Raw genomic sequence first — 62,703 nt, 5'->3', positions numbered from 1 at the left:
CACATTTCCTTCATTAAAAATACATTAAAATACATTAAAAATAAATTACAGTTTTTATTGTAATTGAAAAAATCTAAATAAAATAAGTGTAAAATAATTGACTAAAACGTAACTGTATGCTCATTATAAAAATGCTCTTGTATTTTTAGAATTATATTATTTTACATATGACATTATATTATTTTTTATATCTCAAAATTAATTTTCATCCAGGATTTTCAAAACAGTGGAACATTTTCAAAGGTTTTTAGTATATTTTTCCAAGTACATTTATAATAATATTTTTTACATGTAATATACATGTATCAATGAATAAATCAATACATAAATTCATGCACAACAAATAATAAGATTTTACGCGTTTTGTCTTGTTTTTTAATATTTGGAAATAATGCTGATACTTCAAGATGCCCTCTAGTGGATGACGTGAGTCTCTGCTCTAAAGAATATTTGGCTTTGTAAATGCAACTTTCATAAAACCTCAGCATATCACGATTGCTTAAATTCCCAAAACTTAATTTATTATCCCAAAACTAAATTTGATATTAAATAAACATTACGCTATAACTGTATTTATTTATTCATTATTTTTCTTCACAAAAATAAATAGTATTTAACTAATAAATGAAATATATTTTAAATATACTTAATTATGTATTTATTATCAATCAACATATTTAAGAATATTTATTTTAAATATTTGTATATATATATATATATATATATATATATATATATATATATATATATATATATATATATATATATATATATATATATATATATTTACAATATATTTAGGAAATATTTATCAGTTTAAAAACTACTACTTATTTAAAATTAATATGAATCCTATTTAACAAAAAAAAACTTTATTTAATTTATAAAATTTAATATAAATAACAAATTAATAAAATCAAATCTTGACAAACTTATTAAGGAACAGTGCTGGGCAATTTGGCCTAAAATAAAATACTTGATTAATTGAACATTTTAACATTTTAATAAACTATTTTAATTATTTTATGTTTTTGTCCTCATAGCTGACTGACAGGATTTGTACAGCAAATATTCTCATATATTACAAGCGAGGGATTTTTGAATGAAGTGTGCATTTCTTGGTTTTAAGATAATAATAGGAAACACACTATCTATTATCTAGGATTATTTATTGAACATCAACGCTGGACAACTGAAATAAAAACACACATTGCCTAAAAAGCTGTTCCCTGCGCAGCTCACCCTCATCACCACTATCAAATCAACCAGTCACAAAGCTTGCGCTATGTGTAATGTGTAATACAAAGGCTGCACCAGACCATATGCATGCACTTAGCAGAAGTGTAATATCCAGTGGTGCAAAGTAACTCATTACAAATACTCAAATTTCTGTAAAAAGATGATGGATGTTTACAGTTTGATGACAGCCAGCAAGCACAAGACGTCAACATAATATCAATTTGACATTGTACCCTAACGTCATGGTGATATTGCATTTTGTTTAAACATGAAAATCATGTTGATGTCAGAACTTAATGTCAGGCCAATGTCCAACCTAAAACCAACCAAATATCAACATCTAATGATGTTACAGCTTGACGTTGTGTTGACTTTACCACAATGTCTATCAGTTGTTGGATCAAGGTTGCCAACCTATTGAATAAATGTCAGAATTTGACGTCAATATGATGTTGGTTTAAGATGTTGGCTCAATGTTGGATTTTGGTCACTTTCTAACAACCTAAAATCAACCAAATATCAATGTCATTTGATGTCATTATTGGACATCAAAATAATGTTGTCCTTAGACACCGGTTAGACATTGAATTTTGATCACCAGACATCAAATTTAAATCTAACCTAATATTAGCATCTTATGATGTTGTGTGCCTGCAGGGCAATAATTAAATGCACTTCATAATGTTACGTTTACACACATTTGCACAAATTACATGTAAATCCATCAGCTTTTCACAGCGTAATACTCACTACTCACTACTCTTGAGTACTTTTTGAAAGGGCTACTTTTTACTTATACTTTGAGTAATATTTACAACAGATACTTTTACTCTACTTACACTATATTTTTAGGCAAGTAATGGTACTCTTTCCACCACTGGTATTATCATAATAATATAATAAGTATAAATAATAATATAATAGGTATAAATTAGCCTTAACAGAGCAGGGTCTGATGACTCCATAAATGTTAGGGAAAATCATTGAAAAAAAATGACTTAGAAAAATTTGATCGATTACACGTTCTGAATGTTGATTTCGATTCCTTTTCGATTAATCACCCAGCCCTATTTAGGAACACTGATAAAAATACCATACTGACAGTTTAACCGTGACGTGATGGAGTCATTTAGATCATATCTGTAGCATCCAGCAGTTCCTGTCCATTTTTTAAAGTCTCTAGTGTAGGTTCAAAACAGGTTCAATGTCTAAACATCCTACCGTAGCAGAGAGAGTCTCTGCACTGCACCAGCAAATTAAGCACCAGCAAATTAAGAAAAGATCTTGATCGGTTTGACCGCAAACGTGTTGCAAATCGTCACAATGCAATAATTTAAAGAAAACGCGATGCAAATTTTCACAACACAAACAAATTAAAGATGCAGTATGTAAGTTTGACACCCAGTAGTTGAACTAAATATTGCACACCTGGTTCAAAACATACAAGCACAGGTTGACAGATTGATGACATCAACAGGCGCGAGTCTGACTATAAAGGCTTAAGGCTGATTTAAATCGTGTTCTAAATAAAAGCAATGGCAGCGAATATTCTCCATATTGAAAGGTTGTTTTGTTCTAATCAACACCTGAAATGAGTATTTTAGAAACAGCTTCTATTTACTGCAACTGAACAACAATATAAACTGACAATGATCACCTTAGGTATATCTGATGTACTTTATTCAGTGTTAAATGCTAACAATGTGAGTTTGAATGCTTATCCCAATTCTACCCCTTATCATCAGGGGTACAACAAACTTTTTTTACAAACAAACAAGCACATGTTTTAATATATTCATAATCGCGTACGTGTTTTACCATCATGCTTTAAAAAAAAATGCTAAAATAAAAAAACAATACATTTGTAAATCTGTAACCCATAATAATAACTCCTGTATAGCAGTCCCTCAACATTCAGACACTCGATGACACTCGAATACCCTATGATAACATAATAAATGCCTTCAGTGATTTCCTGAAGATAAATACCAAAAAATAACACAACTGGAATAACATAATACAGCAGTCGCCATCATGTGATCTCATATGAAGCAAGAGATCGCAATGATATATGATGCTGTGTGCAGGTGCGGTAGTGGTGTCCCACACTACAAAAAAAAGGCTTTTCTTACTTAGATTTTTTTTGTCTTATTTCTAGTCCAAATATCTACAAATTCTTAAATCAAGAAGCATTTCTACACAAGCAAAACATATTGTCTTGTTTTAAGAAATAATGTGCCAAAATGAAGTGAGTTTTTCCTTAAATCAAGCAAAATAATCTGCCAATGTGGTAAGCAAAATAATCTTGTTTTTCGATTTGTGATAAGATTATTTTGCCTACCCCATTGGCAGATTATTTTGCTTGATTTAAGGAAAAACTCACTTCATTTTGGCATATTATTTCTTAAAACAAGACTATATGTTTTGCTTGTGTAAAAATGCTTCTTGATTTGAGAACTTTTAGATATTTGGACTCAGGGCCAGAGTGGGACTCCTTTTCAGCTCTGGAGTTTCAAGCCTCAAACCGGCCCACCTAAGTTCCCGACTGACTATATTAAAATAAGGTCATTTCCAATTCAGTTTCTAATTATACTATCACGTCTTTTTTTGAGAAAACAGCTGCTTTAGAACTTCAAATGTTTAACAACCCTAACAGTATTATATGTCTTAACAATAAAAAAAAAAAAAAATTAAAAAATACTCAGAGAAGGATCAAACCCAGGTCAGAGACGTCGAAACCTAATGCACTAACCACTGGACCACAACAACTGTTCATTGAGAGGTGACAAATGTGAGTTATATCATCATTAACCTGCAGAGCTACGGTAAAATAATGAGTAAGAAGACGGTGGTCAAGTAAATAAATAAATAAATTCAAAAAGTGTGACTGCTGAGAGCAACAGATTCTGGAGCTAGGGACACCGGTCCTCGCACCCAAAAAAACGAACCGGCCCACCGGGAATTCTCCCGGTCCTCCCGATTGGCCAATCCGGGCCTATTTTGTCAGGGTTCTGCCACTCTGGTCTTTTAAATTCTTGTTTTGGTGGCAGAGCTCGGACACTACCCAGGTCTGGTCCTGTTTCTGTCTCTGTGTGCGCGCGCGCCGTCGTGGGTGTACGCAGAGTGTGTGCGCTCCTGCTTGACGCGGCCGCGCGCGCGCTCTGCGTCCCTCAGACGCGTGCGCTCTTGTACTCGTGTTTGTGTTTTCGTCTGTCAGCAGCGTGGTGTTTCATTCCCAGCGTCTCAGTCTTGTTGGTTTCGGTTTTGGTCGGCGCTGGGATGAAGCATGCACGCTGCGTGTGTGAGCGCACGGTGAGTGTTTTCATTCATCGTGTGCTCGTGTCTTGCGTCTTTTGTCAAAGCACGTGGCTCGGTGTTTACATTGTGGTCACGTGCTTTTGTCGTGTGCTTCAGATTTGTGTTATGTGAGCGCATGGCTTGTATTGTCTCTCTGTGTCATGCGCTCTCCCGTCTATTGTCTAGTCCCACCCTCCTTGTTTACTCATTATTAGTTTGTCGTGTTCACCTGTGTGTCAATTTACTTTTTGCTTTATAATCCCCCTCATGTTTTCAGTCCTTTGCCAGTTCGTCGTCGATAGTTTCCTGTCCTGTTGTGTCTAGCCCTGTCTTGTCCAGCCAGTCAAGTTTGTTTGTTCATTTAACTGTTATTTGTTTTATTAGAGTTTTTCCCCCTCGGGATTGTTTGTTTTGCCTTTTTGTTTTCATTTTATTATTAATAAAAACCCATTATTGCTGCACCTGAGTCCTCGCTCCTTTTCCCCTCACCGACCGTGACATATTTGGACTAGAAACAAGACAAAAAATCTAAGTAAGGAGAGAATTTTTGCAGTGCAATTCTTAGGGGTAAATTTTGAAGCCCCTCCCCTTTACACTATGTTTCAAGGGCCAAGTGGAGGGGGAAGGGATAGAGGTAAAAAAATAGAATTGAGATTGTGCCTAAGTGCACTCTTCTGTGCTTATGAATTGTTGTTGTGTTTCATCTTGTGCAAAAAGCCCAATTGCTAAAAACTGCGTATCACATGTTGTTAGGACATGGTGTTACAACCTGCTCACCTAATGTTTAGCTTTGTAATCTTTATGTTATTTGTTACTTAATTACTACTTCATGTAGAACTCTAACACTGCTACTCATTTCGGAGGCTGCTACTGTCCACCGGATGTTGTATTTCGGTCATGGATGCAATCTTTGAGAGCACTTTCTGACTGAATGAATGAAATACAATGTTTTCTACAAAGTCAACTTAGGGGGCTGAAATATAATTGGTTAAACTGGCATCAGGCAGATTAAAGCAAACAAAACAGAGACAGACGTTCCGGCATGTAATCCACATTTTCAAAGTAGAATATCTAACTTCAGCATTATTTTTCAGATAAACAAGAATGTTCATATAGCATGTTTCCTAAATATCTGCAAACATATTATGCTATTTTTAAGCTTTCAAAGAGTCAAAAACAAACTGCAGCTTTAAGAAACGTGCTGAAAATTCTCACAGCGCAAACAAATTAAGATGCATTTTCTTAAAAATACATGCAAGTAGCGTGGAACACAACGGATATGTTTCAAGGGGACTCAAAAACGCAATAGACCTGGCTATTTAGGTTATGGTTATTTCTTAACCCTGTTCCTGGAGGCACACCAATTGTACATATTTTGTAGGCTCCCTTATCTGATCTATTGATTTCCGGTTTGTGAGTCTCTTCTAATGTTGAGTTGATTCAGGTCAGGTGTGTTGATTAGGAAGAAGTTGAAAATGTGTACTGCCTTTAAGGTTGGGAAACACTGATTTAGGCTAATAATGTAAAAAGATAAAAAAAATTGACTAATCATGATATTAAAATAAACAAACAAAAAAAAAAACTCAACTTTCAATGATCACCCACTACAACTTCCCTTGAAACATTTCTATTAGGTTCCATGCTATTTGCATGTGTTGTGAGAAATTGCTACGGGTTTTCTTAATGTAATTGTTTTCTGAGGATTTGCATCAAACCAATGAAGATCTTCTCCTCATTTGCTGTATTTTTTTGTAACTGCATGTGTTTTCTTGAATTGCAGTGTATTTCGCTCTCACAGCCACTGTAAATGTAACTGCTGATCGCTGAGCTTGTATTTTTGTTTATTGTTTTGTATTTCATTATTTGAAAGCGTATTAGTTTATGTTATAAATTGAATTGTTTCCGGTTAGCCTGAGTCAGAAGTCACATGATCCCCACTGACTGATTTAACCTGCGAAAGTTTGTATGGACAGCATAGTAAGATCTCAATGCAGCCACCTGTTAAATGCTCCTGCTTAATCTACTGCTGGTTATCAGGCCAGCAAGGTAAATGAAACATTGTTTGTATATTATTTGTTTATTTCAATGCCCTTTTGATTGTGTTTGTGTAAAACATTTGGTTGGTTTGTTTATTTATTCTTTAGTTTTCACAGTGTTCAATCAACTAAATGAATGGACATCAGTATTTGGGAACAGCAGGTAACTATAATAAAAATCTGATTTAGATACCTACCTTGATGTCTGAAAAGAACAGACTGCTTTTGGATGTCAGTGGACATGCCAAGACAGGTTCAGTCAGTGCCTCAACATCTGATTAGCAGGACCTATTTTGTACATCAGTGGACGTGCAAAACCAGTTCAGTGTCTTAATGTCTGATTAGTAGGGACCACTTTCGGATATCAGTGAACTGCTTTTGGTTGTCAGCAAACCGCTTTCAGGCAGGCGTCAAAGTTGCAGTTAATTAACAATGTTGTCACACAGCAAGAATCGCTGGTTCATGTCCTGACTGGGTCAGTTGGCATTTCTGTGTGGAGTTTGCATTTTCTCCCCGTGTTCGAGTGGTTTGCCTCCGGATCCTCCGGTTCTCCCCATTGTCCAAAGACATGTGCTGGGTGAATTTGATATACTAAATTGGCCTTGTGAGAGTGTATGGGTTTTTCCCAGTACTGGGTTGAGGCTGGAAGGGCATCCACTGTGTAAAACATATGCTGGAATAGTTGGCAGTTCATTCCGCTGTGGCGACCCCTAATAAATAAGGGTTAAGCCAAAGGAAAATGAATAAATGGTTTTCAACATCAGTTAATGTGCAAAACAGGTTTGGTGTCTCAACACCCTATTAGTATGGAGCGCTTTTGGATCTCATTGGACATAATGTGGTCAAGACCTGCCTGGAAATATTGTGAATTTATGTGAAAATACATGCACACTTTGGAATGTTCATCAGCTAATCAGAGTCAAAGATTCAACAGACCCAAATAACAAGAAGAACATTGTGCAAGGGCTTATAACTTAATTTCTTTCCAAAATGCAGTTAACGGTCACTTTCTTCTTTTTGAGAAAAAGCTACTGGTTGTTTATTTTATTACATTTTGCTTGAAATGCAAAACATGTTGCAGTTTTGCAGTTTTTTTGTAATATACTGTACATCATTATGGCAGTTTCTATGTTATAGCTACTTTATGGTAGTAAATTGTACTTGCCCAACAATATATTATATAGAGATATGAAGATATCAATGTTTGAGGTGCATATGTCTACAAGCTTAGAACAAGGTGTTTAAGTAAATTATCTATGGAGCCAGATCAGTCTCAAAAATAACACATTTATGAAATAAATTTCATACATGCACAGCACAATTCACATTTACAAAACTCTATTTGTAAATTCAAAACAAAATTTAAAAACACAACCCAAAATTTGTAAATTTGCAAGTAAAAATCATAAATATTTTCGCCAAATGAACTGGATTTGTGTATAATATGAATTTGTGTATTTTTGGATTGTTTTGAATTTACAGAGTGGATTTGGTTAATGTGACTTGTGTATAAATAATATTTTATAAATGTGACTTGTTGTTTATGTATAGATTATATTTTGTAAATGTATCATTTTTGAGACAATATTTGACAACATAAAATTTGACAATCGAGTTATGTTTACCACAGACTTAGTTTACTCAATAACTGAAAAACCCTTTTACAATTTGATAAAAAGAATCGCAAAAAAGATATTCTGTCTGGATTTTTGTAAATGATGACTAAAAAATAGAGTACTAACCTTTTTTCACAACTTTATGTTATGGTGCATTTTCTATCAAGAGATCAAGCGAAAATAAGCACACTGCCACTTTAGCACTTCATCTGATGAAGACCATGTCGGTTGAAACATTGTGAGTGATATTAAAGATTTTTGAGTGCTAAAGTGGCATTGTGTTGATTTCTTTTAATCTTTTGCTACAATGTTTATTTTTGATCGAGCACCTACCTTCGAGATTTTTTAGAAGTGCGCACATTTATGTTTTTTATGGTGCATTTTTTTCACAATTTTTATGTTATAGTGCATAATCTATATTAATATTTTCTATGTAATGTAACCTTTTAAAAGTAGTTCCTTTATTTTGCAATGACAAGAGTGGCCAGCAGTGGGCGCAGCTTAACAGCGTTTCACCATCATCAACTACAGATTTGGCAGCGAGAGTGCAGGCCGACGGCTTTTTGAAAATGTTGAAGATGATAGTTCTGCTGGAACTTATGTGTAGCTTTGGCAACCATGGCCTCAAGAAACCACGTCCATCTTGCAGTTTTATTTTCTAGTTTATCATCTTCATTAATCGCGAATGGGGTAGCCTATGTAGTTGAAATTGATTTTTTTTAATCATGTCGCCTTTATTTCTGCGCGCTTTATAGCTTTCAATAAAGGCCTACATTGTGATAATGTTGATTCACAAAATAAAAAGTCGGATAACATTTCGTCACTTTGAAATATATTAAGTTAATCATGTAGGTAACAAAATAATATATCATTTTTATAAAGTTTTAAAAAATGTAACAAAAATTGAGATATGAGATGTGTAGCCAAACAAAATGTCTGAGATCAACATTTCAGGTAGACCTTCCTTTACAAACATGGCAGTCATTTTGCACAAGATATTTACACTGTTGTCCTTTTCTCTCTTTAAAACATTTTGTAGTCCCCATGGTAAATATATCCATAAATTTGTAGAAAAATGTATATTGCAACACCCCAATGAACTGAAATGCTGAATTATGTGGTCAAAGTTAACTGGCAGATTATTGATTTTAGATCTTCAGGACAAAGGGAACTAAATTGGCCATGATTCAGTATTTGGATGGTATCATCTATCACCAACTGACAAGTTGAGGCCCACCAAGGACTCTTGGTGTTTTAGGGACTTTAAACGCCTATGATTTTTTTCTGTTTGTTGTTCCATACCCACTCAACCCAACGATGAAGGAAAGTCCCAAACTGACCCAGGTAACTCCAAACCCCTGATGTGAGGAGGAACTACAGCTAGTAGGGTGTCAGCGGAAAGAGAAAGGGGTATGACAGATTTTTAAGTTTCACAATATCTTCTGCAGGGATCCTCAAGCCCAAAGTACTGTAAATAGTACAGCCTTTCAAGGTATACTATATTTTATGGCTTGCACAAACATAGGCATTTAACACAACCACACAAGATAGATTCTTCCTTGTATCCTTTCTTAATCATCAGCTGCTAAACTCAAAATGGAAAGAGGCGTGCAGTGTTTTATAAATCACAGTTTATCAGTGTTTTCAAAGAAATAACATTTATGTAATGTTTCAGACATTCAAATACACATACACACTAACATAAATACACGCTGAAGTCTAGAGAGAAGATAATAATTTTAAAAATATATATAATTGGACATTGTGCTTTATTCATGTAGGATACACACTGTTTATCTTTATCAAGAAAATGATTAATTATCATGTTTAAATCCTGCAGCTCTAATATCTCCTGCAGTGTAGACTAACATGGTGCGCCCATTAGCCATCGGAAATCAAATGATATGATGATTATTAAGCCATTTAAATGACAAAATACATGTTCATACACATTGGAACAACATATTTCACAAAATAAATAGGAATATGAAACAGTTTTACAAGATGGTTTGAATAACTATTTGATTTTTTGGGAGAAGTCTAACTGTATTCAGGTGCAGAAATTTAATTATCACAAGGCAAAAAGAAAAGCTTTTTGCTTTGTTTTGTTTCTAATATAAATATATAAAAAAAAATCTTAGAGCAATTAGAATTTTTTTTCTTTCACATTTAGAAAATTAAGTTTTTACTTAAAACAAGCTATTAGTTATCTGCCAGTGGGGTAAGTAAAATAATCTTGTTTTTGCTTTGAAATCAAGACATTTGGACTAAAGATAAGACAAAAATTATATATATTTTTGCACAAATTATAAAAATACTGAATAAATACAGTAATTAAACACAAATCTGTAGCTCCTGTTCAACTATATTTCAGACTAAATATTGCATATCTTGCTATGTGACTATTGTGGATCCACACATTGCGATATCAATGCTAAAATGAAATATTGTACAGCCCTAGTTAGGATGCATGTCAACATTTGCAAAAAGGGGAAAAAAAGAAACAAAACACTATATTTATTTGTTTATACATTTATTTATTTTAAATATATTTTACACTTTTAAAATATATTTTTCACTTGTTTATCATATAAAAGTGCATTGAAGACTCAGAAATCTACATGTGTTTGTTGCCTCGTTTCAAACATATGTGGCCAGTTTTACAACATACAATTTCAACTAACAAAAGCTACGTTTAAATTCCTCCATAAAGTTAACCTCCACTCCACAGCTGCCCTGTTCTGACCTATTCATGCATCTCTAAGGACCGAGCTGTCCCGGGAGAAGCTTGCTAATATACAGAATTGGACTCAAGGCCTTCTGGGCGTTCAAAGCATTTGCAGACCTGGACAGATTTGTCCAGCCTATCACCTCCTTGTGCTGCAAAAGGGATTCATTCTCCCTATGAGCTATCAACCAAGGCTGAACCTGGACGGGGGCGTCCCGCGAGTCACTTTTAACACACAAGGCAGGGATAGTTTGTCCCAATTGGAACGTAGCCAAGGCAGAACCTGGACGAGGGCATCCCACGTGACACTTTTAACACACAAGTTAGGGCTAATCTGTCCCAATCGGAACGTAGCCAAGGCAGAACCTGGACGCAGCAGGCATACAGCGTTGAACTAAGAAGACAGGGCTCATTTTTGTCCCCACTGAATCTACTTTTACCACACAGATAATAAATAAAAGGAATAATGAAGACACTGAACACCATTTGACCGTTAAGTTGTACAATATTTATTCAGGACGATTCAGAGTCTTCTGTTTGTTCGAGCGGGCGAGCGCCCTGGCTTTTCCCCCTGGCAGGGCGCCATGGCAGCGTCCTCCTGCTGGTTCCCTCCTGGAAAAGAGACACATAAAGGGCAGTTAGCCAATGCCACACGTTCTGCTGTCCACGCCAAAGAGAATGTGATTTTTACCAGGGGAGAGACGGAAGTCTCTGTCCTCTTGCGCCCTTTCCGCGGGGGGCTTTCAGTGCCCGCTGCCTCCCCATCCTCCTCCTCCTCCTCCTCCACCAGGGCCCTTTCAAAGAGTCTGCGGCGCTCGCGTGCTTGGAGAGGTCCGAGGTGAAGTGCGTAGAACTTATCTGAGGTTGAAGTGTCATGGCACATGAATTGCGCCACCTTGCGGCGATCCTCTGAAGAGTGTGCATTCTTTGCCTGCGTCGGAGAGAGACAGAAGCTTGATTAGGATCGAAGCCGCCGCTGGTAGTTACAGGGGCGTCACAATGCCTACTCACATGGGTCGCGATCGCAGTGCGTACGTCAGTAAAGGTGGGTTTGCCTGGAAGGCCCATACTGAGCCAAGCAGACTGAAAGTACTTGTTCAGGGTCCGACAAGGACTGGCTCTGGAAGTGAAAAAGAAATAGGTAGCCTGGCTCCCTCCGGGGAGACCAGCCCGCAGCGCCAAAAACCTGCGGAACCAGCTGTATTCCTCCCTGTTTAGGGACAGCTGAGCCGCCCCAAAGGCTCTGTTTGTTTTGTGAGTGGTAATCTGCCATCAGAGAACAAGCAGTGAGTGAGTGAGAGAGCATGCTACTGGTGACCCCCACCTTACTTGCGCCATACTCACGTTAATGACATAAGCAGACTCGTCGGGGCTTCTGGAGGCCTCTTCAACCTCCTGGATTGTGAGATTCTGGAAGACTCCACAGCGGTGCCCAGAGATGGAGGTTAGGTAGCCAGTCAGAAAGCCATAGAAGCGCCACTGTTGCCTAGTGCTTGGGTTGGATTCGAGGCTATCTGGTGAAGGACATTAGACAGATTAGACCACCGACGGTTTTATTTCCTTTCTGGGTCACCAACAGCTCTTGGCTGCTGGTGACCTGTTCTCCGGGGCGCCAGCAGCTCAACCAAGAGCTGCTGGTGGCCCGGAGAGGAAATGTTTGTTTCTTCTTCAGGGGCACCAGCAGTTCTTGGTTCACCCAGCCACGTCTGTCTGCCCCCGCTGCCCCGGGGGCAGACAGACGTCTGTCTGCCCCCGCTGCCCCGGGGGCAGACAGACGTGACTGGATGAACCAAGGGCTGCTGGTGACCCTGAAGAAGAAACAAACATTTCCTTTCCAGGCCACCAGCAGCCCTTGGTTCATCCAGCCACGTCTGTCTGCCCCCCTTCCCCCCCGAATGAGTCCCATTCGCGGGGGAGAGGGGCAGACAGACGTGGCTGGATGAACCAAGGGCTGTTGGTGCCCCGGAAGAACGAACAGGGGGAATCGCTGGAACGGCGGAAGGGCTTGCTTACCTAGCAGGGCGGGAATTTTCCTCCCAGCGGTCCGGTGACAGCGCACCAGGCTGGCCTTGGGGATCAGTCGGCTTTCCTTCGCCTGCTTGGTCCTTACCTCGTGCACGACGACACGCCGGCGTATGCCGCGAATGAGGGCTCTGACCTCCCTTCGAATCAGAACCAGAGCCGTGCTGGAGAGCTGACAAGCGGCCGGCGGCGTCTCCGAGAGGTAGTCCAGGAACTGAGCCACGTTCTTCAGATAGTGCTGCCTGGTGGGCTCGGCCATGCGCGTCTGACCTAGCAGGGCGGCCCACGCTCGGATTCGGGCTGGTTGGTTGAGGAAAAGGAAGTTCCCTGGCTCCGCGGTGCCCCTGGCCATGTAACCAAGGAAGGCTTTGATTCTCCCCAGCTTCGAAGTGACGTTGTTCCGCAGGCGCGCGGTGGGCTCGCTGCCCAGTTGGTACCCTTCGAACTCCCCCAAGAGAAGGTCTGTGGAACGAGCACAACCAAGAGTCAACTTCCCCGAAGGCACACACCCAGCAGAGCGACAGTGACGTACCTGAAATATACTCAACTCAGCGCGGGGACGTGGTAGGCAGTGGGTTCCAAAGCCTCCGGAGGCTCGGGGGGCGTCGGACCTCCGGCCGCCCCTCGCCCGGGAGCCGGTGGTGCAGGAGGCGACCTGGTTCTCCTCACCCTCTTCCTCCTCCTTCTCCCCCCTTCTCCCTTCCTCAGCTCCCGGTAGAGGCGTGTGATCTGGAGCAGGGTGGACCGCATCTTGGTAACCTGTTTCCCCAGGTCTGTGAGCTGAGCCTGTATGCGCTCGGTGGCGCGCCTGCAGCCGCGGTCGGCGCACGGGCGGCCGGCCTCTGGGCCCTCCGAGTCCCGCTCCCCCTCGGAAGACGATGCTAGCTGGGACACGACGGGGATTGCAGGCTGGGTGGACCGCAGCCACTGCAACTCCCGGGCTACTTTCCGGCGTTTCACCCTCCCCATAGCCTCTTTCCGCCCGAGGGCGAGAGCTTCACGTGCTGCCTTAAGTGCCTGTCCAAGCGGGCTGGCGTCCTGCGACAGCCCGGGACCGGACACGGCGACTTCCGAGTGTCCACGCGGCCGGCGGCCAGCGCGAGCAGCAGCCGCTTCTCGTCCGCGTTGGTCACCTTGTGAACGGCCGTCAGGTGAGGCGCGAGCCGGCTGTAGACGTTGAAGCATAGGATACATTCAGCCATGACCGTGCTGGAGCCAATGCAGAGGGGGAAAGGGGCCCACACGCCACGTGCGGCGGTTGATAAGCGGGCGGAGGCGGCGTCCACTTCTGCGTCATGACGTTGGTGTACCCGTGTTTCTTAAAGGGGAAGGACACCCCCCCGCACCAGGGGGTGTAAGCCGATGCCCTACGGGGATCCTACGGTTCAGGCCTTCTTTTGTTACGACTCTCAAGTAGGGGGGAGAGGGGTGTCCACCTCACTCCCTTCCCCCCTTTTCAAAGGAACCAGAGGGGGGGTGTCCCGTTAAACAATGCACCCCACCGCCCCTTCATCGTTGCCCCAGTCAGCAGTTCGACACCTCTCTCTCTTGTTACGACTCGAGTTGGGGAAGGGGTGTCCCACCTCACTCCCTATCCCCCCTTCATTTTGCTGTTCTGGCCAGCGGGAGCTTTTCCACAGCCTTTCTCGTTCACTTTTTCCACCCCAAAATGAGGATTGTTTGAGCCCCATCGAACATGCGCCGTTTTTTGGGGGGGGGACAGCTCCACACGCGCCTGCCGCGGGAGCTTTTGTGACCTGCTACAACCAACATGGGATACGCACCAACCATCGAAAGGGGGGTCCAGACAGCCCGTAACCCCGGCACCACTGACCCTGGCACGTTTCACCTCGCCGGAGTCCACTAGCTTCCCCTCCCAACCAACCACCCTCACTCCCCCCGGGAGCAGGGTAGGCGGGGTGGGGGTCAGCCGGGAGCCAGCAAGGATAAACCCAGGGGGTGGGCGGCGTTGCGGGCGGACGGATGGGATGCAGACGCACACACTCGGGCGGGGGTAGAATCGAAGCCTACACCAGCTCGTTCCCTACGCTGTCCCTGGGGCCTCGATTCACCACGCCGGGTGACTCGACCGAACCCACCGAACATCCCCCAGCCCTCGCAGGGCGAGGGGCGTGGGGCGGGGGCACGGGCCGAGTATCGGCGCGGGGGAAACGGAGTCCAGGGGGGCGGGCTGGCGGGTGGGCTGAGCAGCAGACAAGCTCTGGGTCATTTAGCCAAACGGGCCATCTGGGTCCTTTACCCACAGATCGGGGCGGGAAGGGGGGGCGCTGTGTGCGGAGGGACACCCCCACGCCTCCCTGATAGAGCGCCCAGGACGGGGAGGATCTGCCACACCCATAGAGGCCGACCCCATTGGTGCTTTAGGGGGCCTGGGTGGGGGCCTAGCCCCTGGGGCGCCACACTAGCTCCTATCGATCAGTCACCGTGGGGTCTGGCGACTGGACTGTCAGAGACTAAGTCCATTAATCTTCGCCTTCCCCGAAACCCTGATGGCAGGTCAGAGATTGTGGGTGTCGGGCAAAAACCTCCAGGCGAGGGACGTCCCGACAAGTAGGCCGGGAAAGGTGGTCTCCCGTCGGGCATGGTTTGGTGGGCTCGGGCCTGGGTCTAACCAACGCCCCGGTGAGCGCCAGGCATAACGTTTTCCTGTTGGACCTTTGGCGCTAGATGCGTAAAGATGTGCCGCTGGTGAACCATTGATGGAGCCGCTGGTGAACCATTGATGGGGCCTCTGGCATCCAGCGGTGGGGGGGGCCTGTGCCCTGTGCGCAATGCCCGAGGTACACACACCCTTTCGGGGATGGCACTCCCAGCCCAGCTCCCCCCCCTGGCCCGGAGACTCTGGCATCCAGCAGTGGGGGGGCCTGTGCCCTGTGCGCAATGCCCGAGGTACACACACCCTTTCAGGGATGTCACTCCCAGCCCAGCTCCCCCCCCTGGCCCGGAGACTCTGGCATCCAGCAGTGGGGGGCCCCCGTGCCCGGCGCGCAATGCCCGAGGTACACACACCCTTTCGGGGATGGCACTCCCAGCCCAGCTCCCCCCCCCTGGCCCGGAGACTCTGGCATCCAGCAGTGGGGGGGCCCCTTGCCCGGCGCGCAATGCCTGAGGTACACACACCCTTTCGGGGATGGCACTCCCAGCCCAGCTCCCCCCCCCCCCTGGCCCGGAGACTCTGGCATCCAGCGGTGGGGGGCCCCCGTGCCCGGTGCGCAATGCCCGAGGTACACACACCCTTTCGGGGATGGCACTTCCAGCCCAGCTCCCCCCCCTGGCCCGGAGACTCTGGCATCCAGCGGTGGGGGGGGCCTGTGCCCTGTGCGCAATGCCCGAGGTACACACACTCTCCGGGGGCAAGCGCTGGTTCCGAAAGACCCTCCAGATTTGCACCTAATCACCAGCAGTGCCTGGGCACCCCACTATTAAGCTCGGGGACACTAACTCCTCCAAACCGCACGGATAAGACAGACGTGCTGCTGGTGACCCAACTGGCCAAGACGTACCGCTGGTGGCCCAATCGGTCTTTGGGTTTGTGAATGGGTCACCACCGGCCTTGGGCTCGTGTATGGGGCACCAGCCGCACGTCGTTCTAGCCTCCGTCAGCGATGAGGTCTCGTGTTTGCTGCGGGGTTACGGACGCTGGGAGACGGGTTAGCTGCTCAGCCATGGACCCTTGACTCCCGTGGACCCCCTGACTCCCATGGTGTTCAGTCCACTGGCCTTGCCCGGATTTGAACGCTTGTTTTGGGGCAGCTTTGCTGGCCAATGAGGCCTGGGTCCTTGGTAGGACCAGGGCAACAGCGCGCACTTGGTTTGCCCGGATTTGAACGCTTGTTTTGGGGCAGCTTTGTTGGCCATTGAGGCCTGGGTCCTTGGTAGGACCAGGGCAGCAGCGCGCACTTGGTTTGCCCGGATTTGAACGCTTGTTTTGGGGCAGCTTTGCTGGCCAATGAGGCCTGGGTCCTTGGTAGGACCAGGGCAACAGCGCGCACTTGGTTTGCCCGAATTTGAACGCTTGTTTTGGGGCAGCTTTGTTGGCCATTGAGGCCTGGGTCCTTGGTAGGACCAGGGCAGCAGCGCGCACTTGGTTTGCCCGGATTTGAATGCTTGTTTTGGGGCAGCTTTGCTGGCCATTGAGGCCTGGGTCCTTGGTAGGACCAGGGCAACTGCGCGCACTTGGTTTGCCCGGATTTGAACGCTTGTTTTGGGGCAGCTTTGTTGGCCATTGAGGCCTGGGTCCTTGGTAGGACCAGGGCAGCAGCGCGCACTTGGTTTGCCCGGATTTGAACGCTTGTTTTGGGGCAGCTTTGCTGGCCATTGAGGCCTGGGTCCTTGGTAGGACCAGGGCAGCAGCGCGCACTTGGTTTGCCCGGATTTGAACGCTTGTTTTGGGGCAGCTTTGCTGGCCAATGAGGCCTGGGTCCTTGGTAGGACCAGGGCAGCAGCGCCCACTTGGTTTGCCCGGATTTGAACGCTTGTTTTGGGGCAGCTTTGTTGGCCATTGAGGCCTGGGTCCTTGGTAGGACCAGGGCAGCAGCGCGCACTTGGTTTGCCCGGATTTGAACGCTTGTTTTGGGGCAGCTTTGCTGGCCATTGAGGCCTGGGTCCTTGGTAGGACCAGGGCAGCAGCGCCCACTTGGTTTGCCCGGGTTTGAACGCTTGTTTTGGGGCAACGGGCCCCTCTTTAGACCCCTGGTTCGTTCAACCGCAAAATCAGAAATTGCACTAAGTCCTCTTTTTCTGTCTGTTGTCGTAAACCCGACGGCAGGTCAGCGAATATCAGGGTGGCGCTACCACCTCCAGGCGCGGGTCAAGCCGGGGAGAGTGGTCTCTATCCGGGCATGGCTTGGTGGGCTCTCCCCTGGTCTAACCAACGCCCCCGGTGATCGCATCCATAGCGTTTTCCAGCGGTCGTTCCAAAGACCACCCCTGCTAGAGACCCACCATCCCCCAATTGAGTGTTTGCGTTTCCCAGCGGTCGTTCCAAAGACCCCCCCCCGCTAGAGTGCCACCATCCCCCAAATGAGTGTTAGTTGTTTCAAACAGCAAAAAAATGAAATGAATTTTTTTTTTTACTTTCTCAGGTAATCAAAACTAACCATATGATTTTGTTAGCTCACATTGCTAGTTTTGTTGTTAACACTTCATCTGTTCATGTCAGTAAAAAAAGGTTGCCCTTTTGATCTTTAATTGAAATCTGAAAATGGACTTCCTGTTCGTTTTCAGTTAAATTCTCAGATTACGTGATTTTGAGGTAATGGGTGTGGCTAACATATTTAACCACGCTGCTCCAACTGTCAGTTTTGACAAAAAACAGAAATGGTGAGGAGGAGGAAAAGTCTGTTAGGTTGTAATAACTCGTGCACGCTTCTGTTTCTTTGCTTGAAGCAACCGTGCCAGGAACGCAACTTGGATGGGTTTTTCTTTCATATAGAACAGACAAAAAGTGAAGCTAATGCACCAACAGTCTTGCTGCTTCCAAGAGCTCCAAATGTGTCTTTTTGTAAGCAGCACCGGTTGCTTTCGCTTTGAACAGATTATTAATAGGCATTAACCATGTGATCATCCTTACATTAGTATGTTTTTCACCTGCTTTCTTTTGCTTACCGTTATTTTTGTTTATGGTTTAATTATAATTCTTTACAACAACATTGCTTTAATATGAGATTAACTCTCCATTTATGTGTAGTTAACTGGTGATCTGAGAGACCTTGAGTGAGGACAGATTACTGTGCATATTTTTAGTACATGAAAATAATTATTTTTAAAAGTCAATTGTTTTTCTTTGGGTTTTTTTTTTTTAAAGAAATGTTTTGTTAAATAAAAAGTATAGTATACAGCTACATTTAGCTTGTTTTGACACATTCAAAATTTGTGGCTAAGAAATAATTATTGTTCGGTGTGGACAGAAATAAATTTGGTAAATCCCTAATTTTGAGTTCAAAAAAGTTTATGTCAAGCCCTGATGCCCCCAAACTGTATGTGTAGACTATCTTGTCACAAAATACGGCGAAAAACCTACATGACTGTAATAGTTTGATTGTCGTGTTTACATGTCTGTAATGCACTTCAATAATGCGACTAAAATCGGCATACTCCACATGTCTTAATCTGATTTCTGTTTAGTTTAATTATGACTTTAGTTGGATTAAATTAATCAAAAATTGCTGTTTACATGGTAGACTCTTAATCAGAGTGTCTTAATCGGATTAAAATCGGATTATTGGTGTCCATGTACTGTAAATGTACTCACTGAGCAGTCAGAAGTGATGATCACTGAAGTTGTGATACATTCTCTAGAAAGGGATCAAGTCAGATTGGGTCCATTTGGGAAACCACATTTATTTTAAATTACCTGAGACCATATGCAAAGGTTTTAGACGGATCTCAGGTCAGGTTTTCGGATCCAAGTACTAGAGAAGACCTCTACCTCACTTTTAGGTCTTGACATCTAGTGGACAAACTTAGTAGCACATAAACAATTCAAAGCACATTAATAAACTTTGCACTGTGCAAATGATGTTTGCTTTATACAGTACTGCACACAGTTTGTAAAAAAAAAATACAAAAACAAAAAATGCTGCTGGTGTTCTTATGGTATTATTATGCACATAATAATCTTATAACAATTATTTTACATGCTCACTTTTCAGATGTATATATATTTTGGCTGGCACAAATGATGCTGAACGTACTCTGTGCATCCAGAATGATTCTAAGATTTTGAAGTCTATATCCAGTGGACACTTTACTGTTCCATAAGGCAGTCCCATCAGGTCATATGGTGATATGCCATATATAGTCCAAACTCTATTTATTCTACCCATATTCATAATATAGGCGTATTTAGCACTGTGAATTAAGTTTATATTCAGTGTACTATACAGTTCAATTTCAAACATTAGCATGTAAACATCCCAACATTTGAAAACAGTTCTCTTTTTTTAGAATGTTAATTTCCATTCTCTGAAAGCTCTCAGGCTTTATTTTGTTCTTGGTTTGGTTTTAGGAACCAGAAACTAGCTGGGTTGTTTATCTGTAAGGATCTAATCAAAATGGTGGTGCTTTCCAGATAAGATGCTGAGATAGTGAAAAGTCAGTAATGTTGTTGTTGTTGTTGTCATCACCACCAGAGTGAGTCATAAATCTAATCTTCAATGCAAAAAAGGACACTATTTTATCAGTTCCATCAGCCATTAATGATCCGCTGACCTGATGTAAATGTGGTCAAATACAGGAAGTCAGGAGGCTGGGCCTGGCAGGTTTCCCGACAACAGCTGAGGGAGATCCCCGCCGGAGATCCAGCCCGCTTCCTACCAGGCACCAGGTTTAAGAAGAAAAAAGAAAGAAAAGCAAAACTACACACCTGTTATTCAACAGCTCGCAACACATTTAGTTGCACCGACAGATGATTGCAAACGCTGACATAAGATAGATAGACTCAAAGGCCAACAAAATAGGACAACTAAAATCAAATCGAAACCAATGTCATGTTACCGTCCGACAATAATTCTCCAAAACGAAACATTTAGTCTTATAAGACGGGTATAGGCTAATTGCCAAATGCAAAGTGGCTTAAAATGCTATACGTTTGATCTCATCTGCACAGACCTCAGCAGCGCGTTGTAGTCGCGTCGCAAATGGTGGCTTGTGAGCGCAGAAAAGGGAAAACCCCGCAGTTCACTTACCCACCTACTTCCTAATTAGAGTGAATGAGAGAAGGAGACTCTGAATTTGGTTCAGATCATAGAGACAGCAGCACAGCACAGAGGTTATCAGCGTGAATGCAGCGCGTGAACACTAATAATAATAGGCAACTATTAATGCACATGACATAACCAACTGTCATTGTCCTATTATACAGATTGCATGAGTTATTATTTAAAATGTTAATTCGGCTCATTTTCTTATTTTAAACGCTACAACTAATCTATGAATTTAAGTCTTTCAATTAGCTGTTCTGAACGATCTACTTAGGTACTTTAGGCAACATGAGGTGACTTTCAACTTGGGATCAAGTCAACGGAATCATCTGCCATAATGCTGCTAGAAGGATTCGTCTAGGACCCACATATCGCCTACCTGAGGACAATGACCATGAGTGACAGTAATCACATTGCGCGTTCTGGCTCACCACTGGATCTTACCAACAAGCGTGGGATCTGCGCGCAGACTGGAGACCAGCGTCCCCCAAGACAAACCCAAGAAACACAGGTGAGGTCGGCGCACAAGTTTAAGGGGCACGGAGTTCATCCTAAGGAATCACGGGACACTTGTGATGGCTCTGTTTCAAAGACTACTCAAACTGACGATGTGGGTGACAGGGGAAACAGGACGCGCGGGGGTCCCACGCAAACCAGACCTGTGACCCCAAGCTCGAAGTGCAACAGTCAGACGGACGCTGCGGGCAAGGATTCCTCATTCTCCAAGCTTCCAATCAGGAAACGTCCTTTCCCTGTGGACGTTGATCATGATACAAGTGTTTCACATAACCAGAGTCCAAAAGTGCTGATCCCCGAGGAGACTCATAGAGACGCAGATGCGCGGCTCATTTTTAACACATCTTGTCCACCATATCGTAAGTTATTTGTTTAATAATGTGTTTATTTGTGTTTATTTTTAATAACCACCAACTAATAGGCTATTTAAACACAAATGTAATTCGACTTGTTCATGTCATTTTGAAAGTAGCCTGTGTGTCCATTCATGTGGCGCTCGTGCGTCTGCAATAGGATTGCGCAGTCATGGTCAGTCCAGTCAGCGCACATTACAGTCAACGCGAAACCACTGATCTGATCAGCAGGATGTTTGATTCAACAGCGTACAAAACGTGTCAGTGGGTTAACAGACGTAGGTGAAACTAGGTATAGTTAGTTATTGTAATATAATATCCACCACATATAGCCTTATGAATTGAATTAGGGGGAAAAAGTACTGTATTTCACACATGCACATTATAAACTGCATAAAAACTAATCAAATATCTCACTCACACCCATCCATCCATATGTTGTTAGTCACATTTTTCTTTCCAAGTTGTCTAAAAGCTTATGTGGGTGTTATAATACTGAACAAAAAAATCTTTTAATTTAATTAATACCAGGAGCCGGGCACATAAAGAGTTTAGACTAAATAGTTAGCAATGGGTAGATTGGGCTAACTTTAATTAAAAAAAATAAGACTGATGACCCCTTGTGTAACTATCAGCGTGTGAAACTAGTTAACATAATGGTTATGTATATGCAACCAGCCACTAATATCAAACCAAACCTTTATTAATAGATTAATACATTTAAAAGCTAGATGGTGGAGGGCTGTGGCCATTTGATAAGCATTTATTTAAAAAGATCTCCTGGTACACCATTTGCCTAGGGCCCCCAAAAAATTAAATAGACTTCTGCTCATTTACTCATCTCTAGTCTAATAACTTACTAATAATCTCCGTGCTAAAAGCCATCATACATTGGCATTAATGCAATCTGATTTCTTGGTCTTTATTAAAACATGCTATGTGGAACAGTCTTATTTTGTCATCTGTCCAAAGATTGAAGCCAATTAGCAAACATATCTATTCATAACTGTCCTTAGTTGGTAAGACATAAGGAAGTAGTATTACAAGAAACTATACTTTCCACTGAAGGCAAAGGTCTTTTTTAATTTGGGTTTGCAGGCCAATGAACTCTATTGATTTATAATTGGATTGAGGTGCATGGTGTTGTTGAGTTTGTGAATACTAATATTTCTCTTCCTCTGGACTAAAACCAGGTTATCCGTGTATCTCTTGGCCTCAGCACTACGGCAGTCCACAGAAACCCATGCACATGCCAGTTCCCACTTTTTCACCTCCTTCACTGCTGGAGAGCAAAGAACGGCTGCTGGCAGATATTGCTGCAGCGACGAGACAAGATGAAGACGGTGACACGTGAGTCCTTCTTTTCGAGGCTTATGTAATTTCAATTCATGTTTATTTCTATAGCTCGTTTACAATGTAGATTGTGTCAAAGCAGCTTAACATAGAAGTTCTAGTAAATTGAAACTGTGTCAGTCCAGTTTTCAGAGTTTAAGTTCAGTTTAGTTCAGTACAGTGTGGGGTAATTTTCAATGCTGAAAGTCCAAACACTGAAGAGCAAATCCATCATTGTGCAGCTCCACAAGTCTCAAACCATGCAAGCCAGCGACGACAGCGGCAAGGAACAAACTTCACCAATTGACCAATGTGAAGGAAAAAAAAAATATCATAGGAAAAAACCTATCAAGCAAAAAAAACTAAACTAATAACTGATCATGATAAAACATCTTCCCTCAAAATTGTCATAGCAGTAATGTACTGTAGTATTTTTAGTATTAATATGTAAAACTTGGTCTGATTTACGGTTAAGTATTAGTACAGCTGACATGTACTTTTTGTTTGCTTTTCGGAAATTCCAAAAATGTTCCTAGATATGTAACCTTGGCTCTTGCTTAGTCACCCAGAACAAAAAGAAGTCTAAAAATATTCCTAAGTCATAGATCTATGTTTTTAAAAATGTGGACGTGCCTTCTGTCTGTGGTTGAATCACAAGAGTCAAGATGTTCGTAAGGAGTCATTGTGACCTCGGCAACCCTTACATTTCATCAGTGCTGTTAGACTTCCTGTTCAGCAAGATCACTGAGCCCACCAAAATCTTATCTGAGGATCCACACCAAAGAAAGAGATCCTCTGTTCTCTGAGAGAGAGAGAGCAAGAGAGAAAGGGGAGATTGCTTCTGGAGGAGGGTATGGATATGAGTAAGACAAATTGAGAGACACTGGTTTTTCACTATTTCACGTGCTGCTGTTTCAGGGGTTGGTGTATGAGTGTTGCTGGTCATGGGGATGCTAGAAATGCGCATATTTGGCTCTCTAAGGCTTTGGCACTAACACAGGTATATTACTGTAATATCTGAAGCGTCACTCAGTGTGAAAATATCATTTCTCATGTGAGTGAAACTTCTCCAAATGTGACACCTGGTGTCACGCAATATTGATATCCCAATTTAGTCAGCAGCAGTCAAAAACATTGCTGAAAGCCTGTAGTGCTTAGTAAGCAAACGAAGCTGATTCTGTGTTTGAGAGATGCGATGATATGGATGTGTATTTTTTTTACTGACTAGATATTTATTTGACTCATCCTGCCCAGCTTTATAGCAACTGTCTGTCTCATTTGTTTACTTGAAAAGATAGCACACCCAAAAAAAGAAATGCTCAGTCATTTTTCACTCAGCCTCGTGTTCTTCAAGGTCATAGTAGTGAAGTTTTAGCAAAGGTCTCTGGTAAAAAAAGATTGGTTGTCTATTGTTAATGGAGTAGCAATGTATTAGGCACATTTCACTAAGAGGTCACTGGAAACCAAACAGGTTTTTGTTGGTTAATGTGGTTCCTGGTGACTAACTTTTTCCCATTGCAAAACCTTCATGGGGAAATCTTTTACCTTCACAATATTCCTGATTGTGTAGTTTACTAATGTAAGAACCTTGACATTTCACTGAGAAATAGGAAATTTTAGACTTTTGTTAAATTCTGTATTTTGTAATTTTAAAACTTTGTTAGTTTCTAATCAGGAGAGAAAAAGGGTCAATAAAGTCAATCAAGTCATTTAAATTTTCAATTAAGATAAAATATTTATAGCATAAAAGCAGTCCATATAAATCAGGCCTTCTGAAGAGACATAATGATGTTGATGATGATGAACAAATTTAGTCTAGCCTTTTATTAATATACAGTGCTCAGCATATATAAGTACACCCCTCACATATCGATCTTTTAAATTCATATTTTTAATAGGAAGCTAAACAATATTATATTTGTGCATATGTAACGGAGGTCAGCTAGTAGATGCTGTGCAGGTAAACCCCACTCCTCTGACCTCTAAAGGTGCTCTAGCGACAGATGCTAGAGGCCATGGTCTGTAGCCTCCTTGTTAGAGCAACCGACTTCCATGCGGAAGGATGCCGGTTGGACACCAGCTTGGAGTGTGTTGGGTGGTGTAGTACCGGCAGGGTTACACATATACATTACATTTGATAGTACTAAAACCAAATATGGAGCTGATCTAACAAAATACGATAATTACGATAATGATCCAAAAACTAGTACACCCAAATTTATATGTTATAGAAAAATATTAAATACAAATTAAAAAAATAAGAAAAATTTTTGAAAAATTTTGTTGAAATTATGTAGTTTGTATTTTTTTTTTTTGCAATATTTTGCTTGAATTTAATTGTAATATCTCTTAATTTCCAAATATGTTTGGTGACTAAAATTGTATTTTAATAAAAATATCTGTTTAACAAATCTGTTTTGTTTAAATGCACCAAAATACATTCCCTATATTTACTGAGAAATGTATAAAAATTTAACATTTTGCATTTACAAAATGGGGTGTACTCAATTATGCTGAGTATGTAATGGCCATGTCATAAGTGTCGATTTTTTGAAATTGAGATTTATGCATCACCAGAACGCTGAATGAATTATCTCTCCATTGAAGTTAGAGCAATATTTTTCAGAGATAAATCTAATGGAAAATACAGAATCTGGGTGTTAAAAATTCGAACATTAAGATTCCATATCGCTAATTAAAAATTGAGATTTGATATGTTTACAATAGGAATTTAGTGTGAACAATCTGTAATATAATCTACAAAAAAGAAGACCTTCCCTAATTTCCTATAGGTTGTTTTTAATGTTGCAGCATTTTGTTAAGACATTTTAAATAGATGTGACTTATGTTTTGCTCCTGATATTCTCACTTCCATTCAATATCACCTGAAATGAGTTGCTATGATGTTCATAATACAGCCATAGCCATATCACCCTGCAGCCCAAGACTGGTTACTCACTGAAGCTAAGCAGGGCTGAGCCTGGTCAGTACCTGGATGGGAGACCACATGGGAAAGCTACCTTGCTGTTGGAAGTGGTGTTAGAGAGGCCAGCAGGGGGCGCTCAACCTGAGGTCTGTGTGAGTCCTAATGCCCCAGTAAAAGTGAAGGGGACACTACACTGTCAGTGGGCGCTGTCTTTCTGATGAGATGTTAAACCGAGGTCCTGACTCTCTGTGGTCATTAAAAATCCCATGGGACTTCTCGTAAAGAGTAGGAGTGTAACCCCGGTGACCTGGACAAAGTCCCTCAATAGGCCCTTACCCATCATGGCCTCTGAATCATCCCCATCTGAATTGGCTTTGTCACTGTCTCTTCACTCCACCAATAGCTGGTGAGCACACCATTGTAAAATTGATTAGTTGTGGCGCCGTTGTCCTGTGGCTGCCGTCGCATCATCCAAGTAAATGCTGCACACTGGTGGTGGTGTAAAGAGACTCCCCTCATGATTGTGAAGCGCTTTGGGTGTATGGCCATACACAATAAATGTGCTAAATAAATACACATTACATTTCATTACATAATTCTAAAAGATCTGTTTTACACTAATGTTAATGTCATTCAAAAAAGGGATTCATTTAAATTATGTTCCCACTTTGCCAGATCTGTTTAACTTGTAGTTTCAAATATAGGCTTAGCATAAACAGACTAACTTTACAGTTTAATTTCAATGACATCATCTATTAACATGATACCAGTGAATTGCAGAGCTTGTGCAACCACAACCGACTAAGATCACTAAGATCAGATTTCTCCTTAGTCACTGTTTTCTCCTTATCATTGTTTTTGTTGTGTGTTTATTTTGTTACTGAGAATAGAGCGTGCAGCACATTAACATATTGGTCTGAAAGTTGCTCTCGGCAGTGTGTACGGCATCTGGACGAGTGTTAAAATGCTAAACAACAGTGGCGCAGTGGGTAGGGTTGTCGCCTCACAGCAAGAAGGTCTCTGGTTCGAGCCTTGGCTGGGTTCTCCGGTTTCCCCCACAGTCCAAAGATATGTGCTATAGGTGAATATAAATATGTGCTATAAGTAAGCTGAACTGAGTATGAATGAGAGTGTATCTGTGTTTGCCAGTGATGGATTGCAGCTGGAAAGGCGTCCGCGGCGTAAAACATATGCTGGATAAGTTGGTGGTTCATTCTGCTGTGGTGACCCCTGATGAATAAAGGGACTAAGTCAAGAAAATGAATGAAAGAAAGAATAGTAGTTAGTTGCCAACTGTAGTTCACTTAATGACCACCAGTGTCGCAAATAACAATGGTTTCTGAATTATGAAAATCCTTTTAATGGATGGATGAAAAGTAAAAAAAAAAAATTCTTCAAATGCTCATGCTTTTTTCTATTAAAATGAACAAATAGGCACTCAAGCATCAACATGATTTCACAATTCCCTAAATAAATTGTAAAAATGTTTCGCATAATTTGTTTGATATAACCATTATTGACTTATTATGAGAAACTGACTAAAATTATGTTTGTTTGTAAATTGCTTATTCACCAATAGCTCTCATTAAACACAATTCCATAAATCCCATTGTATGCTTATTGTGATAACACATTTTCATGCAAACTAATCGCCCAGCATTGCAAGTAAACAGCATTTACAGCATGTCATTAATAATTAGGGAATAAAGTACATCCAGGTGGTTGTTATCGTAGAATAAAGCCCAACAGGGATTTTTTTCTGTGAAAACAATCACCTAAATGTATTTTATCTTGCTTATTACACATTACTTGCCACAGGATGCAAAAAATAGACCAAAACATTGTTCTGAGCCATAATAGTTTATTAATTCTTTAATTAAAGAAAAACTGACAAAAACAAAAAAAGCTGAATGGAGCATACACTAACCTATGTATTATTGAGTCATAGAGAGTCATAGGCGCCAAACAGTCAAAAGAAGCAGCAAGACAAATAATATCAACATGAACATATTTACTGACAGTCAAGATGATTTGAAGTACCCAGAGGATCCTGTGTTATTAATTTCAGCAACCCTGGAATGTTGCAACTAACTAATCTGAATCAAGTATTCCAAATGGCCTTGTAATAAAATGTAATTTATTTCCTGGTAGTGACACTAAAATGCTAGGGAGGCATAGAGGCTCAATGGTTAATATTGTCGCCTTACAGAAAAAAGGTCATTGGCTCGAGTCAGTTGGTGGAGTGTGCATGTTCTCCTCGTGTTTGCATGGGTTTCCTCCGGGTGCTCTGGTTTCCCAAAGACATGCATTATAGGTGAATTGGATTAACTAAATTGGTCATAGTGAATGAGTGTGAATGCGAGAGTAAATTGGTGTTTCCCAGTACTGGGTTGTGGCTGGAAGGGCATCTGCTGTGTAAAACATATGCTGGAGTAGTTGGTGGTTCATTCTGCTGTGGCGAGCCCTGATAAATAAGAAACTAAGTCAAAGGAAAGTGAATGAATGACACCAAAATGTAATCATTTTCATATATAGTTCTGAATATTTTGTGCCGGTTGTTATGTTAAATCATTAAAAACAAAGAACAGCAACTTCTTAGTGGAAAATGTATGTCTCATTCATTAATTCATGGGTTTTAACTTTACCCATGGCTTAAACATAACTTTACAGCTTTTCTGTACATTATTAGCACTTCATAATTTGTAATTGATTGACAGTATATTCATGCCATCTCTGCGCTGCATTAAAATTTAAATCTGTGTGAAGTCAATTAAATGGCATTTTTATGCCACACTGATTGCATTATAATGCACTTTGGACAAAAGTAAAATGCATAAATCAGAAGGAGTGGAACATAGTTACAGGTACTACATTTGCTTGCAGAAAAAAAGTAGCCGGTGCAGTTCTGCAGAACTCTATTTATTTTCCAGAGAAATAAGAAATTCACATGTAAGCTCAAAATAACATGCAAAGGATGAGGTGAGCTTGTTTGTGTTTTTTCCCCCTAATATAATACAATGTTTAGTTTTGTAAACTTTTTTTGGTGGCTTTATGTTTGGTGAGATTTTTCGACCACATTTTAACCACATTTCTTCCCTGAACTGATATGTTTGTTCGCTATGTTTTGGTTTCCAGTAGATCCCCATTTCCTGGTTTCTGTCTATTGTTTGCATGTATATCTGTCAGTCATGCTGTGCAGTAAACTGCATTTGCAAAAACACAAATAGAAAGACAACATTCTCTTACTTTATTTCTCTCTCACACAGTCTTCTCGGTCTCTTGTCTGTTTTCTGTCTTGGCTCTTACGTCAATGGGCGTCTCGTGCTCTCACCTTGTTTTCTTCTCAGCACTTCACAGACCCTCATTTTCGGGAAAGCCTGATGTTAGAGCGAGTCTGTTGTGCGACTGCGGTTTTTTCAGGTGTCTTTCTCTCTCTCTCTCTCTTTGTCTCTTTCTCTCTCTCTCTCTCTCTCTCTCTCTCTCTCTCTCTCTCTCTCTTTTATCTTTTTTCGTGTGTTTGAAAATGAATGGGCTCAAAAACCCAAACATCCGCTCCTCACTTCCTCCTTTACCGCTTTTCTCTGTCGCTTATCAGTCACTCTCTCTCTCTTTCTTGTTCTGTGAGCTTATATCCCTATGCCATTTCTTCTCTGTGCATAAACTTTTTTTATCCTGCTTCCTCTTGTTTTATAATCTGCACATTTGTATGAAGCATCATAAAGTTGCATGACATGTCAAGTTCAAGCTTTAATAGAATAGTTAATCATTTATTCAACTCTGTCATTGCAAACTTGCCTCACTTTACTTTGTGAAACGAAAAAAGAAGAATGTTTAAAATATGTCTGTATTTTTTTATTGCTGTCAGTCAATGGAGTCCAATTTATGTGTACCTTCAGATGTACTTAGTGTTGTTTTTATGCAAATTCTCAACCCAATAATGTTTAATAAGCCGGCAAACTAAAGAATCATGTTAATGTGTCAACCTAACCATCACCTGGATGATGAGACAGCAGCCATATTTCTCCAGACCACACACCAAACACCAGCTGATTGAGGAGACAATGAGTGATGAAGCCAATTATCATTTGGGGATGGTTAGGATGCTATGACTTACAGAGGCCAGTGGACAAATTCGTTCAGAATGCCTGAGTTAAACCCCTACTCTTTTTCGAAAGACATCTTGGGGTTTTTAATGACCACAGGTCAGGACCTGGGTTTAACATCTTAAAGGCAGCGCTTACTGAGCAGTATAGATTCCTCATCAATATACTGGGGCACTTGGACCAACACAGACTTCGGGTTGAGCGCCCCCTGCTGGTGTCACTAACACCACTTCCAGTAGCAACCTAGCAACCTCCCATGTGGTCTCCCATCCAGGTACTGACCGCGAGCAACCCTGCTTAGCTTCAGTGGGCGACTATGTGAGAGTAATGTATGAATGGCTTAAGACGAGACAATGGTGATAGTTTGACTTTTGTCACTTGTACTTTTTTTGACCCAGAATGTAAACATGTTAACATGTTTTCTGTAAGTCTATTGAAGTGCACATCCAGAAAGAGCAAATGTTTAGCTGTTAGTGAAATCAAACTCTTTCTTGAGCAAAAATTTTCTAAAAATTAAAATGTTCTTGTCTTTTCCAGCAGAAGTAGAAGTCCTACAATCAAAGTGCTGCCTATATGTGCCATACTTTTCCCACTGACAGGTTTCAAAACTCTGGATTTAGTGATTTCTTTAACATGAACACTTGCAAAAACAAATGAAATAACAGAGTTAGTAATACTCTATCATAGCCTGTTATTAACTTTGGAAATTCATACAAACTTGTGCTTCCAAACGTAATCTTAGCCCTAACTTAAACATCTACTGAGCGGCACTATAAATTTTGCACTTAAAAAATACGATTAAAAAGCCCAATTTTTTTTTTGTATGTGTTTATAATACATATGCAACTTGCATGTGCGCATTAAACTATTTTGCAGTACTTTATTTGTCCACACGGTGTCAACACTCAATTTGCCGACACCTTGTGGACAAAAAAGTGACAACAACAACAAACTACTGAAAGTGGCAAAACAGTAGAAAGCCTATTTTAAAAGAGTATATGTGTGAGGGGATTAAAATATGCCAGCAACTCAAGTTTAAAATATTGCAACAATATTTTATTGCTCATAAAGTGTGGAGAGAAAAGGTGCAGATGTTGGATAAGAAAGTTTCCTTCTGGTGTGCATGCTATCAAATGGAGTGGGCTTTGTGGTGTGGACTTTGGAGTGGTCTTTGTGGTGTGGACTTTCTGGTGTGCATGCTATCAAATAGAGTTTATACCTACTGCTGCATTTATGTGAAAGTCCATTTAAGGCAAATAATTTTGGCGCCATCTTTGATATGCCTCTTGGCACCCAAATGCAGCTGCAATCTATTTGAATGCGAGAACATCTAATTCTTTTTTTTCCAATCTTATGAAAAAATTTCCTATTTCGAATTAGCAATTAAATTTAACAACTGACTCAAATTTGATTTATAAACTTTCGAATTATGACGAATTCACGACACTGACCTCCTTTGTGGCTGTTTCTGAAATACAGATAATGGGCTATATATTAACGATCTAGGCACAAAGACTAAAGCGCATGGTGCAAAAGCATTAAAGGCGTGTCCGAATCCACTTTTGCTATTTTAAGGACAGAAAAATATGGCTTGCGCCGCTGCGCATGGTCTAACAGGAGTTATGAATGTGTTTTAAGCATAACGTGCATTAAACCAATCAGAGTCTCATCTCAGAGTCACCCTCATTTACATGGCGGTCTTTGTAAGTGGAAAAACTGAACGCTTCATTAGCGAGAAAACAGTTAAACAAACAATCTGCAGTGGTAAGATAAAGAACAAGCCTCCTCCTTTACTTTACTTTAACTCTTTACTACCAGAGTACCAGAGAGGGGTCTGGATGCAGACCTGGTGCAGTGCAATCTTTGTGCATCCAATGCTTTTTAATAGGCTTACCTAACCCCACCCCTCACAGTGACGTCACTTGCTCCATTGAGTGCATTGTGTCTGACATTGCATCGCTAAGTGATAAAGGCTGAATCTAGCTACTATTGAAAGCCCCGGACATGAAGAAGACATGGAGGTAGTGTTTTTTATATCCATGTAGTAAATAATAATATTTGTAACATTTTAATCCTTTAAGTTTTTTCATATGTAAAGATATTTGTGTCTTGCTGTATAGACTGTGTGTATTGTGTTTGAACCTGCATGGGTGCATAACTAACGGGCTCTGCGCTGGACTTTAGACCAGTTTTTAATTGGTCAATGGTGCAGTTTATTTCAGTTCCTCAAAATATCAACGCACCAACAATGTACATTAACACACCTCCTATATAGACCGGCACACCCATGAGTCCACAAAGTGGAGCAAATGGATTTGCTATTTAAAGAACGTTATGCAAAACCTGAAAATTAGGGTTGCACTGGTGTGAAAATAGCAACAAATTGTGCCAAACACGTCTCGTGCCTTATTATGACCAGTCTATGGTAGGGCCCAGTATGTTATTATGTCAATCAAACTACCAAAATAATTAACACTAATCAATCTCTCAAAAAGTCAGTTTGTGCTGGTCATTTATTGTATTTTTCTCCAAAAAGAAAATCTACCCCAAAAAAATTACAGCAACACCATTGATTACAAGTTTGTGGCCTGTCATGTGGTTTGCGTTTGAATGGAAGAGGTTTGAATTTGTTAGAAATAATATAGAAATAAAGTCAGATGGCAAAGACTGTATCTTGTGTGCACTTGCAACACCAGAGAACATTTATTTTTAAATGTAGAGTTTCAAGTTTTATGTAGAAATGCTGTATTTTTCATGTCTTTGAGGTATGTATTCGCTGAGATTGAAATGCATTTGGTGACCCCTGACAGTTCAAAACAATGAAGCTGCAGAAATTGTCGCAAAGAACATACGTCTGGACCAAGCTCCTTCCCTGCAGAATTGTTAGTCTATATTTGGTCGATGATTGGTCCTTTACTAGAAAGTGGGGCTTCTTACCTAGTGTCCATTGCCTTTTCTCCCGTTCATAATGATATTTAGTGACATTTCTTGTATTTTCTATAGACTCTGTTTACGCTAAGGTGCACATAGAAAACAAAATAGACACTTTGAGCATAAGCTGTTTTGGACCACTGAGTTTCATCCTATGCACAAGAACAGCTCTTCAAAATTTCTTCTTTTGTGCTTTGCATAAAAAAACGAAAGTCACATAGGCTTGTAATGACGCATACCTGTAATCATTCTCTTACTCACGCAGCGCATAATGTTAGTGATCATATTCAGTGCAGTGTAAGTCACATTGGATAAACAAGTCTGGCAAAGGTAGAATTTAAGGTTAATAGTGTGATCTGAAGGCTGTTTTCAGTTCTCATAACTATTACCGAGAAACATTGTGCCTTGACACAGGGTTACTGACCTTGGATGCAGGGGTTTTATCTTCTCTATACCTGTGAGAGTTTTTATAAAAGTGGTTGCATGTCATGTGGGCTCAGGCTGTTTACGTCTTTGAGTTTGTTTGCTACAGAAGCAGGCCTGTGTGTGACAGGGGATGTTAGAGGTTTGTGTTTCTGGGCTGTACAGGATGCCACACATGCGCCACTGCACCGCCATGAGCCCTTCATCTCATTGTGATGATGTTCAGGTTCTTACGTCAGTCTCAGCTTAGGCCTTATCTGGGGCTGTGGTCTAACTAACTCTCAGTCACTTCCAGGAACCAAGAGAGTTTCAAGTGTTGAAAACAGAGAGAGAAACTATTCTGACCGGCAGTGTAAGTGACAGCAAATTCAGTGATCAGATGTGTGATGATGAGATTATAAGAAAAATGCCGGGGGGAAAAAAAATGTAATCAGTATTATTTATAATTTTTTAATGATTGGAATGTTTATTCAAAGCTTTTTTATTATTTATTTATATATGCCTTTGCAGATTAAATAAAAATTTTCACCTTTTGAACTATTCTTAATTGATGTACTAAATCAGTTTTTTTTTTTAATATGAAGGGACTGTCTTTTACATATCTTATTAAATAGTTGGTAACACTTTATTTTTATGATCCATTTGAGTATTAGTAGACTGTCTGCTTAATATCTGTTGATAATGCTCCTTCAACAGACATCTAACTGACTATAAGAAAGTTTGCAAGTTCATGTCAACTTACACTAACCCTAACCCCAACCCCAACCCCAACCCTAACCCTTATCTACTTTTAATCTAATGAGAATAGTTGGCATGTACAGTAGATGCAATGTAATTTAAATTCAACAAATGGACCATCAAAATAAAGTGTGACCAAATAGTTTTTAAATAAAATTGCATTTAAGCCTGGTATACAGTATCAACAATATGAGAACAAAATGATTTATCGCACTTTTATAATGATGTTTATATTGTATGAGCATTAAAGGTAACCTGTGATAAAAATATTTGGACAGAACTGTGTGTAGGTCTGGTGTGTCCACAGTCAAATCTGGATGATAGAAACACAATAAGTCTTTTTTAAATTTTCTTGACGTTAAAACAGGATCCAAATCCCTCCCAATTTGAGGGTCACCTCATTGTGACGTAGGAGTGCGGATTCCCCGCCCACCAAATTGATTGACATGATTCCATAGGGATTCGTATAATCATATCAACAAGATAGGATGTGCTCAAAGCAACCGAGATTAAAAGATCTGTTTAGCTCTCTGTGATCATTCGCAACTCAAGAATAAGTTACTAGTTTAAAACATTTTTAAAACAGTGCATGTTTGTAATAAAGACAATAAAATCGCTACGTAAATCATCACCACAGCCACATAGTGTCAGTACAATTATAAAAGAAGACGATTCAATCTCGCATCGTGGACTTAAATCAGGTTTATTTTGTACATTAACATAACACATATCCATACAGCAGTGTATATTAACGTGTGTCCTGTCACACTTGCCACGCAAAAACAGTGCGTGTGAACTTTATGCGATGATGAGTTACACACAATGTCATTATAAAGGCTTGAATTAACTCCACAACAATGCATCAAATAATCAATGGGAAACTTCTTACTGTAGTTAGGTAGATCTGCTTCATTCTTGTCTGTCACTGTGCTGTTTATCTATGTGAAGCCTATGGCTCTGACATGCACGTGGAAACGGTGGACACGAAGAACCAGCTTTGAAGGCACAGGAAACAAAAACAGCTACAGTGCCATAACAACTAAAATTTCCCAGATTTAAAAAGGTATAAAAAATAAGCTGATGGGTATTTTGAGCTAAAACATTAGACAGACACATTTTCGAGACACGAAAGACCACTCTTAAATCTCGAAAAAGGGTTCAAATAAGTGTCTTTGATTGTAATATTGAGTTTTATTGACTTGATATATTTATAAATTGAAAAACAAAATATTACATTATTAAAGAAATGTTGTTCATTTTAACTTTCGTCACTTCAAGCAGCCGAATCGTGAAGTTGTGCTGCTTCATATTTTTGTGAAACTGATGCAGCTTTTTAACATTAAAAGTGTCATAAACATTTAATTAACGTTTTAAAATTTTTAAAATAGAAATAAGTTAATGTTTAAAAAATATTGCTATTGCATGGTATTTTTATCAAAGAATTACTAAATAATGTTCTTTATTTAAATGTTCTAATCTAGAATGTATTAAAATTGAAAAACATTGGAGTATATGTAAATTGAATACGCTAAATTGGCCGCAGTGGGTGTGTGAATGAAAGAGTGTATGGGTGGTTCCCAAAACTGGATTTTAACTGGAAGGGCATTCACTGCATAAAACATATGCTGGATAAGTTGATGGTTAATTCTGCTGTGGCGACCGCTAATTAATAAATGGACTAAGCCAAAGCAAAATAAATGAATGAAAACAGCTTGTTAATCATATGCACTTACAAGAAATAGTACAGAAAAATGGGTATCATTGTCTAGTAATTGCGTAAATGATGATATATTCATATGCACAAGAAAAACATTGTTTAACTGACAGCATGCACATACTCAGATGTGTTTGTTTTTCAATATTGTTCTGATGTTATTGACTTTGAAGAATTGTAAATGAGTGTAAATTTCTAATATATTTTGTATACATTTTTTGTAGTCATAATTTTTATGAAACATTGACAGATTAACATGATCATATGCATGCTTAGTGAATGAGACCAGCTTGTTCAGCCAATTCACGATGGACCTGATTCTGAAAATTGAATGAAAAATTAGCTTTATTTTATAAGGCTTATGTTTCTAATAAACTATAAGACTGTCTGCGTACAAGTCTGTGCAGCTGATGTTATTTACTGTAAGCACCCATAATAATAATAACACTTAGAAACCTCAAAGCTTCTGGCAAATTTCTCAAAGTTTTGACGTCACAGCTGCAACACTTTATAACTAGGTTGACTGTAATTTATGCTCTATTGACTTTAAAGATCCTTGTACTATAATAATGTAAACGCAAGTAAAGATCTGTTCATATTGCATAGCTATTTTTAGTTTTGATGCTGAAATGCAAAGTAAGAAAATTTAGTTGCCTGTTATCCTTTAGTGTGGTCTTTGCACTGACTTGTTCTGTGTAATCTTGCAATCTTCAGACCTGATAAAGACTCCTTGATTAACAAAACTGAGTCTTTCTCAGTAGGGCTGAACACATGGCCCTGACGACAGAACTGAAAAACGCATGAGATTTCCTGAAGTACACTGATGCTGACTTCACTTACAGGAAAAGAAGCAAAAAATGAAAGAATTAAGCTACTGAAAAACTCTTCTGCTTTTTTTTTTTTTTATCAGAACTAGAGAGAAACTGATTTGGCAGTTCATTGAGGCAGGTCATAGCTGTAGTCAGGCCATGTTCGTTTTGAGTAAATGGCTTTTCTCTTCCTCTTTTGGTCTGAAGCTTCTTGGAGAACTTTGTATTTATGGTGACTCCAAATACAAACAGAAAGTCAAATTTTAAAAAGTTAGGTGGTGTGGTGTATATTAATGTGATTTAATTAAAATATGTTTTTAAATATGCCGCTGGAAGAAATTGAGCAACAAAATCTTAAAGGCCTTGTTGTGGAACATGACAGTGAAAATTCCAAGTGTTTTTATTTGTTGTGACTGAAAACAACACATTTACAAAATAATAATTCATACATTCACAACACAAGTCACATTTCCAAAATCCAGTTTGTCAGATCGAAACACAATTCATAAATACACCACTCCGATTGGTAAATTCAAAACACGATTTAATAATGAACAAATCCAATTCGGAAAATCAAAACACAATTCAAAAATGCACAAATCCAATTACTAAATTTAAAACTCGATTCAAAAATAAACACATTCAATTCGTAAATTCAAAACACAATTCAAAATTGCACAAATCTAATTCATAAAAAGAAAACACGATTCGGTAATACTCAAATCCAAATTGTAAATTCAACAATTCATAATATACACAAATCCAGTTCATTTGGCAAAAATATTTATCATTTTTACTTGCAAATTCACAAATTGTGTTGTATTTATGAATTGTGTTTAGAATTTAGGAATTTAGAATTTTTGTGCTTGTATGAATTTTATTTCGTAAATGTGTCATTTTAGAGACTGATCTGGCTTCATACTTAGCTCACAGTTGAACTACGATAGTACAATACATAATTTAGGAAATGTTTTCCAAGTGTTTCCCCCAAAACCGTAATTGTTTTGTCGCAGATTCGTTGGTTAAACCACGTTAGTTATAATGTAAAATGTCCGTAATGACGCTTTAAACAGGACGGTGTAGCAACTTTTTTACAGAAAATCCGTATGAAATTTTCTGGGGTTTTGTTTTGTACAAATTCTATTGTTTTACATGTGCATATTTTTTTTTAAATCCAGTATTAGTTTTGGAAAAAAACATGCATTTGTTTTCAATGTAAATGGCAGAAATAGGGCTACATTCACAATGGCATAAATAATTTCAGTGTGCACCACAAAAAGAGCGCTATTGTCAATCTGAAGTTCTGTAAAAAAAATAACTCTAAAAGAAAATTACATGTGAGAGAGATATCTTTAAGCATTATTATTAATCAAGTGTGATGTGAATTATTAATTAAGTGGATGTTGACTCCTTCAAAATGAATCGGACATAGGTGGATAACTTGGAATAAAACACAACCAGCAGTGTGTCACAGCTCTAGAAGTAGATGTAACCACACACATTTGATATGCAGTTTGCGAATGTTCGTTGGAACAACAGATTTGGGAAACACCAAATCGCTAAACTATAATTGTATCAACGAAACTTGTGACCTTAGTTGGTTAAAAATGGTTTTCGTAAACGCACCACAGGTCTGGCAGGAGTACTTTTAGCTTAGCTTAGCATAAATCATGGAATTAGATTAAACCATTAGCATTGGAGTGTTCATTTAAATCAGACTTTGTGTTGGTTAAAAAACAAATATTAGGTCCTAAAATATGGCATCTTCATTGATAATTTTTTCACACAAAAAATCTGCTAAGTCACAGTAGCTTATTTCAAATAGTAAAAAATTCCATAATTAGCTTACAGGGAAAAAAATGAGAATTTTCAATTGGCTCTATGTATATAAACAAATGTATTATGTTAAATTGACATGTCATCTTTTTTCTGTATATAAATAAACTAAATGATTAATATTTTAATCTATAATTTAATAATATTTTAATTAGGATTTTAAACACACATTATCAGAATCACTACAAAAACAAACATACAAAACACATACGTATTAATGGCAAATCCAGAAAACTTATAATAATTTTGCCCAAAAATATCCCTGAGCTGAATGCACTATTTAATTTTTTCCTCTGCTTTATTTATTAATCTTGTCACAATGGAATAACCAACATGAGGCAATTGCAATGGCCCATAGTAGGCCAATATTTACATTTATTTCACTTGGAATATGATTCAGCACCATCATTCAACATTATTTGCTCTCCCTCTGTCTGTTCCGGCTTCTTTCTTCCCACAATGACTCAATATACGAGTCAAAAGAGGATATAAACAATGTTCTTCTCTGTTCCCTTTTTTCTTTATCCCTCTTTCATTTGTCCCGCTGTTACAGTGTGACTTCCCATCAGGCCCTGTTGACATTCTTGCCACATTCCTGTGTTCTAAAAAAAAACCTGGTTGTTTTTAAACCAAATTTGGGTAACAAAAAATTGACAAAGCCAATGGAATGAAACAAAATTTGTGTAAGAAATAAATGTATAAAATGTGTAACTGGGATGGTACATTTTTAAGTATACAACTCTTTCGGTACTAATATGTAAACTCTGGTACTAATATGTACCGATATGGGCTTTTCAGGTACAAATGTGCACCAAGTGACAGCTTTTGTACCTTTATTTCTGAGAGTGTGGGATGAAACAAGTCAGCATTTGTGGACATATGAACAAGCAGCATTGATGCCTGCATTAATAGCAACCTTAAGTGTTAGTCCTGTTTATGGTGCAAATAACACTTGATCCCCGCTCAGCCATGTCAAAACAAGATGTGTGGGGGTCTGCCTTTAAATGGTGGAAAATAGTTTGCGTTGATCTGTATCTTAATAATAATAATGGAAATAAAAAGTTTGTAAAAAAATATACATTTAAGAATGCCCCTATAATGGTTTCTAACGTTATCAATCCATAATCATGTCCAACAGGCTTTATTCAGTCTTTGGAAGATCTAGCTGACTGATAGGGATGCAAACTTGTCACAGTTCAGCGAAATTCACCATTTTATATAAAAAAAATAAGTTGTCTGTTGAAATAGCCCATTACAGTTAGAATGTAATAATTCTCGATAAACAATGAAAATTTAAATAAGCTTACAAAATACTAAATGAGATGTAAGTGAATTACGCATATGTACACACATACAGTAAATACACTCTCTGGCCACTTTATTAGGTGCACCTTACTAGTACCGGATTAGACCTCTTTTCCCTTCAGAACTGCATTAATCCTTTGTGGAATAAATTCAACAAGGAACTGGAAATATTCCCCAGAGATTTTGGTCCATATTGACATGACAGCATCACTCAGTTGCTGCAGATTTGTCGGCTGCACATCCATGATGCGAATCTCCCGTTCCACCACATGATGAGATCTGGTGACTGTGGAGGCCATTTAAGAACTCATTGTCATGTTCAAGAAACCAGTCTGAGATGATTTATGCTTTATGACATGGCATGTTATCTTGCTGGAAGTAGCCATCAGAAGATGGGTACACTGTGGTCATAAAGGGATGGAGATGGTCAGCAACAATACTCAGGTAGGCTGTGGCATTGACACGATGCTCAATTGGTAGTAATGGCCCAAAGTGTGGCAAGAACCATTGATACAAGGCAGGATGGATCCATGCTTTCATGTTGATGCTATTTTCTGACCCTCCCTTTCGAATGCCGCAGCCAAAATTAAGACTCATCTGACCAGACAACATTTTTCTAATCTTCTATTGCCCAATTTTGCTGAGCCTTTTTGAATTATAGCCTCAGTTTCCTGTTCTTAGCTGAAAAGAATGGCACCCAGTGTGGTCTTCTGCTGCTGTAGCCCATCAGCCTCAAGGTTGGACATGTTGTGCGTTCAGAGATGCTCTTCTGCATACCTCAGTTGTAACAAGTGGTTATTTGAGTTACTGTTGTCTTTCTATCAGCTCAACCCAGACTGGCCATTATCCTCTGACATCTGAAATCAACAAGACATTTGCGCCCACAGAACTGCTGCTCACTGGATATTTTCTTATTTTTGGACCATTCTCTGTAAGATGGTTGTGCATGAAAATCCCAGTAGATCAGCAGTTTCTGAAATACTCAAACCAGCCTGTCTGGCACCAACAACCATGCTACGTTCAAAGTCACTTAAATCCTCTTTCTTCCCCATTCTGATGCTCAGTTTGAACTACAGCAGATTGTCTTGACCATGTCTACATGCCTAAATGCACTGAGTTGCAGCCATGTGATTGGCTGATTAGAATTTTTTGTTGGATGGGTGTACCTAATAAAGTAGCCGGTGAGTGTATATCTGTGTGTGTGTCTGAAACATTTCATATAAATAATATATATTTTAAGTTATTTTATAAAATGGTCTGTGTATAATTTGCACTCTGATGCCAAAAATATTGTCTTGATAGCTTCTGCATGCTCAAAAATCAAAGATTTTTATGTAACTTTTATCATTCGTTGACCTTTTAGCACTTGGCAGCTTTTTAACATAGTTTTGCATATTACAAGGATCAACTTCTAAGCAAATGTTGCTTTCTTCAAATAGGTTGTGAACCTACCATGCTTGTATTTGATGTCAGCAAAAATGTTCTTTGTAATTTTCTTTGGGTTTCATGGGAAGTTCTGCTAGAGGAGTCTGCAAAGCACAGAAAGCCCCTAATGCAACTGTAAATATAATGATAATTAGTATTCAAAACAGAAAGAACGGTGCCATTGTCCCTGAGGGCAGGAAGTGACTTCAAACTAAAGTAGCTGTTACTGGAAGCAGATTTAGAAAGAAAAAAAACACATCGTATAAAACATTTGATGAAGAGTCCCTGTCTCTTTCTCACACAGTGTTTTCTTCCTGTTCCCAAACTTTGACTTGAACGCTCTCATCTCAGAGAGACTTTCTGTGAAACGATAGGGAGATAAGCATTTCCCTGTACTCACCGACAGTGTAAAGATGAGTCATACACACCACTGTTTGCAAACCTCAGGTGAACGGTCATTCAATTACTTTTTGAACTGGATGTCTGACCGTGCATGTTGAATGTTCATGCCTTTTATCATCATGCATGTTTTGCTGTGTGTGTCTTAGTAAATAATGCATATGTTTGCATTTGCAGGCCTCTTCACATCGCCGTGGTCCAGGAGAACAGGGCATTGGTTGTTTGGCTGATTGAAATATTTCGATGTGCCCATAAAGACCTTGACATTTACAATAACCTACGACAGGTAAAGTATAAACAATACAAGCAAACTTCGGGAGGTTGGCATTAATTAAGTAATGTAGTAGGTATCAGAAACACCACTTTTACAGTATTTATTAATTTGGATCGATCAGTGAACTTGTATGTGGGCCTCAGGGTAACTGAAATCATTCAGATTAGTAAATTAAATGATGCATTATTAATTATTATTTACAATTCATTAAATAAAATGAATCATATTATTTATAAATGTGAATTAACTCAAATGCTTAATTTATAATAATTCTAAAAATACTTAAAGCATTAAAATATTGGCGTTTTTCACAATAACTCAACACTGACTAATAAATATTACATTATAAATATACATTTTAAATTTTAATGACATGATGTGTTGTGAACAAACAAATAACTGATATATTATAGTTATTATTTATGAATAATAATAATAATAGTAATCATTTTATTATTATTATTGTTATTACTATTATTGACATATGCATGTTTTCTTTAATAATTTTTACATATTTAACCAATTAATAACAATACTAATACAATTATTACTTTTATTATTAATAATATTTCTAAATAATAAATGTAATATATCAGTATATAATGTATATAATTATACAATATATTATGTATACTGACGAATATTACTTAATATAATATTAATATTAATTAATATAATATTATATTACTTCTAAAATTGAATCTAAAATTCTAAAATATATATGGTATTATACAATGATTTTAGATACTAAATACATTGTCATAATGTCATCATATATAATAAAATTTATAATTTTATTGTTATTATTATATATTAATCATAAATATTAAGTTTGTGTTACTCAATGCATCCCTACATTGGTATTTATCTAGTAGAAATGAAATGAAGTAATGCTGGTGATTGCTGGATTAAAGAATGTACTGCACAAAGAACACCAAAGAATTCTTGTCCCTGTGGGGCACATGTTAGTTTACTGTACTTTCCACAAATGTCTTATTACCTGTCACATGATACTTTTGAAAAGCAGCAGGAAATTACTCCTAGTGCTCTGTTTTATAAGTAGGAGCCATGGTAATGCTCATGGTTGTTATAAAGTTGTTCTCCTGGCCACCACAACACACTTAAACCTGTATCCTCTGCTTCATCTCACTCCCATGTGTCAGCAAACCTGTCGGACTGTTCCCAGGCTTTCACTTCCTCTTCTGGTAGCAATAACCCATACTGCCACCAGCCGCATTATCAATTACCGCCATTGCATGTCTAGGCAGACCTCAGAAATCACCTCAAATTCGTGTTAAGGTTTCACTTGACGTGCAGACACACTTTTTTCACACACACAAACACGAACGCTCGTAGATTCACAGGCAGCCGGCAGTTACCAGAAGCTGCGCGCATGTCTTCTCCGCCGGCTGAAACTTGTTTCTGTCAGATTGTTGAGGTTAACTCTTGTGTTATATCCTGTACTCAATTCTTATTTCCCCAGAAATGTAAACTGCACATAAACATGCCTTCAAAGGCTTTACTTGGAGTTCTGAGTAACTTTTTGTCGCAGCCATGGTTGAAAATTATTGTTTTGCCAATTCCAAATCTGAGATTAAATCTAGTGATTGATGTGAAATAAAATAGACAGGCACGACTGACTGGTGCGGTACCAAGGAAAGTGTTACTACAGCTGTCACTATTACTACAACTAGAACATTGTATGTGCCAGAATGACTTCTCTGTCTCGGCGACTATCTTTTGTTAGTCTTGTCCTCCCACATCTTTTCATGACACACTGACAATGACGTTTGAGTGTGTGTGTGTGCATATCTACTGTGTTTTCATGATAGGCGTTGCGTATTGTCAGCCAAGCAAGACTGCAGCCGATGGCTTGTTTGCATGGCTTCTCTGTGAATGTATAGTGTATAGGCGTGTGTATTTTTTTTATGTACTTGAATAAGCGTATGTGCAAACACTGTAAAAGCAGCTGGTGCATGTGTTTGAACTCAAATATCCACATTCCGAGAAGTCACATGACCTCCTCACACCATGGGTTGTTTCTCAACATACCTTGTGTTGAAGTTTTCAGGGTATTAAAAGGGACTTTCCCTTTCGCTCTTTTTCTCTCACTCTCTCTCTCTCTCTCTCTCTCTCTCTCTCTCTCTCTCTCTCTTTTCTCTCTTCTGCACTTTGTTAACATGCTTATCATTTTATTCTAAATGATGAAAATGCTCTTACTGTGTGTCACAGACATGTAGATATACTCATTGTATGACTTAGAACACAAATTGTAACATAGCATAGCTATTTTAAGACTCATTTCAAGTAAACGAACAATTCAAATAGTGACTTTTTACTTCCTTAATGCATGTTCCTGGTCTTATTGTGAACAGCTGTGCATGTTAATCTTGACAAAATAAACAGTGATTTATAATCTTAAGTATATTTTAAAATTTGTGTTTTTTTGTTAATATTAAGCAAGCAGCTGCCTTGCTGATAAATAAATAAATAAATCCTTACATTTATATAGTGCTTTTTTAGACATTCAAAACACTTTACACATTTTTACACATTTTTCTCATCCACCACCAGTGTGCTGTATCCACCTAGATGACGCAACAGCGGCCATATTGCGGCAAACCGCACACCACACACCAGCTGATTAATGGAGAGGAGACATAGAGTGATGAAGCCAATTATGATATGGGGATGGTTAGGAGGCCATGATGGACAGAGGCCTTAGGGTAAATTTTAGCCAGGATGCTGGGGTTAACCCCTACTCTTTCTCGAAGGACATCCTGGGATTTTTAACGACCACAGAGAGTCAGGACCTCGGTTTAACATCTCATCTGAAAGACGGTGCTCGCTGAGCAGTAAAGAGTCACCATCAATATACTGGGGCGTTAGGACCCACACAGACCGCAGGTTGACCGCCCCCTGCTGGCCTCACTAACATCACTTCCGGCAACAATCTAGCTTTCCCATGTGGTCTCCCATCCAGGTACTGACCTGGTAGCTTCAGTGGGCGATCATGTGAGAGTTGCAGAGAGCTACCTGACCAATAAAATAAACCTGCCTAAAGTAGTCTTCTGGTTTGTTAGTGTGGACAGACTGGTCCATTGATCCGTGTTAAATTGAGATGTAGACACTTTTAAGGTGGTCTGGGCTAGCAGACAAGATGGCCAACCAGCCTAAACCAGTCTGGGAGACCATCTTAAACCAGATAAGACCAGATTGTTTTAGACAGTGGTCACCAAACTTGTTCCTGGAGGGCCGGTGTCCTGCAGATTTTGGCTCCAACCTTAATCAAACACACTCGAACAAGCTAATCAAGGTCTTACTAGGTATACTTGAAACATCCAGGCAGGTGTGTTGAGGCAAGTTGGAGATAAACCCTGCAGGGACACCGGCCCTCCAGGACCGAGATTGGTGACCCCTGGTTTAAAATGTTGTTGTTTTTTTAAAGGTTTTTGCAATACTTTAGTTTTACTCACACTCACTTTAAGTCTGGCTAATGTTAACAAATAGCCAAATATCTATCTTGCTGGGGTGATAAATCAAAACCAGCCTAATATGGTCTGGAGTTTCTTTTAGCTTAGTTAAACTAGTCCATATTATAAGTTTTGTTAAGGTTAAACATGGCATCCAAACTACTATGGCGTCTTTGAGCCACAAAATCAGAGCATTTTTAAAAATGTAAGTTTGGAAATGCTGGTGTTTAGTGTAGACGCAAAAAGAAGTGTAGCTATCCACAATCACTCTCTGACGAGTCTTCTGGACTCTTATATGATCATTACGCAACTGCTAGACCACTAGAATGGATGCTGGAAAAAAATGTTTTCAGGGCAACTATTTTACCCCTTTTTCAAGATTTAAGATAAGTCTTCTGTGTCTCCAGAATGTGTCTTTAGAGTTTCAGCTCAAAACACCCATCAGATTATTTATTATATCTTTCAGAACATTGGATTTTCTGCTCTCATCACAATGTAGCTGTTTGTGTTGCCTGTGCCTTTAATACTAGTTCTACACGCCACCGTTCTCACGTGCCTGTCAGAGTGTGCCTCAATCTCCACCCTCGCTGCATCAGATAAACAGCACAGTGATGGACATGTAACGTCTGACACGTAACATTTGTGAGAAATACTACAGTAAGAACTTTCCCAATGATTATTTGATGTATTTGTTGTGGAGTTAATGAGGCGATGAGAACAATGAGTCACACACAATGTCATTACAAAGTTCACAAGCACACATAATGCGGACACACACACACAGTGCACATGTTTAACTTTGCACTCTTTTAGCATGCAAATGTGACAGGAGACATTAATATACACTTCTGTATGATATCTGTTATGTTAATGTACAAAATAATTAAATAACTGATTTAACGTCCACAAATCGGAATTAAAGTGTCTTGTTTTATAATTGTACTGACATACGGCTGGGCTGATAAATTAAAGACGTTAAAATTGCTATAATTGATTACAAACATGTACTTTTTTTTAAAAAGTTTTAAACTTGTAAAACTCATTCTTGATCACATTTAATGAAGATTGATGATCACAGAGAGCTCAACAGATCTGTTAGTCCCAGTTGCTTTGTGCACGTCCTGCCTTGTTGATATGATTATACGCGTTACTACGGAGACATGTTAATGCGTGGCTGTCAATCAATTTGGTCTGTGGCGAAACTGCACTTCTACGTCACGTTGTGGTGGACCTCAAAATGGGAGGGATTTGCATCCTATTTTAATGTCAGGAAATTTCTATTATATATATATATATATATATATATATATATATATATATATATATATATATATATATATATATATATATATAATTATATAAATATTTATATAATATATAATATGACTGTGGACACACTATACCTACACACAGTTCTGTACAAGCAGCTTATAAAAGATTTTTATCATAGGTGCCCTTTAAGGTATTCACTCATGTTTTAAAAATTGCTGTTAGTTGATGTTATCAGACATCAACCACTAGTATTTTCCAGCCTAGTCAGTTACTTTTTAAGACTGGATGACCAACCTAAACCAGATAATAACTGTAAAATTTCTCTTGTGGATTTTGATAATTCAAGATAATTGAATTACAGAAGTAAAACTAAACTGCATAAAATAACTATTAGTTCTAACTCTCTGCTGCACGCATTGAGTGCACAGTTTATTTTCTTTTCTTTTCTTGCCCTTAAGTTTTTGTTTCAGCTCAGTCATCAGTGCTAAATCATGCAGCACATAGTTTCAGTTCACTTGAGAGTGTTTTTGGCTCATGCGTGTGTCATGATCTTTCCCCTCAATCACTTTCCTCATTCATCCAACATTCCCCTCTTTTTTTTCTGTTTACACATAGGAATGTGAAATATAAGGACCCACTGCAAGGGAGAGGAAAGGGATTTTCCCTCTCTGATCCATCTCTTCCCTTCATCGCTCCCTCTGCTCATTCATTTCCGACTCCTCTTTTCCTTTCTCTATTTCTCTCCCTCATCCTCTTCCAAACAATTACTCTTGAAACTTTTAATAGTTGTTTATTAGCCAATTCACTGGAAAAGAACAACAACACTACATTTTCTCTCTATTATGTGACGTTTTTCCTATATAATTTCCTCTTTCAGGGCTTGCCTAAAGAGGATGTGAGTGTGTTTTATCCATCACCATACCTAAGTTAAATTTGTAACTGCGCACAAAATTAGACTGATTAAAGCACAAAGAAAAACCCATCAAATGTTAAATGTGTGGTAACATGTCTTTCAGCACATACACACAAAAATCAGATGAGTGATGGTTTGGTGACTCAGACAGGATTCAGGGAAATTTGAGCGTTGTTTTCATAGGAAGGGAGGGCCAAAGGCATTGTGACACCAGAGGAATTCCTGTCTTCATCTCGTTGTACTTTTTTTTTTCGCTTTACTGTGCCTTACTGGAACATCCTCCCTCCTGTGTCAAACTAACCTCCTCTGTTTGTTTAGCCTACCTTCAGCTTCACCTGCTACCAGGCCTTAACTGATGCTAATCTTTAGCAGGCATCATTAAAAACCACAAATCTATTCTTATCTCTCAAATTTCATTTCTTCAATAAAAAACACAGGCAGTAGATTACTGGGCTCACATGTAGGATTTAGATGGTTATATTAGCAAAACAGCTCACTTCCAGCGTGTATGTAATGTATATTTTTTGTCTGAATGCACTGTGGAGCATTTTGCTTTTAGGAACAGTCAAGTGACTTGCGTACTTGTTTTCTTTGACTGAGGTGAATGCTTTTATTAAAGAAACTAGTGTGTTTTGTCATCTTGACTCTCAGTTTTTGTCTGTGAGGCTTGGTGGTTTCCTGTCAACAATGTAAGTTTTTCAGCGTAAAAATCTACCTCGGGTGAATGAAAAAAAAGTCTAGTTAGACCAAGATTAGGCAACAATTTACACATGCATGGACATACTGCGATTAGTGTAATTCATTAATCACACTATGAAATAACACAAAGAAATAAACATAAACAAAAATCAGTGATCCTGTACAATTGATAGTTATAACATGCTCTTTAAATTCTTGACTCTGATTGGCTGGAAAGTTTTCAATGCGTTCGTTTAATGCACAGTAAGTTCCAAGTTTTGATCACTGTTTGCAATAAATGTGTTTCACTAAAACATTAGTAGTAACCATAGCATCTCAGTGAAAGTTGTTGCATTTCCGCCGGTTTCTGCCTCCAAATGAGCAAGTTTGAACCACTTTTACATTTAAGGAAGTGTTCAGAAAAAACAAAACACCAGCAAATAAACTGCCAACTAGCGTGTGGAAGGGTTATTGCAGAGCAACAGAAAAAGCGTGCAGAAGTATGAATGCACAGCTACACGCGTTGCATGCGCCGTGAGTCACGCCGATCACTTGACACAGAAGCACAAACCAAGCTTCACACGTGTTACAATGAGCTATTAGATATCCCTGTGTCATTTACATGCACACACATTCTCTTTCTTGCACACGCTCACTTTCTGTCGACTTGTGACTTATTAATGTGTACTACACAAGCAATAGGAGATCCTCCTCTTCGCGTTGAGTTTACTTACTTTACCTTCAATTGCACTGACAATTTTTATTACTCAATTGAGTTTTTGCTTTTTCTTAATTGGCATACCATTTCCCATACCATGCAATCATGTTAAAACTCACAACACTTTCAACCAAGTTCTTGAATACCATCTCCAGTATGTTTGACTCACGCCAAATTGTTGTAAACTCCTAATGAGATATAATCTCTGCATTGCATTGCAATCTCTGCACATATAAATTGTTTTTAAACATTTACCTTAACCAATTATAATCCAATGAATCATTTTGTTCAGTGCAGTTTAAAAAGTTACTTTTATTTACAGAATATTGCCATTTTAAAATCATATATATTGTTTAGGTTTGACATGTAAATTGTGGTACAAAACCAGGTAATAAGCTACCAGTACATGAATTTTTTATTTTACAGATTTTTTATAGTTTAACCAATATCAACCAATAGTTATAATATATTAATAGTAATAACCATTAGTAGCATTATTGATCAAAGATATTCCGTGATTGAATGTGACAAGACAAGAAATCTGTTTTGAGCATATTTGGCTTTGGTTGTACATGTTTGTTTGTGTGTGTTGAATAAATCACCCGGGGGCTGTTTACTATGGGGCGTTAGCCCAGCTTTATCTCACTATGATCATATCTGTGGAACTGACCTTTAACCTGCTAAACGGGTTCTAGGTTAACAGCTATGGTTACAGGAATCCACACCAGGATGTGACTCAACCTATCTGCCCAAATAAACCTGAACACCTTATCAGACATCAGAGTGGTAGATTCCTGTGGTACATCGCTTAAATATTGACCTGCAGTAAAAGCCCTGTCACATTTTTATCGTTATACCTGAAAAAAGGGTCTGTTTATCCTGTTAGGGCTTAGTGGCCACATACGTGGACAGCACTTTAAGGACATCTCTTAAGTGGCTACTTAAAAACTTTGAATATTTTATATTTTGTTACAGACATACAGTGTCATCCTACAACTGTTTTGCAACATATGAAATGTCCCAAACACTATTTTAACTGTCCAAAATGGGGAATTTTTTTGTTTTTACCCTCTGATAGTCAAAACATGTTAAAAAAATATTAATATGTTATATATGCATTAAAAACAGTCAGGAAAAAGAGTTTATGTAAATTCGGACCACGAGTCCACATATATGGAGATAATTTTTCCCTAAAAGTACATCATATAAAAAGATGATACTTTGGTATTTATTCTAATTAGGTTCCAAAAAGCCCAAATAGCGAAGAAATGAATATGCATGTAAAAAACACCTTGGGTCTTTAGAGGTTAATATATTGATATGTTTATTCATTAAACTTTATTTCTCTCTTTCAGACTCCTTTACATTTGGCTGTAATCACGCATCAGCCTGCTGTGGTGAAGGCTCTCCTGGATGCAGGATCAGACCCTGGAGCTCTGGATCGTAACGGACAGACTGCACAGCATTTGTGCTGTGAGCACGGAGAGGCTGAATGTCTCTCCATTATCCTCAGACACTACTCACACAACAACCCGTCCCACGTGGAGATCAGGAATTATGAGGGTAAGTGCAGGTCATGTGTTGCACACTGATAATGAAAGGGATAGTTCACCCAAAAATGAAAATTTACACTGTTTATTCACCATTAAGTGGTTCCAAGTCTTTATGAGTTTCTTTTTTCTGTTGAACATAAAAGAAGTAAAACAAACTAGTAACCATTGACTTCCATAATAGAAAAAAAATCTAATTCTGTGGCTTTTTGAACTGGTTTTCTAAATTCTGTGTTCCACTGGGGGGCAGTAAAGACACTTTAGGCATGTTCAAGCATCAATGTGTGAATATGTTTAGGATTTTTTGTTTCTTATCAAGAAGTAAAAGGTATAATGGCTTCTAGTCTGTAATATTTGAATTATTATTAATTAAGAATTTATTTATTTTATGATTTATTTGTGTTTAGTGCTGGGCAAAGATTAATTACTATTAAGCTCACAAAATAACAGTTTGTATATACATAATATATTTGTGTGTGCTGTGTATATTTATTATATATAATACACACTATATCTATATACAGTGCTCAGCATAACACCCCATTTTGAAAATTTATATTTTTATCCATTTCTCAGTGAATAAAGACAATATACTTTGCTGTGTTTAAACAAAACAAATGTATTAAACAGATATATTTATTAAAATATTTAAGTCACTAAAAGATAGATTTGTGAGGGGTGTACTTATATATGCTAAGCTCTGTGTGTGTGATGCCAATTATATATAAATGTACATATCTATGTAAATATATAATACACACACCTATATTACAGTAAAAGGAAACTTTTATTAGATGCGATTAGTCTTTGCCCAGCACAATGTTTATATCTTGTGGCAAAATAATTCTCTTTTGTAATAGTAATCAGATAACCTCTAAAAAGGTTTAATTTAGTCTAATTTAGTTAAGTAAACAGTTGGCCTATACATTATTCATGTGTATGAAATGTAACATGAGACACTTCCTGCTGCTTTTATGATTCAAAAAGTCCCTAAAACAAAGGGAGGAGGTGTAATAGTGTTTTGTGTATTTGTGACATGTCAAAACATGTCTCAGTCAGTCATTCAAATTACAATCTGAAGATTTGCTTGACCAATTGCAGGTCTGACGCCCCTCCACCTGGCTGTGCAGAATGGAGATCAGACGCTGACAGGAATCTTACTGGACAGCGGAGCTGAAATCAATGCTGGGGTCAGTCAATTCATCACCATATCATCAGATATGCTGAATGCGTTTACTGCAAGCTTTATTTGTTCACTGTCTCTCTTTTATTCTTTCATCACAGGATAATAAAAGTGGTCGCAGTCCACTGGTTCATGCTGTGGAAAACAAGTCTTTAGACATGGTCCTATTACTGATCGAGGTACGTGTGCACATATTTGTTTTTTTAAACTTCACACATCAAAGCAGATGAGTCAGCTGTTCAGTTGATCATCACTTTTGTCATAATCTGTTTCAGTTTTGTTTTGTTCATTTCTGTTGTGAAGACACCCCCTGTTGTTTTTTACACCTCCAATTTTAAAAAGAACACACTTGTTACATTTGTGGAGATGGTACAATCTTAAGAGGTGCCAAACTAACACATATGACTCCCTTCTCTGGATGTTCACATATCCAAATATGAATTAGACTTCTGTTGAAAACTGGAATGTCAAATAAAATATTTAAATTGCATAAAAGCACTGTTTTATTCCAATGAGTCAAAGAGAACAATATAGTGCCAAATACTAAAAAGAAAAATGGAACTTCCTGCATTAGGAGAAATGGCTGTGGGGCTTTTATGATCAAATATTGCATCTCCGAAGAATGCGTGGCGGCTTTTGGAGGCCTGAGACAAAAAATGCTTTTCTTATGCTTTAGCCTTGTTTCTAGTCCAAATATCTAAACATTCCTTTATTAAGAAGCCATTCCTATACATGTGAAAGATATCTTTTCTTGTTTTGAGAAATAACAAGTCAACATTGAGTGATTTGATTCTTGAAACAATCTAAATAATCTACCTGTAGGTTTAAAGTAAAATAATCTTGCTCTCAGAGTAAAATAAGAATATTTTACATATCCCAATGGCAGATCATTTAATTTCTATCAAAGGGAACCTATGATGAAAATCATCTTTTTGTAAGCTGTTTGGACAGAACTGTGTAGGTACGCGTACGTGAACTTCATAACGACATTGTGAGTGACTCATCGTAGCTGCTCCACAACAAATACATAGAATGATCATTGAAAAAGTTCTTACTGTAGTATTTTTCACAAACATTACATGAGATCTGGTTCCTTCATGTCTGTCACTGTGGTGTTTATCGGACGCAGCCGAGGCGGAGATTAAAGTACACTTTGACAGGCACATGGGAACGGTGGGTGGGGAGAACTAGCATTAAAGGCACAGGCAACAATAACAGCTACAGTGTGTCCAGAGCAGAAATTCAGTATTCTGAAAGGTATAATAAGTAATCTGATGGGTGTTTTAAGCTGAAACTTTACAGACACTTTCTTGAGACACCAATGTCTTATCTCAAACCTTTAAAAAGGAGTAAAATAGGTGCCTTTTAAAGGAAAAAGTTCTTAATTTTGACTTATTATTTCTTAAAAGAAATCAACATTTATACTTGCTTCTTGATTTATGAATTTTTAGACATTTAGACTTGAAAGTAGACAAAAACATGAAGTAAGAAACACATTTTGCCGTGTGTGAGTGCAGCTGCTCAAGACAGTTCTGGCAGGTAATTATACTGAGACACTTTGGTGATAGACTTTGGTTAAGAGACTTTAGAATAGTCAAAACAACATTTGAGGTATTTTAAAATGTGGTGATTTTGCTGGTTTGTCCATTAATACATCAAATAATGGCCATTTTTATCATCACATGATCTATAAAACTTTTTTTTTTATGCACAAGCTGGAATTTATTCAGTAAATGTGTTTCCATTGTAGTTTATGTAAACAAATGTATGCAGATCTTGGCATTTCCATTAAGCATTTTAAAGTGATATTCCATTATGTGCATAAAAATAGGTGGATGGAATATTCATAGGTGAATATTTGTATCTCATGTATAGAAATATAGAAATATATTTATATATCATTCAAAATATTGTCTTGTGATTAGATTGAACCAGATTTTTTTCATGAATAAATGTGAATAAACACTCTGACCCTGCATAGTCTTTCCAATCCTAGTAACCAATCACCTTTCCAAATTAAAACATTTATCTCATATCTTGAGATGTCACTGCTTTTCTCATAGAAAGGCTAAACTATTCTCAATAAATGTATCATTCATATTACTGTTATCAGCAATGTGTAACCTAACATCTCAAAAAGTGTGTTTGGGGGTTTCGTGACCCTTTAATGTTGAACTGTTACTCATTCATGTTTACAACAGAAGCAGTTATGGATGTTCACAATATGTCGTTGTGTGTGTTTCAGCGTGGGTGTGATGTGAACGCGCAGTCCTACAGTGGGAACACAGCGTTACACAGCGCCTGTGGCAGGGGTCACATCGAGATGGTTAGGGTCCTGCTGAAGAACGGAGCTGACAGCAGTCTGAAAAATAACCACAACGACACTGCCATCATGGTAGCAAAAAACAAAAAGGTACTATCTAAAAACATGGCATCAGTGGCTTTTGGAAATGTGCTGTGTATTTATTATTACTAGTCTTACCTATGGATGCTTTAAAATCATGTATACTGTAAAGTGTTTTATCTGCATTGCAGTTTGAAACAAATTAAGGAAAGTTGCCTTCAGTAGTGTAAATGCATTATGCAAACACTGTCAGCAAGTGGTGATTCACAAAACTTTCAGTCCTCAGTGTTGCTTCATATCAAAAACAAGCTTAAACTCTTACAATAATTGTGGTTTGATGCTCCAATGAGAGAAAAAGAAGTTTAATAAAGTGATAAATAAATAAATCACTCTTTACAAAAAGTTTTCATTAATGTATTCACTAAAATGAACTAATAATGAGCAATACTTGTACAGCATTTATTAATCACAGTTCAACATTTATTAACACATTATTATGATCCAAATTCATGTTTGTTAGCGTTAGTTAATGCACTGTGAGTTAACATGATCTAATATTTACCAACTTTATTTTCGTTAGCTAACATTAACAAAGATGAAGGATTACTGTAATGAATGTGCTCTTCATTGTTTGTTCATGTTAGTAAACTAACCTGTGTTACTATAAAATTATATACTGCAACCTCACATTACCCACAATCTCACAATATAACTCTGTGTATACAGTTGAAGTCAGAATTATTAGCCCCCTGAATTATTAGCCCATTTATTAGCCAAATTTCTGTTTAACGGAGAGCAGATTTTTTCGATACATTTCTAAACATAATAGTTTTAATAACTTATTTCTAATAACTGATTTATTTTATCTTTGCCATGATGACTGTAAATAATATTTTACTATAATATAATATTTTACATTTCTATACAGCTTAAAGTGACATTTAAAGGCTTAATTAGGTTAACTAGGTAGGTTATGGTAATTAGGCAAGTTATTGTACAACAATGGCATAACAAGTTGTATAACAATTGTTCTGTAGACTATGGAAAAATATAGCTTAAAGGGGCTAATAATTTTGACCTTAAATCTTTTTCAAAATTAATAACTGCTTTTATTCTAGCCGAAGTAAAGCAAATAAGACTTTCTCTAGAAGAAAAAAATATTGTCCAAATTTCCCTGCTCTGTTAAACATCGTTTGGGCAATATTTAAAAAGAAAAAAAATTCAAAGGGGCGCTTATAATTCTGACTTCAACTGTAGATCCAGGATGAGATGTGCCATTGAGTGTCTGAATTGATTTTATTTATTTAGAAATAAGATGATATGCAAGAAAACTTTGTTGTTTTGAATAATTAAAATATTGGTGAAAATAAGTCATTGGCATACAAATATATTTGTGTAAGAATGAAACACATTTATTTTAACTTTTACTCATTAAAATATCTGAAAGAAAATGTGATCTACAAAATGTTAATTTGTAAAAAACTATAACTACTATTACACTGTAAAAAGTGATGTTTCCTTTTTTGTAAACCTGCTGCTTTTAAAGCAATAAGTTGACCATACTTTAAAAAATGTGAGTAAACCAATTGCTTTCAATATTATTAACTAAATTGTCTATGCACATGATTATAAAAATGAAGTCAACTTAACCATTCCAGATTACAAAAGGTTCACTCCTTTTTTAAGTAAAGTAAAAATAATTGAGTAAACAAATGAGTTTAACAAATGAGTAAAACCTAGTGGTTTTAACAATAGTGGCAAAGTATAAAGATTTTAAATGACATCTAATTAGTATTTGGATGAGGCAGTGGCGCAGTAGGTAGTGCTGTCGCCTCACAGCAAGAAAGTCGCTGGGTCGCTGGTTCGAACCTCGCAAACTCCACACAGAAACGCTAACTGAGGCATGTTCTCCCTGCCTTCGCGTGGGTTTCCTCTGGGTGCTCTGGTTTCCCCCACAGTCCAAAGACATGTGGTACAGGTGAATTGGGTAGGCTAAATTGTCCGTCGTGTATGAGTGTGTGTGTGAATGTGTGTGTGGATGTTTCCCAGAGATGGGTTGCAGCTTGAAGGGCATCCGCTGTGTAAAAACTTGCTGGATAAGTTGGCAGTTCATTCCGCTGTGGCAACCCCGGATTAATAAAGGGACTAAGCCCAAGAAAATGAATGAATGAATTAGTATTTTTGCACTTTGCTGACCTTAGAGTCTTTTATTTAATATCAGATATCATACATGACTTCACATCATTATACATGCAATGGGCTATATGCACAGTAAACTTCCGGTAAAAGGTTAATGTGACTATTTTAAAGTTAATAAGGTTCCTTTTACAGCATCGACATCATTATGTGACTAAAATACAATCAATTCAATTCATGTTTATTTATATAGCACTTTTCACAATGTAGATTGTGTCAAAGCAACTTAACACAGTTCTAGTAAAGTCCAGACTTCAGAGTTGAAGTTCAGTTAGGGTTATTTCAGTGTGGTTTAAGTTTCACTGCTGAAAGTCAAACATGTGGGCAATTCCACCGAAGCTCAGCTCCACAAGTCCCAATCCAAGCAAGCCGGTGGTGATGGTGGCGAGAAAATAATTCAATTGACAAGGTAAAAAGGAAAAAAAAATTCAGTTAAATAAACTTAAGCATTCATTTAGTTCTTCAAGCATAAAACGAGATGAACGTGTGAACTCTAGAACCATCAGTGGGGTGGGGGGTGTGGCGTAGGAGTTAAAGCAGTGCACTTTATTTTGTATATCTATCAGGCAGTGAAGATCACTGATTTTTAAAGAAAACAGATCTTAAGCGTGGTGATTTTGTAATGGAAAGACAGTTTACCGGAAGCCATCGGGCTGGCTGGCTGATAATTAAAAGTCTGTGTGCGTATACCCCATTGTATGAAACTCATTCACTATTTATTAACCCTCAACTGGTTTCAAACCTTTATGTGTTCCTTTATTCTGTTGAATAGCAAAGAAGAAACTTTGAAGAAAGCTGAAAACCTGCCACCATTGACATCCACAATGGGAAAAACAAATATGGAAGTCAATGGTTACAGGTTTCCAGCTTTATTCAAAATATCCTCTTTTGTGATCACCAACAGAAAGAAACTCAAACAGGTTTAGAACAAGTAAAGGGTGAGTAAATTATGACATAATTTTACATTTCAGGCACTTTAACTGACTTCTAGAAGTGCCCTTCATAATATTTGCTCTAATTTGAAATGTCCAAATGCCATACCATTACCATAGAGCCCTTCAAGGGTGCAAAAATTTTGTTTGAAATACAGAGAAAGAGATCATTAATTTTGAACCCTGCTAAGCTAGTGTTCGGTTTTGTCTGAAGGTGTCTGATGTGCTGCGTGGAAAAGGCACTCGCAGCTTTACTGGGAAAACAATATCTAGCAGCAATGGTGAGTTCTTCTCTGAAAGTGCAAGAGTACATTTATTTCTAAACAAGGTTTACATTTTTATTCATTCTTGGCTCTCTTGTTTAGGCTCTCTGTCCCCTAGCAGCTCCAGCCACTCTCCCCGGATGACTCCCACGTTTCAGGGCAGCGCTTCACACTCTCCTGTGACTCCAGTTTTACCCCGCAGTCAGTCAGTGGAGAGCATTTCAGAACGCCACTCGCCATTGAACAGCAATGATAAAGCACTTTTCCAAATGCAGACACTCCACAGTTCACCAGTGGACAACAGGGCAGGCTACGGATTCCATAACCTTGCATATCTTTCCCCATCCAGGTATGACCACATCAAGCCAGCTGTCCATAGAAGGACACTTATCGCTTCCCCTTATTACTATGGTCCTGGATTTCCAAGACCTCCGTATTATTCAGACGCACCATTCATTTTAGTCCCCAGTTTGCCTTTGCAGGCCGCATTTATCTCTCCACAGGGGACCATCAACCAATCACGGCCCTCAAGTCACAGCAGTGACCAATCAGACATATCTACTGTGAGTGTCAACAGTGAAGAAAGAGGTGTGAGTTGATAGCTGCGGGCATCTTAGAAGAGATGTATTGTATATTCATCCAAAAATAGGAATGACCTGTCAACACATTCGTTCAGCATTGTGTCTCTTTAAACTTGACTGAAGTGGAACACACAGCTAAAATTAAAAGCAGCCACCAAAATTGTTTGTTATAAAAATTACAAATAAAAACGCACAACATGAGAGTGTGTAAATAATGATTGATTTAGGGTGAATTGCCATTTGAATTAATGTTGATAGAATTTTATTTGTGGTTGGAGGATATATTGACTGATTTATAGCATTTTTTGTGGATCTCAACATTTTTCTTATTTGAGTTCTTTTTAAGTCATGCCAAATCTATACCATGTTGCTATATATTTGTGTTACTGAGTGTTTTGCTAATAATTAAAAAGATTGATGTAATGTTATACTGAATGTAAAGACCTATATTTATACTTCCACAGCAAAAAGCAAACTTAGCATTTAATTCTGCATTGTTTCAGTTGAGGTTTTCTTGTTTTCCTTGTTATATTTGTGTGTATTGACATCGTTTTATTCATATTTTCCAGATTATAGTTACTCAAATTGATACAACAGAGATTTTCCTATTGCATTCATGTTTTGTAAATACTTTATTCTCAAATATTGTGTTCTGCATTGTATTATTTAGGGTAGACAAAACAGCCGGTATCAAACATGTACAAAGTAATAAATATCAGCATGTATGGGTTTATCTTCAACAAACGGGGTGTCGTTGTGAATTACAGTCAAACATGCAATGCTTGTTTTTAGTTCTGTTGTTTAATCACTTGTGATAATGTACACAAAATCCCAACATTGAGACTACGTGGCACTTTTGTTTTAATGCAAGCCTTTGAATGGCAGCTTGGAATCCTTGTCTGATGAAGTTTGGTGACAGACCAATGCATGGTTTAAAATGGATGTAGAAAAGGAGTAGTGTGGAAAAGGAGTAATGCAGAATATAAAGCCATTACCAGAATCTTGAGAAACTGATCAAATCCAAAAAAGGGCTTTCATATGAATTTGAGGTACTCACTGGTGGTGTTTCTGACAGTTATGCGAATGTATGAATTTTGATTTTCATATAATTATGTGATTATAATTGCAAAGGTGTACAGTTGCCTATAGGAATAAAAATACATATTTTTATACATACGTGACATTATTTGTGTGATTATTTCTTCTGTGTATAAGCACTTTTGAAACCAAATTGTCATTGTTGGATGTTATGCCTAGGAGAAAGCAGGACGCAAGTAACGTTGGACGAAAGTAACGAAGGAATTTTCCCGAATCCCTGACAACATTTGCTTTCCAGGCTATAACAGCACATTCAGCATGCAACCCTGGATAGAGCTGCCAAATCTTCAATTCAGTTCATGTTTATTTCTATAGCACTTTTATAATTTAGATTGTGTCAAAGCAGCTTAACTTAAGTTGTAGTGAACTGAAACTGTGTCAGTCTAGCTTTCAGAGTTGATGTTTAGTTTAGTTTAGCTCAGTGTGGTTTTAATTTCACTGGTGAAAGTCCAAATACAGAAGAGCAAATCTATCGATGTGCAGCTCCACAAGTCTCAAACCAGGCAAACAAGCGAAGAACAAACTTCACCAATTGACGAAAGTGAAAGGAATAAAAATCATGAAGGAAACTAGGCTCAGTTGGGCACGACCATTTCTCCTCTGGCTAAACTTCTTGTGCAGAACTGCAGTCTAGGCTTAGGAGGCTGGAGAACACTGGACATCCATCGTGGAAAACTGCAGGTGTGAGTAGCTCACCGGTGGGTGTTCAGGCTGGCCCACGGAATCAATGCAAAGACTTGTCTGTCACTGTGGTCTTTCAGGAATTAGTCTCATGCTCTCCACTCATTCATTACTGCCACAGCATCAGCTCAGGATATGGCCTGGTCCAGGATTATAGATACCTTGGCATCAATTATCATGTGATTTTGGGACCGTGTCCTGCGGATAGGTCTGAATTTCAGTTTTTATGTGCAGAAAGTAAATTATTGTAGCAAATGTTTTTTTTTTCCTATTGCAAGTTGTGATTCTCTTTTCAAGCATCACACTAATGATCAATCTACAGCTTAGTGCAGTAACAGATCCTTAAGTTTGCAATCTCTGCGTTTTTTGGTTTAAAAGTAAATCAGGTTCAAATGGCAAGTTCTGTGGAGTTCTGTGAGGAAAAAAGTTCTTAATGTCTCACTGCAAAAAGCCATAGCTTATTTTTCACATCTACATTAGAATTTGCAGTGTTTTGATTCATATGTTTTATAAAGTTAATGCATATTACTAATAATAATAATAAAATATTCATAAATTGTAGATAATTGTAACATTATGCATTGCTGGATGGCTTTTAAAACACAAAAAACATTTGATGGAGCTGAAATCTAAAATGAAAATGCAGTTTAATATTTTTTTCAAAAATAAAGGACAAAATTTGTTTGCAGTTAGCATTAACAAGGTCATAGTCAGATATATTTAAAATAAGGATTAAGCTAGTAAACTTAGCAAATATTTTGCTACTTTTGACTTTTTTACCCATATGTTACTTTTGTCTCTATACTGACAGCGTCAAAAGTAACAATGTGCAAATTATGTGAAATTATTTTGAATTATTAATTCTGTTTAGAACATTATCTTTTAAAAATAGGTACTTATGGAAAATGATACTTTTGTCCCCGCTCTCCCCCATCGGATCACATTTTAAAAATCTTTAGCAACTTTCACACATGTTATAATTTACAAAACGTTTCAAATGTTTTTTTTATATGTAATTGTTTAATATTTGACCAAATGTGGACTTTCAGTCACACTATAAGTTATATTTAAAAAGTGTTTTTAAAAAGCCTCAGGGCCAAAGTGCCCATGCAGAACTACGATGGTGGCTTTTATAACAGTACCGCCCACCGAATTCAAACTCTGCCATCTGATTGGTCGGTTTCGTTTCGTGCGTTTACGTCCTGCGAGATCGATTCAGCGCACGGCCATGTTAAATCTCTAGACGGAAGAGACAAAGCCACAGCAACAAAGAATATCTCAAGAAACGTTCGAAGAATTATCAAATCCACGAAGACTCAAATCCTTCAAAATTAGGAGGTAACGTTGTCTGACGTAAATTTAGTTGAATTAGCATTCATCATTCCCAATGTGCACAGCGAGTCTGTCTTGCTCGCTTATTAGCATAACGCTAAGCTAACCTGTCCTAACAATGTACCGCTAGCAGGTTGAACTAGCATGTGTTAAATAGCGTGTTTTAATTTTGTTTGTCGATCTTTCAACTCCGTTAACTAAGTTTCCTCACTCTCCGTGAAAATTACTTTCATTATAGTTTCACTTCCATAATGTTTGTAACTGTTAAGGTGAACTGTTTATTTAAATCTAATACTAGAAAAGTTTGTCGATAAACCACCATTGTGGCTCTTGTCGGCTAACTCGCTTAGCTCCTCAAACAACTCGCGGACACTTTTAGATCCCGATCTGTTCCTTAAACCTTTCAAAAATTAGCGAAGGGCTTTAAATCAAATTTGAATTAAGGCAGACGTGATATTAATCAGATTTATTAGTTAAATCCCAGGTGTTTCCTCACTTTTGACGAGTTTGAAACTGTTAGCTAAACGTGGGTGTCTTTTTAAATTAGTCTTAACATTGATACTATGAACTAAGTTATTATTAACGCAGAACTGTACTGTGTATTCTTAGTTTATTTTAATGTTCTCTGATGTTTTTAATGATAAACTGAAATAAAACCTTTGTTTGGCCACAAAAATTGTTCGTCCTTGATATGGTAACGTACTGATTTCTCTTTGTATAACTTTCACATTTGGCAGGTGTTCCAGAAATTTCTCCACTGAAGTGTTTAGGAACTGTGACAGTAAAGTGAGGAAAAACGAGACCTCGCCAAGTAAAGAGTGGATACATTTATGGACTGTTAACTTAATTTTGGACTCATAATCCTGCATTGACTTTCTGCTTGAAATCCCTCGGTGTCAGCAGAGTTTTTCAGCAGGTTAAATAGGAGCAATTGACACCGAGCAAATTCCTCACAACGAAGAGAATACAATAATTTTTAAGAGCACATTAAGAACCTTTTGCTGAGCCTTGTGCTTTTGAATGTAAATACTTACAATTTTTTTTGGATACCAAAAGGACTACAGAGGGTACGAAAGGATTTTTGCAATCCAGCTGTTTAAAAAAAAAAAGAGAGAGAGAAAAAAATGAACACTTTGGAATTTTTCAGGGATAACATAAAAGTGACTTTTTGAGAAGCATTAATAGATTGCATATTTGAAATCCTTGTGCAAGACTTGAATTTTACAAGTACTTGTTTCCTAGTTATTTTCTACGCCGACTCTAGACTTGTGATATATTTATTCATATAAATATAATTTTCTCCTTTTTTGGGAGAGCTTATTATAAACAATTGTTATACGCCAGGCTCTCTTCTTTTTAAGAGGTCTGTACGTACATAACTGTTTACACAAAAGCGCATTGAGCGTAATCGTAAACAGTTAAGCAAAGAGCTGAAAAAGTAGCAAAAATTAATTTGATTGAAAGTGTTGAAGAAAACATCTGACAATGGCTACAGCGAGAACTGAGATCCCTGCTTCAGTCATGCCAGTGACCAAACAAAATGGACAGGCCAAGCCCATGAGCCTTCAGACGGGATCTTTTTCTTCCTCAACACCATCAGGAAAGACACCTGTGATGCCCCAGAAAGGAAGCAGCATACCCCAAAGCAGTGGCGGTATCAGGTAATCTTCATGTAAAATATGGACTGAACTTTGTTTCTTTTAACATTGATTGATCATCTTGGTTGAGCTGTTTGTAACACAT

The 62,703-nt window shown here is 38.4% G+C and overlaps 3 protein-coding genes across 15 annotated transcripts in view; 2 read left to right on the top strand and 1 right to left on the bottom strand.

The window, feature by feature from the left end:
* The first annotated feature begins 6,510 nt into the window (after positions 1-6,510).
* On the top strand, positions 6,511-59,023 carry bcl3 (BCL3 transcription coactivator). 8 transcript variants are annotated; one of them, XM_073925406.1, is made up of 13 exons: positions 6,511-6,582; positions 6,681-6,735; positions 9,512-9,598; positions 20,946-21,173; positions 21,255-21,537; positions 22,725-22,881; positions 41,650-41,758; positions 50,156-50,363; positions 51,452-51,540; positions 51,635-51,712; positions 53,779-53,946; positions 57,220-57,286; positions 57,371-59,023. In XM_073925406.1, the coding sequence occupies exons 4-13, from the start codon at positions 21,051-21,053 to the stop codon at positions 57,865-57,867; spliced, it is 1,779 nt and encodes a 592-aa protein (XP_073781507.1). In that variant the 5' UTR covers positions 6,511-6,582; positions 6,681-6,735; positions 9,512-9,598; positions 20,946-21,050; the 3' UTR covers positions 57,868-59,023. The 8 variants fall into 8 exon arrangements, with proteins under 8 accessions (XP_073781507.1, XP_073781504.1, XP_073781503.1 ...); XM_073925403.1 differs by lacking the exon at positions 9,512-9,598; XM_073925402.1 differs by having other exon boundaries at positions 20,946-21,537.
* Positions 11,402-20,611, bottom strand: LOC137487904 (uncharacterized). 6 transcript variants are annotated; one of them, XM_073925398.1, is made up of 7 exons: positions 13,487-15,377; positions 12,930-13,400; positions 12,261-12,430; positions 11,928-12,182; positions 11,771-11,847; positions 11,608-11,685; positions 11,402-11,528 (listed from the first exon to the last, which is right to left on the bottom strand). In XM_073925398.1, the coding sequence occupies exons 1-7, from the start codon at positions 14,130-14,132 to the stop codon at positions 11,426-11,428; spliced, it is 1,800 nt and encodes a 599-aa protein (XP_073781499.1). In that variant the 5' UTR covers positions 14,133-15,377; the 3' UTR covers positions 11,402-11,425. The 6 variants fall into 6 exon arrangements, with proteins under 6 accessions (XP_073781499.1, XP_073781502.1, XP_073781501.1 ...); XM_073925401.1 differs by lacking the exon at positions 13,487-15,377 and adding an exon at positions 20,326-20,611 and having other exon boundaries at positions 11,608-11,847; XM_073925400.1 differs by having other exon boundaries at positions 11,608-11,847; positions 13,471-15,377.
* Positions 59,024-60,861: 1,838 nt separating the features above from the next.
* ddx61 (DEAD (Asp-Glu-Ala-Asp) box helicase 61) overlaps positions 60,862-62,703 on the top strand; it is a 16,930-nt gene continuing 15,088 nt past the window's right edge. The window contains exons 1-2 of the mRNA XM_001340824.8: positions 60,862-60,966; positions 61,698-62,621. Coding sequence (XP_001340860.1) covers positions 62,446-62,621 — 176 coding nt within the window. The 5' untranslated portion in view covers positions 60,862-60,966; positions 61,698-62,445. The remainder of the gene's footprint in view (positions 60,967-61,697; positions 62,622-62,703) is intronic.

Source organism: Danio rerio, chromosome 16 (genome assembly GCF_049306965.1).
Source record: "Danio rerio strain Tuebingen ecotype United States chromosome 16, GRCz12tu, whole genome shotgun sequence".
NCBI classification, from domain to species: Eukaryota; Metazoa; Chordata; class Actinopteri; order Cypriniformes; family Danionidae; genus Danio; species Danio rerio.
The sequence above is the reverse complement of the archived record's forward strand: the minus strand, read 5'-3'. Positions and strand labels throughout refer to the sequence as shown.

Excerpts from the sequence above, each read along its gene's own strand:
- LOC137487904 (XM_068214127.2), bottom strand. The coding sequence starts at position 14,132 with ATGTATCCTATGCTTCAACGTCTACAGCCGGCTCGCGCCTCACCTGAC. Across the intron at positions 13,401-13,486 it reads CTACCACGTCCCCGCGCTGA|ACCTTCTCTTGGGGGAGTTC; the intron begins GTTGAGTATATT and ends CTCGTTCCACAG. Across the intron at positions 12,183-12,260 it reads AGTCTGCTTATGTCATTAAC|ATTACCACTCACAAAACAAA; the intron begins GTGAGTATGGCG and ends CTCTGATGGCAG.
- bcl3 (XM_068214129.2), top strand. The coding sequence starts at position 21,051 with ATGACCATGAGTGACAGTAATCACATTGCGCGTTCTGGCTCACCACTG. Across the intron at positions 50,364-51,451 it reads GGAGATCAGGAATTATGAGG|GTCTGACGCCCCTCCACCTG; the intron begins GTAAGTGCAGGT and ends GACCAATTGCAG. Across the intron at positions 51,541-51,634 it reads GAGCTGAAATCAATGCTGGG|GATAATAAAAGTGGTCGCAG; the intron begins GTCAGTCAATTC and ends CTTTCATCACAG.